This window comes from Amborella trichopoda, chromosome 3, assembly GCF_054954075.1.
Source record: "Amborella trichopoda isolate Santa Cruz 75 chromosome 3, AtrichopodaSantaCruz75HAP2 v2.0, whole genome shotgun sequence".
Classification (NCBI taxonomy): Eukaryota; Viridiplantae; Streptophyta; class Magnoliopsida; order Amborellales; family Amborellaceae; genus Amborella; species Amborella trichopoda.
The window spans coordinates 40,194,337-40,266,218 of record NC_142338.1 but is presented as its reverse complement, the minus strand read 5'-3'; the positions used below and the strand labels follow the sequence as shown (position 1 = coordinate 40,266,218).

General features: G+C 35.5%; 5 protein-coding genes across 11 annotated transcripts; 3 read left to right on the top strand and 2 right to left on the bottom strand.

Moving 5' to 3' along the window:
- Positions 1-3,115: 3,115 nt before the first annotated feature.
- On the top strand, positions 3,116-9,051 carry LOC18422636 (laccase-11). Its single transcript, XM_006878494.4, has 6 exons — positions 3,116-3,452; positions 3,592-3,743; positions 5,823-6,067; positions 6,653-6,781; positions 7,190-8,113; positions 8,710-9,051. The coding sequence occupies exons 1-6, from the start codon at positions 3,363-3,365 to the stop codon at positions 8,838-8,840; spliced, it is 1,671 nt and encodes a 556-aa protein (XP_006878556.1). The 5' UTR covers positions 3,116-3,362; the 3' UTR covers positions 8,841-9,051.
- A 3,658-nt stretch (positions 9,052-12,709) lies between these two features.
- On the top strand, positions 12,710-19,454 carry LOC18422635 (Galactose mutarotase-like superfamily protein). 5 transcript variants are annotated; one of them, XM_088860561.1, is made up of 11 exons: positions 12,710-12,867; positions 13,369-13,428; positions 13,526-13,635; positions 14,827-14,940; positions 16,521-16,572; positions 17,628-17,765; positions 17,975-18,073; positions 18,258-18,355; positions 18,734-18,841; positions 19,001-19,082; positions 19,163-19,454. In XM_088860561.1, exons 5-11 carry the CDS (start codon positions 16,564-16,566, stop codon positions 19,229-19,231), a joined length of 603 nt encoding a protein of 200 aa, XP_088716687.1. In that variant the 5' UTR covers positions 12,710-12,867; positions 13,369-13,428; positions 13,526-13,635; positions 14,827-14,940; positions 16,521-16,563; the 3' UTR covers positions 19,232-19,454. The 5 variants fall into 5 exon arrangements, with proteins under 5 accessions (XP_088716687.1, XP_011623716.1, XP_088716686.1 ...); XM_011625414.3 differs by having other exon boundaries at positions 13,526-13,639; XM_088860560.1 differs by lacking the exon at positions 13,369-13,428.
- A 1,614-nt stretch (positions 19,455-21,068) lies between these two features.
- On the bottom strand, positions 21,069-23,451 carry LOC105420830 (Tetratricopeptide repeat (TPR)-like superfamily protein). Of its 2 annotated transcripts, XM_088860558.1 has the most exons (2): positions 22,520-23,078; positions 21,069-22,371 (listed from the first exon to the last, which is right to left on the bottom strand). In XM_088860558.1, exon 2 carries the CDS (start codon positions 22,319-22,321, stop codon positions 21,173-21,175), a length of 1,149 nt encoding a protein of 382 aa, XP_088716684.1. In that variant the 5' UTR covers positions 22,322-22,371; positions 22,520-23,078; the 3' UTR covers positions 21,069-21,172. The 2 variants fall into 2 exon arrangements, with proteins under 2 accessions (XP_088716684.1, XP_011624291.1); XM_011625989.3 differs by having other exon boundaries at positions 21,069-23,451.
- A 7,457-nt stretch (positions 23,452-30,908) lies between these two features.
- LOC18422549 (syntaxin-111) lies at positions 30,909-34,349 on the bottom strand. Its single transcript, XM_020667127.2, has 3 exons — positions 34,077-34,349; positions 33,182-33,840; positions 30,909-31,384 (listed from the first exon to the last, which is right to left on the bottom strand). The coding sequence occupies exons 2-3, from the start codon at positions 33,794-33,796 to the stop codon at positions 31,091-31,093; spliced, it is 909 nt and encodes a 302-aa protein (XP_020522786.1). The 5' UTR covers positions 33,797-33,840; positions 34,077-34,349; the 3' UTR covers positions 30,909-31,090.
- A 24,582-nt stretch (positions 34,350-58,931) lies between these two features.
- LOC18422548 (uncharacterized) lies at positions 58,932-65,281 on the top strand. 2 transcript variants are annotated; one of them, XM_006878491.4, is made up of 5 exons: positions 58,932-59,888; positions 61,260-61,362; positions 61,530-61,702; positions 64,685-64,826; positions 64,941-65,281. In XM_006878491.4, exons 1-5 carry the CDS (start codon positions 59,200-59,202, stop codon positions 64,944-64,946), a joined length of 1,113 nt encoding a protein of 370 aa, XP_006878553.2. In that variant the 5' UTR covers positions 58,932-59,199; the 3' UTR covers positions 64,947-65,281. The 2 variants fall into 2 exon arrangements, with proteins under 2 accessions (XP_006878553.2, XP_011623708.1); XM_011625406.3 differs by having other exon boundaries at positions 64,685-65,281.
- The last annotated feature ends 6,601 nt before the right edge of the window (positions 65,282-71,882 follow it).

Sequence of the window (71,882 nt, the reverse complement as noted above, 5' to 3'; positions counted from 1 at the left end):
ATATGTAGACAAACTCACCCCAAAACACACATGTATATACCCAATTTTTAGAAATATCACCTTTTTTTTGTGGCATTAAAAATAGGGTGCTTGTATAGAGCCTAGGCTCTAAACAATCAAATTAGAGCCTACCTTCAAATAATGTTGAGAAATGTGGTTTCAATAGTGAAAATCTTGTGATTGCCTTAAAATATATTTTCATTTTTACTTATAACGTTTAAAGCTTCAAAACTAGTATAGATCGACAAATCTATGAAAACTTGAACATATTGAAAATTGGGGGTCCAAAAATGCATTACAAAGTACATTATTTCCAAAACTTGAAATCCATTTTTTCCTCATGTTCATGCGTCTTGATGACGAGATCATCAATTTGAAGATATTTGGGCATCAAAACAACCTCTTCTAGTGAAATTTTTGAGGTAGGATCTAATTTGATCATTTAGAGCCTCGGATCTATATACACTTTTCCTTTAAAAAGTCCTTTATATTTTACATTTTACACTCATATCCCTTTATTTGCATTTTTTTATTTTCTCAAAATGCCTCTAGACCAGAATTCCAATTTATGATCTAGGTATTTCGGGTCGTACTCCAAGTTCCAACATGATTTTTTTTTTTTTTTTAAGAAAAACTAGTCGGAAGTTGGAGGTCCAACTTGGTCATTCAATTGAAAAAATTTACAAGTTTGTAAGATATAATGGGAACTTCATGTTCCAAACCAATTTCTTTTACAAAAAAAATTGTATATGAACTTGGAGTTCCAAGTGAAAAACTAGGCCAAATATAAGAAGGGATTGTAAACAATGAAACCATTCACATATTATACAAGGATACCATAATTTACATATAAGAAGGGATTGTAAACAATGAAACCATTCACATATTATACAAGGATATCATAATTTACATAATGTAAAATTTATTAGCTTGGGTGTGTTAGAGAGTTCCATAAAATTTTTCATGGATTTTGAGCTTGGTCAATAGAATAAATGCAATCATCCAATTTCATATCCAATAGTCAACATCAATTTTGACCGCCTTATACAAAAAGTAAGTGGCGTTATGATCTAGAGACATTTTGAGAACGTTTTAAAAATAAAATAGAATACATCAAATATTGTAAATGCTTTTTAGATGAAAAAATAAATATTGAAGAAAACTTACCTTATTTTAAAGTCCCTTTTTTTAAGACGAATAAGAATGCCTCTTGCCACAGTCTTTTCGGCGCTTCATAATCTTTGACCCATTTATTTCACTTCTTTTCTCCGGAAAAGATGCACACGATAGACCCTTGAATGAGATCCACTTCAAATTACTATTTGCGCCTCAACCAAAACGAGCCACCAAATATAAGGGTGGCAAGGGGCCGGGCTTGGCCTTGGCCTTGGCCTTGGCCTTGCCTTGTCCACAGGGTCGGTTCAGACTATAGTCAGCAAGTCTCCGATAAAAACACTATTTCTTTAAAAAAAATTGATTTTTTTAAATACATTTAGAACTCCGATTTTGTCAAAAGATCTTCAAAAAATCACGATTTTTTAATTGAACCGATTTAAATCCATATTTTATCCTTTTTCAAAAAAGCTTTTCAAAAAAAACTTCTTCTCTATTAATTTATTTCTTCACTAACTTAATATTATTCAAATTTGATTTAAAGATAAATACATTAACACTAGGAGTAAATTAATATTTTTTATTTAACAAAAAATTCTATCAAAAATTTTACCAATGAGTTATCCCAAAAAAATGTACGAAAAAATACAAGCAATATATTTCTCAAAAAAAAAAAAAAAAAAAAACCATCATATATCTTGAAATAATAGGCAGAATTAGAAGAAGAGCAACCTAATGAAAAATCTATTTTTTTCCTTGCAACTCCATAGCGTCCTTGTAAAGAGTATGAAAGAGATTCAATGATATTAAAGATTTAGGTAGCTACTCAGTGTGAGATTCAAATTTTTTTGAGCATTTTGTTGTTTTTTTATGCATAAAGAAGTTTGATTAATTTTATATTTTTATTTATATTATTATTTTTGTATTTAATTGGTTTATACAACATAGCATTTGGATGGATCACTATTTTACATATTTGGGTCTTTGCGTTTTTTTTAATTAGTTGCAATCCTATATTGAGGGTTTTATATATATATATATATATATATATATATATATATATATTGAGAAATAATCACATACTTTGGTTCACAGTTCTTGTTATTTACTAATGAGCTCTTTTGTCTAATATTGTTGTTGTTGTTTCATTTTATACTCGTAATAGTCTATGATATATTTTGTGATGTGACAACAAAGTAAGCGTTATTGTTGGATTTATTTAAAATTTTAACAAAAAAAGTGTTTAGTATTATTCCAATGACACTAGTAAGGCTATAAAATTATTGCTTAGTGGCTTTAGTATATCTATACAATAGATGCAAATCATAATCCTATATTGTATCATCTTTACATATCTGATTTTTCACTACGTTTATTTTACCAAATCCGAAATATTCACGATTCTATAGCTTACCTTATTCTTTGGAGATCCGTAATTTTTAACCGATTTTTTACTACGACTTTTTAAAATAAAATCTATTTGTTGCCGATGTTTTGGTGTGCCAATATTTTATTATCCCCCGGCTTGCTAACTATGGTTCAAACCCAGGCCCCGCCCTCACCTTGTTAGACTAGTGCCAGGCTGGTAGTGTCCTTGTCCCTGCCCGCTGACCACAGTTTTTGGGCCGGGCCCTACTTTTTCAGGGTTGTGCTGATTGGGATGGGCCTGGCCACCCAGCCCATTACTAGCCCAAATGTCTAAAACTACTTCTCGTGGGGATATTCCATAAAGAAAAGCACCAAAAATTTCCACAAGAGGCAATGCCCATCCTTTAAACTAACTCATAGTTTTCACCAATTTATACTCGTGGAATCTACTACACATTTCCAATCTCCAGAATAAGTTTAGAAAAAAAAAATCCCTCCCTTTTTCTTAAAGCTAAAGTTCCAAAGAGTTAGGCTTCACATACCCCTCGAACCCCAATTTCATACAACTTTAGACGGGCCTCACTGTTATCCATGTGTAAAAATACAATATTATCTGTTAGAGAGAGAGAGAGACTGGATCTCCTTCCGTCTACGTAAACAAGTCGAAGTCCCTGTCGACACTTGCTTTCAAGCTTTGATATTGGGAAGGCCTTCACATCCATTACCTAATGCCTCTTACCATTTTCTCTCTCTGTAACAAACTGATAGCAAATTCACTTGTATAAATACTAACTTTTTCTGCAACACCTCTCATCCATACAGGATTTCGGAATCATCTAAATATCGTGCTGAAAAGAGAGGTGGTGCTCGGGCTTTTAAACATGGGTTCCCTCTCTACAGTGCTTTTGTTGATTCTTGCTGGATTTTCAGTTTTTGGGGCAGAGGCTGCTACAAAGCAGTACAAGTTCGACGTGAGGAATAATCAACCTATCAAGAAAGTTTTTTCATTTAATTTGTAGATATTCTTTATTTTCATTGAATGGTAGTTCTCGTTTCGGGTGTCGCTAGTTTTATTTCCTTTTTTTATTCAGAATTTGGTGGTTTTTTTAGGTGCAAGTGAAGAATGTAAGCAGGTTGTGTCATGCAAAATCCATAGTGACAGTGAATGGGAGGTTTCCGGGGCCAACTATCTATGCCAGAGAAGGTGACAGGGTGGTGGTTAATGTCACCAATTATGCTCAATACAATTTGACCATTCATTGGTACGTACGTCTTATTCTCTTTGCCCATCTATCGTCTCCCATTATAATTAACATAGCATCTACTTTCATTAGCCCTGTGTCGCAATGATTCGTAGTTCTTTTTCAAACATTCCCTTTCATTTTCAAAGTTTTTTACTTGTATGTCCAGTATGTCCCCTGAGTTTCCTCCTGGTGCAATGTGAGAGAGAGTTAATATCACCAAGTATAATCTAATGAAGTGTACCGATTGACCTGCAGTATTTCTCAGTTTCAGCTTTTAAGGATTTGTGGTTTTTATTTGCTTTTCACCATATGTTTCCTCTTTTTCTCTCTCTGAATACAAGCACACAGAGAATCACACAAGGTATTCTAGGTCCCTCACATATATAACACCAAATATCAAGATAAACCTCCTCTTGTCCAAGGTTTTAATCCCAGGTTAAGAGCAAAAATGGAACATCTAGATCCATTACTAGACAGTATCCAACAATTCTAGTAATATTTTTACTTGTTTTCTCTCCAATACCATTTTCAAATAATATTTTTTTCTCTTTTCCCCAAAGCAAAAGCAGTGTACATGTATTATAATATATAAAGAATAATAATCTCCAAATTAAATTTTTTGTTTATGACTTCAAAGAGAGAATAGTATCACCACTAGTTTGCGAGAAGCATGTATTACATACTTTGTGCCTGGAATATAAGAGAGCCAAAGATGTGAATGAAGACGACAGCATGAATTCAGAGTTTCTCGTGCATTATCAAATCACCTTTCTTTGTTAGTGGTTTTGCCTTAGTAGGGTTGTTTACTTTGAAATCTCCAATTACCATGCTCTTATGAAATTAGCTGTTTACTATGATACTATTTACTTTTACCATTTACTTTTGGCACAAGGAGATCACAGTTACTTATAATTATTTAATGTGAAATTTTATAGTTTGGATATCTCACAAAATCCAAAAAAAATTATTTTGAACTTTAAGCCTAGTCAATGAAATGAAATAAAATAAATCTAAAAAATTCACATTCAATGGTCAACATTAATTTTTGACCTCCAGGTACTAAATATAAATAATCTGTTTATATATTTTTCCAATTGGCCAAGGGAAAAGATTCCATGCTCCCACGGGACTAAAATTTACATAGTCTTGGGGGCAAAGACCCACTCAAGGAATGTGTTAGAACCCAAAAAGTCCCGTATCATCTCCCCTCAACCCAGCAATAAAAATGAGAAAGATGCAAAAAGTCCCCTATCATCTCCCCTCAAACCAGCAAGAAATATGAAAAAGATGAAATGCCACTCAAAATAGCCCAATACACTGTAAGATCTAGGATTTTAAGAACTCATATTCTTTCTCTTTCTTCCCTTTCTCTTTATTTTCTTTCTAACTGTTCATCTAGCAAATTCAAATTTCTTAACAAAACCGGCAATAATGAAGTATCCTCATAGTTTGGTATATATAAGCTCTCAATCTTATACCTTAGAATTGAGGAGAAACTCAAAAATCTATTGAAAAGGTTGTTTCAATGCTAAAAAATCCTCCAATTGATCATCTAAACCCCGACATGTATGATACAAAAAATCAAAGGTTTTCAGGTGTTTATAGATCCACTTAATCTGCACCATTTTTGAAATTTTATTTTTCATAATTAAAGGTGAAAATAGATTTTCAGGCCATCTCAAAAATTCCAGATTCCAAAATTACATCTTCCAACAAAATTTTGAGGGCTGCTTGAGTTTGTCTTTCATGGTTCAGACCTTTTGCAAACCTTCAGCTACATTTTGCCCCAGCCGGGGTACATTACAGCACCGCAACCTTGGCTCAAAAACAAGTCACTTCATGCTTATAATCACATCCAGCTTCAATCTTTAAGTTGGGAAAAGTTTGAAGTACGCAGTGTGAGAGAGATGACTTTTAAGTTTCATGAAAGTCTCTTGAGAGAGAGATGACTTTTAAGTTTCATGAACGTCTCTTGAGAGAGAGATGACTTCTAAGTTTTATGAGAGAGAGAGATCTCACCTTTAAGTTTATGAAAGTCCATTCTGAATGCATGTTGAGAGAGAGAGGATTGATGGGGTCTAAACCGTGGATTTGCAGGCATGGAGTGAAGCAGTTGAGAAATGGGTGGGCTGATGGACCAGCTTACATAACTCAATGCCCGATACAGAGCGGCCAAACTTACAATTACGACTTCAATATTACGGGCCAAAGAGGGACCCTATGGTGGCACGCACACATTTTCTGGCTCAGAGCAACCATTTATGGTGCTATTGTCATCATGCCGAAGCCCGGCACACCATATCCATTCACACAACCTGATTTGGAGATGAATCTTGTTTTAGGTAACAAAGTCGAAAACCTTGTTTCTTTTAACTCTCTCTCTTCCCCCTCCTCTCTCTCTATATAGAGATAAAGAGTTTGATTTGGTATAGGCTTGTAGAAAATAGTAACCATGCACTGTAGAAAAATTTGAGCGAGCCAACTCGGATTCACCACCCTGGTGAGTTTGAGTATCCCTAAGTTAGGTAGTCCGACGAGGGGATATTAAAAAAAAAAAAAAAAACTAAAATCTTAAAAAATAAATGTATTTGTAATATGTTTTTTATATTTTCTACCAGATTGAAAAGTGTTTTGGCCATCAAAGACTTATTTTTAATTTTCCCTTCTTTTTGGATTTTTTAAAAATTGCCCTCAATTATAAACTTATTTATTCAAAATCTAATTTTCACTATTTTTAGTATTTTTAGTATTTTTTGTATTTTTAATTTTCTTAACACTTTTTTACTTGGCCCCCAACTCAGCCCGAGTTACCCAGCTCGGGCATGGGCCAAGTTCAGTCTCTCAGTGTGGTTTTACAAACTGTACCCATTAATATAGCGAAGGAAGTATGTAACAGTGAATGGTTTTCTATGTATGTTATGTTGCAGGAGAATGGTGGAACTCGGACGTGGAAAATGTAGTGAATCAGGCCAACCAACTGGGAGTGCCGCCTCCAAGCTCTGACGCTCACACCATTAACGGGAAACCGGGGCCACTCTTCCCATGTTCCGAGAAGCGTAGGGACATATGAAACTTCTTATAGTACTACTACTGAATGCTATTGTTTATAGCTATTGATTATAAATTTTATTTTAAATCTGTAGATGATCAAGGTTTGAGCATTTCAGGACACCTCCAAAAACTATGTTTCACCTTTTAACTGCCAACACACACAATCAACACAAGAAGAAAAATTAAATGAGAGTCACAACAAACATTTTAAAGGAAAGCCTTGGTTTTTACCAAATCACTGATATGACACCCGAAGTTTAGGATTCTATCCTCAAATAATAAGAATCCAAGTAGTAAAACCAGCATAAAAAAGAAAAACAATGGTAATAGACTAATAGTAAACAACATTAGAAGACAGTAACAGGGGGCCGAGAAAGAGTCTTCTAAAATTGGCCACTCTTTAACTTTTGCAGACACCTTTGTAATGGAGGTCGAATTCGGCAAGACATACCTGCTGAGGATCATCAACGCCGCCCTCAATGATGAGCTCTTCTTTGGGATAGCTAACCACAACATGACGGTGGTTGAGATTGATGCAGTGTATTGCAAACCCTATTCCACCAATGCCCTCCTCATTGCACCTGGCCAAACCACCAATGTCTTAGTAAAGGCAAATCAGGCACCCGGTCGCTACTTCATGGCCGTTCGCCCCTTCATCGATGTCCCCATACCAATTGACAACAAAATGGCCACGGCCATCTTCCAATATAAAGGAATTCCAAACACTGTTCTACCTTTATTGCCTCAACTGCCATTGTCTAATGACACAAACTTCGTGAAAATCTTCAATGACAATTTGAGAAGCCTAAATTCACCTCAGTTCCCTGCAAATGTGCCCCCAAAGGTAGACCGCCATCTCCTCTACACGATCGGGCTTGGCCAGAACCCATGCTCTACTTGCCTTAATGGAACCCAGTTTACGGCTTCCATTAACAATATTACCTTTGTTATGCCCCAAACCGCGCTGCTTCAAGCTCATTACTCTAAGATTAATGGTGTTTTCACCACTGATTTTCCGGATAGGCCGGTGAAATCATTCAATTACACAGGTGCTCCTCTTACTGCAAACCTCGGGACCTCTCTTGGTACTAGGCTTAGCAAGCTTAAGTTCAACACGAGTGTTGAGCTGGTACTTCAAGATACAAACTTGCTAACTGTGGAGTCTCATCCCTTCCATCTCCATGGATTCAACTTCTTTGTGGTTGGAAGAGGGGTTGGGAACTTTGATCCTGCCAAGGACCCTGCCAAATTTAACCTTGTGGATCCTCCTGAGAGGAACACAGTTGGTGTTCCAACTGGAGGCTGGGCGGCCATCAGATTTAGGGCTGACAATCCAGGTAAATGCTTCAATTTTTTTTTTTCTTCTTTTCATTTATTTATTCCTACTAATATATCTTGTTATCTTTTCTTATTTTCAATTGTTTTGTTTCCATATGTGAATACATACATAAGGTCAAATATATGTATATATCGGTATAAGATTTTGTTTCTTTGTGTACATATGCATAAGGGCGGCAACAGGCCAGCCTTGGCCCTTGTCCCCATAGTACAGGCAAGTACCGGACTTGGCCCTGTTAGAGCTGGGCCAAAATCAAATCAAGAAAAAATAAACAAAAAAAAAAAGCATAAAAGAGGGCCGGGTCCGTTCAGCAAAGGGCCTAGCCCAGCCCTAGGGCCACAGTTTGTGGCCCAAGCCCCACTTTTTTGGGGCCAGGCCGAGCCGCTCATTGCCACCCTTACATATGCATGATGATATCCATGATGCATGCAAGTTAGACATGTGTGAGAGTATTTCTAGTGCAAAATAAAGGTTTACTTAAGGAACTTCTATAAAGAAAACTAAGTACTTATGGAAAAACTGATGCAAATTATGGATTCAAAACTAAAAGAGAAAGGAGGTTTGGGGAGATGTAACAAATGCTATGATTTTCAGGTGTGTGGTTCATGCATTGTCACCTAGAGGTTCACACTACTTGGGGATTGAAGATGGCGTTCGTGGTGGAGGATGGAAAGGGGCCCCAACAATCGGTTGTTTCACCTCCAAAGGACCTTCTTCCTTGCTAAAGAAAAAGGAAAAGGAAAAGTTTGTTTGTTTTATTATTTTGGTTAAAAGATGGCCAAAGAAGGCCTTTCCCTTTCCTGCAGAATGGCAGGGAGGTGTTCCAGGAAATTGATTTCCATCAAAAGGTTTGAGATTGTTTTTGTGGGTCTGAGAGAAGCCCTAATTTGTAAAATGTAAATAATTCCTATCAAGGAAATTCAAGCGTTCATTTAATTTGTGAGGCTTATGTTATGTTATTTTCTTCATTAAATGTTAGTTTTCACCATAAGATTGGATTCGGCCAAGAATGTTCATTTTTCTTTTTCTTCCATCACATTTCTTGCCTTTTTCTGTGTTCCTTTTCCTCTACCGAATGATTAATGGATAGAGCTTCAATCAGTGTTCGTAAAATGAAACTGGAACGGTTAACCGGACATGGGCCTGGACACGGTTTAACCGGCCGATTCAATCGCTCTAATCGGGCAAGTCCCCGGCGGTCAAAAAAGTGTTGAAAAAAATAAAAAATAAAATACAAAAAAAAATCTACTAAAATATGAAAAGCATATAAATAATTATTAAAACAAAACACATTCAAACGAAGTTTAAAATTAATGAAAAAAATGGATTTTAACCCATTTTATATTTTTCAATGGCTATTTTTAAAATTTTCTAAAAAAAGATGGAAAAATATAAAAGTGAGTATTAATGACCAAAACAATTTTTAATCTTTACCATAATGTAAAGAATATTTAAAATTTCATTATAAATCAAATTTCTTATTTTTGAGAATTTATATATATATATTTTAAGTTTTTTTTAAATACAGGTTGATCACCCTAACTGCCCAAAATAAAAACCGGCCATTGGCCGGTTCCGATCTAACCCGATAGTTAGCGGTTAGATCGGGCGGTTTTACGAACAATGAAACCAACCTTGGTCATATGTGACCTCCCTAAAAATTTATCTTAGAGATAAATTTTAGATTTAAAATTTTACAAAATGGTCTTGAATTTTATTTTTGGATTGTTCAATTCAATTTTTTGTAATTTGTCAGATTTATATTATTTTTTGAGCTCCAAAATCATAGATCTCAAGCAAAACTTTCAAATTCTATTTTCATCTCTAATTAAATTTTCAGAAGATGACCTCATTTGCATAACCAGATTTGTAGTTTTCACATTAGCAGGTAGCATCCACTTTCATGTGTGTATACCCAAAATGGTGTGATCAAAATTATAAAAGAAGAAAGGATGTCCATGATTGTTTAAGTTGTGATTTTTTTTTAATGAATTGGATTGACATAAAATGGTGTTTGAGTGCCAAGATTGGACTAGCCACCAAACCAATGAGGGGTTTGATCCAATAAATAATTAATCCGACTACTAGTCAAATTGGTTGGACCGGATTTTAGAAAAAAAAAAAAAAAAAATAGGTATACTAGTTAAAAGAAATAAAATATATTAAATTTTTTTACCCAGTTTCATTTAGTTAGTAGAACAGATCAAAACCAGCTAGTCCAAATTTTCAAAACTAATTAAATATTAATTTTATTTGATTTACGACCAAACCTAATTTTTACCTTTAGTCAAAACAACCAAAGCACCAGTAAGCAATCTGACCAGTCGGACTACTAGATCAGTCCAATCTTGACGATTATGCTGTGCACCACACTTAGATGCACTTGAAAAGATATAGAAGAATATTTTTTTAAAATAAGTTAACCACAATGCTTCTAGATGTTTCAAGGGTATTTTGGTTAAATTATTTTTTTAATATTATTTGTTCTATATATTTTTCAAGTTGCGCTTTATTGAGAAATACTCACATTCATTATGGATCAATCACTTCAAATTAAAACATCAAACATAACTAAAGCCTTGTTTTTATTTTTTTATTTTTTTTTATTGGTATAATCGTGATCGCTTTTTTCAAATATAACCAAAACCCTTTAGATTAATCGAAAGGGTTGACAGAGGGGTTGGGCACCCTTCAACCGTCACCATGACGTAGTGGATATACTTTTTCTAATTCTAATATTCGAGGTATAGTGCCCACAACGACCCATGTAAATTTAGAAAAAGGTTATTGTAGGTCATAAGCTACAAAATCCAAAATAAATTTATCATGTGAGATAATTTGATCATCATCATTATTATCATCATCGTCGAAGCTTTTTTGTATTAATTGGGGTCAAATCTTTTTTTTTCTTGATAATTAATTGGTGTGGGATATTTTTATATGATAAATTTCACATCCAATAACTAAGAGACATTGTGACCTCTTTATACTAAAGATAAATATTTTTAAGAAAAGTATACAATAAGACTGTTTATCTTTACCAGAAATTGGTTACAATTAATCTTGACCATTGGATGTGAAATTAGATGGCTGCATTTATTTATTTATTGATCAAGTTCAAACTTCAAAAAAAAAAAATCTCAAATTTTGTGACACATCGAAGCTATCAGATTTTACATCGGGTGGTTGTAAGTAATTGTGTCTTCATTGTATTGAAGGTAAATGGTCTCATTATATACAATCCCATAATTTTATAGTGTACCATCATATGTATTACGTGTAAAACAAGTCCACTTTTTCTAGGCAATTTATCTTCCAAATACACACAAGGGTGCTGCAAGACAAAACCGAAATCAGCCCAAAATTTTGAGCAAAAATAAGATAACGATGACCAGAAATAGCTCTTATGTTGGTTTTGCTTCCTTCCCATTACGGCAATTCCATTTTCAAAATAAAGAAGCACATTATACACCCAGTCGGTTCGGGCCGGCCCAAAAAATTGGGGTCTAGACTATAAAAGCTGACTGTTGAGCCTAGGCTAAGGCAAAAGAGCCAGACCGATTCGGCCCTGCCCGGCCTTTATTTCTGTTATCTTTTTTCTTTTAATTTTTTTAATTTTAGCAATCTAGACCTCGCCCTATGCACGGATGCTGCTTTTAACACACCGTAGCCATACACAATGGTGTACGGTATAATCTCCGGTTGGCGCTAATGAAAGAACAATTCTGATATTATTAAAGGGTGCGATTTGTATGGAGCTTAGGCTGTAAACCATCAAATTAGAGCATACATTCAAATAATGTCAAGAAATACAACTTTAATATTGAAAATCTTTGTGATAGCTTTAAAATATACTTTTATTTTTATTTATAAATTTTAATACTTCAAAAATAGTATAGATATCAGATCTATGAAATCTTGAAAATTGACCGTCCAAAAATCCATTACAAGATACACTATTTCCAAAACTTGAAATCTATTTTTTTCTCATGTCTATGCATCTTGATGTCGAGATGATCAATTTGAAGATATTTTGGCATCAAAACAACATCTTCTAGTGAAATTTTTGAAGTAGGCTCTAATTTAATTGTTTAGAGCCTCGGCTCTATATAAACCTTTCCCGCTATTAAAAGGAGCGTGGTTTGTATATTGAGGCCCTAAACTTTCAAAGTAAGGTGTACCTCTAAATCGTTTCGAAATATTATTTTAATATCCAAAATCTTGGTCTGAAATTTTATTTCCACTTATAATTGTAAATTTAAAAACTTCAAAAATAGTGTGAATCAAACATATCTATGAACACTTGAAAATTAACACTTTCAATAATGCATTACAAGATGCACTATTTCCAATACTTGAAGTTTATTTTTCTAATATTCATTTATCTGAAGGTCAAGATGATCAGAATTGACAGTTCTGCCATATCAAAATTCGAAACTAACTTTTTTTTAATGAATTTCATCGAAATAACTTCTTTTAATGAATTTTTGAGGTGCGCCATAGTTGGATTGTATATGGCCTCAACCTTGTACTAAAATCCCCTAGCCGTATAATGAGGCATTTCGTCTCCACTCCCCTGGCCCTCTTTTGGCTTACATGGTCACTGACACTGAGAAAAACGATGGCATCCTCAGCTTCCGTTTTAGGGCATGGAAACATGGCTTTCTCTGCTTCTTCCTTCTTTCTAAGACAAAATTCTACAATTGAGGTGGCAAAGTATCAGAAAACATGCTACGGATATCGTAAAAATCGGTATGGAAAATCATTTTTCAGCTTCGAAACTTTCTTGTAAAGCTTTGGTAATGGCTGGAAAAATCAGAAGTGTTCATTTTTTCATTCATTTACCTATGTATTTTTGTTCTATTTCACGTCTTGACTTCTATGTTTTTCCTGATGGTGTTAGTAATCCATTTGCTCTTTAATCTATCTGCATTTGACAAATTTGGAGAGTTAAAGAGTGCATTGTCCCATTCGATGATTCCTCTGCATTTATCCATTTTGAATTTTTTCTCTGATTTTACAGATCTTCTCTGCAATTCAATGTGTGTTTCCTTAATCTATAAGTTTTAAGGAATCAACCAAAGGTTTTCTTTCATTTTCTTCATGAATCTGAGGCTTATTTCCTTCTACATTTTGACTCGTTATCAGTTCTTGGAATGACTCTTTGTGCCCTTCTTTTCATTATTGTAAATATGATGCCCTTGAGGAATTTTTACATTTTTCAAATTTCATTAACCAGACGTTTGGATGCAGATTCTTTATTAATTTCATAATCAGAAAACAAGCATTTCGAACTTCTGAGCTATGCTTAGGGTATTGAACTCCACATAGGCTCCAGCTGCGTGTTATTTGAATGGATGCGCGTTTGATCTGGACTTAGCAAAATGCAAACTTTTCCTGTCTTATCCAGGTTTGTTGGAACCACTGTAGCTATTGTTAATCAGGAAAGAAATTGCTTGGGCATTCAATTTACAGAAGGAGAAGGCAAACTCCCAAAGGTCTTGCTAAAATCAAATTCTGGTAGGTGAGTTCTTATAAGTTCACCTCTTGTTCTTTGACTCACATTTTTTCAAAAAGTATGTTCACTGTTTTTTTTTTTCTTTTTCCTAATGTAACTCTTTGAATTGATGATGAATTGACATTTTGTGAAGCTCAGGAGATTGTCATTTTAAAATTCCGATATCTTTAAATCTGTCTTCCTTGGAAATTGTTATTTCAAGATACAAACATGATTGTTACACTATTCCAGTTGATGCCATAGTTACTTTGACATGGATACGTGTATTGCAATGGACTGAATCTTTGGTCTATCAATACTTTGGAAATTTTGTCAAGGGACTCAGTAAGAGATTACTCAGACAAGAACTGCATTGGAAAATGAAACTATATAATGGTAAGAATTAAGAACTAGAATAATACATCCAAGAAGAAAAAAAAATACTACATAAAGAAAGCACAAACATGAAGTCAAGTATAAACTCTATACATAATCTTCTTCGTTTCTTTTCTTTTCTTTTTTCTTGTTCTTTTGTATTTGGTTCAATTGAGAACTAATGAAGATAATATTATCTAGCCAACCTTCCTTATGGTTGAACCCGTACTTTATGAGGGCATTCCAGATTCCAACTATTCTTGACAGCTTCAATGTGCTTTTGCTATTTCTATTTTCGAACTACAGTAGACCTCCTCTTGCATTTCTACACCTCCACAAGAATGTTCCTCCAACAGTGCCATAGAAGATAACAAAATTTTTAAGATATAGCATGTTATTGCAGTCAAATTATCGGGGCAAAGTATGAGACAATAGAGGCATAGTTCCAATTTATGGCTTATAACATTAGGCTTTAAGAGTTCAAGAAACAACGAGGACCAGAATTACACATGGGCATATCCTTCGTTGACTATTTCTGAAAACGCCTCCTACACTTGATGACCAAGCATTTTCTTTGATCGTAACAGGGACTGTGAATCTATGATGCATAATTGTTCCTCATGTTGGTTCCTAGATAGATTATTTCAGTTAATGGCCAGCCCCATTCTTTCAGGTTTCAATCCTATCAGTGGCAAATCAATATATATATTTGTTTACTTCTTCATTCTCAGCAGCCTCAGCACCATTGTCTATATTTCTCAGCTTTATTATATAAGAGGCTAAAACATCTGACTTCTGTTCTAGAAGCTAAATATCACTGAAATATTTTTATCTTGCAGTGAAGCTGAGGTTTATTTATTTGGAGGGTGCGTGACATCTTGGAAAGTTGCAAATGACAAGGACCTTCTTTTTGTCAGGCCAGATGCTGTCTTCAATGGGAAAAAACCTATCAGGTTAGTGCAATTGCTATTATCTTCATGTATAACTAACTGATTATGTCCGCTATATTAACTACTTTAATTGAATTTCATTTAGAAATGGCTTTTACTAGATTCCTATGTTACCTCTGTATTGATCAAATTAGCAATAGTTATTCAGCTACTATGAGGGCAAAATTAGTTTAAAGGAAAATTATAACAACCCCCCCCCCAAAAAAAAAATTAATAATAATAACCTATCACTTTTTTTTCTTTTTTTCTTTTTTTTTTGTGGTGATCAAAATTTTGAGGTGATTGGGGGGTCCAGCAGACTGGCCTCGGGCTCTAAAAGATTTAGAAACGAGGCTAGTCTGTCATTCCAAGTGCCAGCTGGACCGGCCAGGGCGTCTAACTTTTTTGTGTGTGGTGATCAAAATTTTGAGGTGATTGGGGGAGGGGGTGGGGGTGTCCATCAGACCAGCCTCAGGCTCTAAAAAAATTAGGAATGAGGCTAGTCTGCCATTTCAAGTGCCAGCTGGACCGGCCTGGTCGTCTAACAAAATTTAGAAATGTGGCTATAAGGGTATTTTTTGCTGTGAGGACATTTTGTCCGAAACTACCACATTTCTCTCTCTAGGGGTTGGATGCCAAATAAAACAGAAAACACGTTGATGGTGTTAATAGAAAACTTATAGAGGGGCCTATGTGTATAAAGTTTGTTGTGTGGGGGTTTACATAATTTTCCCTTGTTTTATGTTCTTAAACATACAAAGTTGAGTGTGGATAAACAAAGATTTTTCTGGTGTAATCTTAAGTATTTTTGACGTCCCAATGTAGATCTTTGTTTTCTTTTCTTGTTGAAGCCATGCGATCCTCTCCTTTGGTACTGAAGTTTCCCTTCTGTCATTCATTCTTTTCTTGTTTCTATTTTGGCTCCTGTAGTACATAAATTTATTTCTGAGTGGTTAATGATCAGTTTTATCATGCCAAATGCATCAAAATTATGTTGAAACCATATATTGTGATTTATTTTCAGAAAGTCAGCCTTAGCTTTAGCTATTTAAAGGGGTATTATATGTTAAAGAAGTTTATGCAGACTGGTCAAACTCTCAGTAAATGACCCATAACATCTGCAACATCGCAACATCAGGTGTATTCTTATATGCAAACCTAATTTCACTTTGACGATTCCTACATGGAGCTTGAGTGTGGCAATTTTTTTTCTGTTAATTCTTGTACTTGGTATGAAAAATATGAATCATGACATATTTTGGGGCTTAATTTTAGTTGTCAACATGAAATGAACAAGCAGGCACATGTAAAATATATCATACTTCATCTCTACCAGCAGCTCTATGCCTCTAGGAGCACTGAAAACATGCGGGTTATATGTGGAATTTAGTTAATTGAGATAATTTTTTGCTAAAATACATATCACCGTTCAGCAAAAGAGAACTTCTATAGAATATCCTTACATGAGTTGAGTGAGAGAGCATGGAACAAGTTTGTTTGCATATATTGGTAAATTGGAGTTGCTATTTTATTTCTATGGTGGTTTGAATATTGCTTGGTTTCTGATATCTTTTTCTTTTTCTTTTTTTTTTCACTTGAAATAGTGGAGGCATCCCACATTGTTTTCCTCAATTTGGACCCGGTTCCATGCAACAGGTTTGGTGTTACCTACCCAAGAGTTTTATGCTTTTATGATTAGCACGTGAAGCTTCCCAGTTCCACAACTATAAATTTTCTGTTTTCTTGCCAAGCTTGTGTTTGTTTGCTTTTATGACTGATACTCCTTTGTTTTGGGAGTTAAAGATGACAGTTACTGAGGAGAAAGTAATATAGAGTCAGACGTTAAATTGCATGTATGCCCATAATGTTTGCTAACTAACATTTTACATGGGAAGTTAGTTTGTGGATGGGCAAGCTTATGCTCAATGAAGAGTCTGAACTTCTCAAGTACTTAAATGAAAGTGGTTTAGAGCAGTTAAAAATTCGAGATTTGGTAGGAGGTTTGATTTCATCATGTGTTTTATATTGAGTCTCTATTATAAGAATTTGTAGTCAATTGAACAAGAAACGTGAGAATTTAGTTGCATTAATATGACTTTGGTATCCTGCAGTTGGGGAATGTTATCAAATTTAACACTTCGTAAACTACTTGGTGTGAGTTGTGTGACCAAATGCAACATGTTAAAAGGGTTCATACTCGATCTGGCCTTGTATCAGCCTATTTTGACTAGTTCAGAGTCTGTCATTTGTTCATCAGCAAGCGTTGTTTTCTGTACTTGCTTTTCATGCTGATAAAACATTTCTTTCCCAGTTGTGAGACATTTCTCATTCTCTTAAGTGCAATGGAGGAATTTAGTTTTATGCAAATGTTTGGAAAGTCCCATTCCGTGTTTCTTTTATTTGAAAGGGGATTTCTTCAACCTAGGAGAATAGTTTAAAAAATATATAAAATAATGGTTAAAGAAAAAATAATAATTTCTTGAACTGATTTACCTCCTGAATGTTAGAAAATGATTTTTCTTTTGGTGATTGGAAACAATACTGGTCTTTCTGATATGTAAAATCTCCTGTTTATCTTTCCATGGAAGTATAATCAGTTTTGTCCTTGGCAGTTGATCATTCTTCCCCAAAACAGTGAGTTTAATTAGATGCCACTCAAAGCATGTTTCTGCTGTAGAAATTTAAGGTTGATTGTGCTTGTTTCTTTACAGCATGGATTTGCAAGAAACATGACATGGTCTGTCGCCAAGTCCGAAAATGTTGAAGGCAATCCAGTTTTAACATTAGAACTCAAGGATGATCCATACAGTCGATCAATGTGGAATTTTGCATTTCTAGCTTCATACAAGGTAATTTCATTCCTACTAGTTTTTAACTGTAAATTCTGATGGTGTTCAATTGGATTTTTCTGATTTTGATTACTTAATGGCTTGCTTTATAGTCATCCTGACCTTAAATGAGGATGCACTTATTCTTCCAATATTTCCTCTTGTTCATAAGTTTCGTTTAGAATTCCATTGAAGTCTCAATAGAATCATTCATCGACGACTTTTTGCAGGTTGCACTGAATTCTAAGAGTCTTTCAACAGAACTAGTCATCACAAACACAGACAGCAAACCATTCTCCTTCAACAGTGCACTGCATACATACTTTCGTGTAGGATTTTCTTTTTCCTTAAAGATTTTAGCCATCTAGTTCTGAATTTAATGATTTATTCAATCTTAGATTTGAGATTTTTCTTACTAGTAGACTGCCTAGGATCTGCTAGCCCTGTTAAAGAAAGGGAATTATCAACTATAATAGCCGAAGCCCATATTTTGGGCATTATATTGCTGTGTAGGGCTTCATATCAGCGGTATCAGTCAAAGGTCTCAAAGGTTGCAAGACACTAAACAAGGATCCTGATCCTTCAAATCCCATTGAGAAAACGGAAGAGAGGTACCTTTTTTTTTTTGAATGGGAAAAGAGGTACTTTTTGAGACCTGTCCATCTGAATCTATGCATTGTTCATGTTTTGTAGCTTTAATTAGAATCGTAAATGCTTGGTTAAAATAGAGTGAAATGCGAATTGCTGCATCAACAAACATCGTGGTCTAGGTTAACTTTATCAAAAAAAAAAAATCGTGGTTTAGGTAAACACCGCACAAATAAAACAATCAATTAAAATTTTTCCAGATAATTTAGCTAGTTTTTAGGTCTTATGTGCTACCATGTGTCATTTTTTATTAAAATGAATTTTATTTTACATAAAAGAAGTGATGGACAGAACAGGCAAATATAGTTTCTGCCCTTCTGAACCTATGTCTCCTGAAACAGGGAAGTTATCACTTTTCCAGGCTTTGTTGATTGCATTTACCTTGATGCACCGGAAGAGCTACACCTCAACAATGGATTAGGAGATATTATATCCATAAGAAACCAAAAGTATGTACTATCATTGCCCCTGTAATTCCTTTCACTAAATTTTCTACTTGATACTCTGTTCTGCATACTGTTTTCCCCTTTATTTCTGCCGTTTAATTTACATATGATGAGATATTTCTTTTTTCAAAGTTCAACTCATAACCCCCTTTAGCCGTGCAGCTGGACAGATGCAGTTTTGTGGAACCCTTACACACAGATGGAATCTTGCTACCGTGATTTTGTTTGTGTTGAGAATGCTAAGGTATGGAGTTCCTAATTGAATATTTTTGTAAGTGGAGGAATTGTTTGTCCTCTCACTGGCGTTCACTCTTCTTGATTCAGATTGGACAGGTAACACTGGAATCAGGACAATCATGGACCGCCAAGCAGGATATAAACCTCAATGAGTGAAACTCTATGATTGTCTCTCTAGTTTTCCCCTATCTATAATAATAAGTAGCCAATGTTCCAAGAAGAGATCGGGCATTCATGAGAGATGCTGACCTTATTGTATCCTTAAAACAAAAATTCATTCACTTGTAAATTCACATTTTGTGATGTACATTAAACGTGTTCATGAACTCTTTTGACCCAGCATGAGGCAATTTAGACATACGTCTTTCCTTGAACACAACTTTATTTTGGGAATCATTTGGCCATCCATTTTTGTCTTTGAACTTTTTATGTTTGGGAGTGGTTTGGTAAGTTTTCAGCTAACTCACACTCTTTAGCCTTTTTACTTATTTTTTGTAGAATGGAATACTACTACAATAGAAAATAATAGACTACTCTATGACTTTATATATATATATATATATATATATATGGGAAAAGATGGGATTAGCCCACTAGCTCATATGAACATATGAGCCCAACGTCTCAGATTGAATTTGGGCCGATTTAACGATCACTGATGTCCGATAGTGTTTAAATTTTAGTTTTTTTTTTTCAATAAATCTAAATTACTAAAAATTTTAGGCATGTGCTCATCAAAAATAGGTAAATCTTTGAAAAATATCAAAAAAATATTTTATATGAGAAAATTGACCAAAATACCCCCAAAATGTTTGAGGAATATTTTGGCTATTTTTTTTAAGGATAATTTTTTTTAATATTTTTATTAGGTGCGCCTTGATGAGAAGAACACACACCTAAAATTTCAAGTGATTTGGATGAGTAAAAAAAAACTAAAATTCAAGCACTACCGGACATCCGTGATAATCAGATCGACCCAGATTCAATATAGCCCGTTGGGCTCATATGTTCATATGAGTTAGTAGGTTAATCACATCTTTTCCTTATATATATATATATATATATATATATATATATAGTCGAAGACTATATAGATTAGATCAGTGAGCTATTATGCTCTCTTTCAAGGGTGATTGCTTCTAGGCAAACCTCCTAGTTGTCTCTGCACCCCTACCTCCTTTATCACCGAACAATCATTTAGGGGCCAGGCCTTAGTTGGTGATTCGGATTGTTTCCCTCTCGACGATGGTGCTTATTCCCTATTACCCCTTGATTGCTTATACTACTCCAAACATTGGACTGCATTTTCCAATTGAAATGGAATATTACTACCAAAATCGTATTGTATATCTAGAAAAGACCTAAGACATTATCCCAGGCGGACACTTGACATGTTCCCCCTCTTTCAGGTCTGTCACAAGGGAAACAAAAACTCAAATTTGCTTTATCAAGTATCAAACGGGAGCTATGAGCAAATAGAACGTCTTTCAGTAGTATCAATACGGTAGCATGGATCGTAAACGCATGAATGTGGTGGGGGACGAGGGGACATGCAACGGCTAGCGCGAAAGTTGTTGTGCATTAGCGCAATCGTTTTGTTGCTTGTCTTTCGCTCAAAAGCCAACAAGCAACGGCTAGTGTGAAAGCCGTTGCGCTAACGTTGGACACTTCAAAAATTGTTTAGTGTCGCGTGTCGACATGTAGACACATCGTTGATACTTGATCATATGTGTCTGATGACATCATTGAATTTTGAATCTGTGTTTTCCGTACTTGTTATCAAAACAACAAACTTTCTTGCATGTTAAAAAGTTTCAGTTTGAGTTGGTCCACAGTTGTATGCATGGATCAGTTCTAAGGAGCTTTTACTCTCGAAGATGACATTGAAAATGGCAATCTATGTAATTTTCTACAGATGTACCTTTATATATATATATATATATATATATATATATATATATATATATATATATATTCCATTCAACTTTCAAGCTTTTTATGAAATACTATTCCCATTTCATGAGCATATTCATGCATGTGTTTAAGGACGAATGATGTAAGACCAATTTTGTTAAGAAATTTGCAGGACTCCCTTGTTCACCAATAATCTCTACAAGAGCAAGAGCCATCTTTGAAAAGGTGGAAACGTATCCTGTCTCGAACAACTATCTCCCGAGCATAAACCTTTGATATAAGCTTTGTTACAGAGTGGCAATCCCTGCAAATCCGAAGGTTCTTAAACACCCTGATGGTGGTTCCAGGACCTGTATTGATGAGTCCAAAGGCAATCGCGAGCTTCTCGCTGTGATAATGGAGTACAGTTTCTCTGTCCTCTTCTTCTAAATTACTAATCGTAGTGTCAATCAAAGGTATGTATCCTTCGTGCCTTAATCTTTCAGCAATTTGTTCCCACTTGGAATAGATTTCATCTGCTTTAGGGTGAGATTTGTCTCCTGCAACAAACTCATGCACAAAACCATTCTTTTCAATTAAACTGCAACCTGGTAGCTTCCAAACTCCTCTTTCTCTCATCAGTTTCCTCACCTTTACCGATTCATCCCACTTCCCTGCTGCTTCAAAAATATCCGCTAGATGTATGTATCTTCCACCATGAGTTGGGTCCAATTCAATCAAATATTGTCCAATTCTCTCCCCTAAATCGAGTTTTCCATGGATTCTACACGCTTCAAGCAAAGCACCCCAAATTACTGAATTGGGTTCGATGGGCATGCTTCTTACAAGTTCTACTGCCTCATCTACAAGCCCAGCCTGTCCTAGAAGACCCACCATGCACCCATAGTGCTCTATTGCAGGCCTTATGCCATATTCTGTCTGTAGACTGCCAAAGTACTCCTTCCCTCTGTTCACCAACCCCGCATAGCTACACGCAGTCAAAACCCCAGTAAAAGTCACCCCATTTGGCCGTATATTCTCTCTTTTCATTTCTTCAAAGAGATTGACAGCCTCTTCCGGCCTCCCATGTATCGCGAGACCACAGATCATAGCTGTCCAAACCAAAACACTTCTCATCTTAACCGTGGAAAATACTCTGAGTGCCTCATTGATATCACCCGATTTAGCATACATATCCACTAAGCTGCTAGCCAAAACCTGGTCCAATTTCACTTTCTTCTTATCAATATATGCATGAAGCCATTTCCCCTGATCCAAGGCCCCAAGATTAGCACAGGCTGAAAGCATGCTTGCCAAAGCTGCAGCATCAGGCTCAATCCCATCAGATTGCATTATGCGAAACAAGCTCAAAGCTTCTTTATAATCTCCTCTCTCTACATAACCTGAAATCATGGTAGTCCATGAGATCACATTTCTTTTAGGCATTTCATTGAAGAGTTTCCTTGCTATTTCTAGACTACCAGTTTTGACATAGCCATCCATCATAGAATTCCAAGAAACCAAATCTCTATGTAGAAGTCCATCAAATACCTTTTGTGCATCTTGAACACCTCCATGTTTTGTGTACGCATGGATGAGAGAATTGAGTGCATAAACCTCAGAGTGAAAACCTCTCTTAGTGAGTTGTGAGTGAATTTGCTGCAATCCTTTGGAGGTGGAGAAATGGGAACAAGCCTTGAGTAAGAAAGGGAAAGTATGGGTGTTATGAGGAGCTGAATGATGGAGCATTTGGGAGTAGAGAGTGAAAGCTTCTTCTGGTGTGGTGCTATTTGAATAGGCCCTAATCATGGTGTTGTACATGAAGGCATTGGGGTGAGGGTAGTGAGAGAAGAGTCGGCGGGCATGGTCTAATTGGCCAGGGTTAGAGAGAGAACAGCAGAGGAGTAAGAGCCTGCTCGCTGAAATGGTGTCATGGATTATATTGGTTTTGATGAATTGGGCCTGGATTTGCTTCAATTCCCTCATAGTTGTGCATGTTTCTAGTGAAGAGAGATTTGAGAGCTCTGGTTTATACAGAGAAGATGGATTTTCAGGGGGAAGCAACAGAGAGGACATTGCTCAGTTAGCCCAACTGCCAAAGTTGGGCAATGTAAGGGACCAAGTCTGAATTCTCAATTATATGTCCTTTGGGGGGAGAGAAAGAGAGAGGTCTAATGTTTTGACAAAAAATTCTAGTGAGAGAGAGAGAGAAGTAAATAAAGAAAATCTATTCTGACTTCAGGGAAAAATAGTAAACACTTCCCCACGTTTTGACAAAAGAAACATCAATTGTTAGAGGGAAAAAAAATCATGGGCGCAATTTAATCTGCTAGGACAACAGCAGCAGCACTTTTAATGACCTCCTCTTAGAGGAAAATCTTATAAAAAAAACGCTTCAACTTTTATCCATGCGGTACGTTTCCTTTTTCATTGTGCTCTGCTCCACACCTTTGTATTTGGCTTTATGCGTGTTGTGCCTTAGATTTTTGCTGTATCAACGATGTCCTGTTGTTTTCTGCTAAAGTAGTATATGCCAAGCCAAATGGGAACACCGCATTAGAGAGAGACAGGAGCACCATGTTTGTGCTTATGAGAGATGTAGGGTTCTCAGGAACCCCTCGCTTGCAGATTTGGGGATCTTAAATGCCGGGATCCTACCCAAGATCGTGTACACAATTGATTAAATGACGAAGTAGATTAATACAATTATAAATCGAGTGTAAGACATAAAGCAAACACAAAAAATACACCACCATAACACATGTTTTACATGATTCACCCTGTAGAGCTATATCCACAGTCTCGACAAATAAAAATCTACTATCTCAATAAAGATTACAGTTTTGGGCTACAAGATATATAGATATATCTATCTCTAAACATCGATAAAAGATCATCACTGATCTTCCCTTTTAAATCCCCACTCTGACGACCGAGCAACACCTTCAATCAATACTTTCTTTTCCCCCACAATACTGCTACTGGAACGTGCACCTTGAAAGCAACTGAGAGACTTTCTTTCTCTAAAATCCAAAACTCATGGGAGTACCACCTCTCTCTCGGAGACCATGTATCTCTCTTAGGGACCAATCTCCTCTTTGGAGATCCATTATCATAATTCCCAAAAAAGGTGACCTTCAAAAGGATGGGTGTTATGTCTTTTTTGGCTCTCTTATAAAAATATCATTTTTTTCTTTTCTAATAAAATTTATTTTTTATTTTCGATAATACCGTTAATCTTTTAATCAAAACATATGGTATCACCAAACCCAACAAAAGAGAGAGGAACACCAAATGCTTGTGAGAGAGAGAGGGAGCTGGATCATCCCGATCTATGGCTTCCACATGATTTTGCAGTAATTACATGGTGATCTCTCTTGTGGGCTACTCTCTCACTCTCAGAACACTTACTTAGAAATGAAACTCTGCTGATCGGTAAAATACCGCCAATACTAAGATTTTCCGATAATTTTTTTAATTGCTACAATGCCTATTTTCAATAAGTTTTGGTGAGTCAGCCGACACACTTATTACTGTGCGGTCTTTTATCTATCGAATATTCTTTTGTAAGATGAATATAAAAAAATATTACATTTATTAAAAGTTAAAATGGACAGCAAAGAAAGGAATTAAAAAAAAAACATTTATATTTTTTGAAAAAAAACATTTATATTTTTTGAAAAAAAAAAATTCTTAAGTTAAATCATTGTCATGGTTGAGATTATCAAACCCTAAAATTTTGAATGGGAAATACATCTTTAAGATATATTTTATATGGAGACTGCACAAAAATAGTATGAGTTGGCCGAGTCACCAAACACTTTTCTTTTCAATATGAGTGCCTTTTTTTCTTGGATGACCACAACGCCATGTAAATATAAGGCAGGGCTACCAATATGTCCAAAGGGCCTAATGCTAGGTAGAGGAATGTATCCAGGAAAATTTATGAAATTATCGGGAACAATTTAACACAAAAAATCATGGTCCTGTGTTGGAATAGTTTTAAATGAGCAAAATGTTAATCAATTTATCTCTTATGGGTACGTCAATAAATTTTCTCATATTTAATTTCCCTGTAGATCATCACACACCTTCAGAGCTTTATTCCGACTAGTGTAGAAAAAGTCAAATTGGAACAGTTAACCGGATATGGTGCCGGAAGCGGTTACTCGGTACTAACCGGTACCGGCCTAACCAGGCCAATCTCGAGGAGTCAAAAAAGTGTAAAAAAATAAAAAAATATACAAAAAAATAAAATCTACTAAAATATAAAAAATAAATTTAAAGCATGATTAAACAAAGCATATCCAATGAAGTTCAAAATTAATTAAAAAGATAACTTTTAAATAGTTGATTTGTGCCTAAGGGTTTTTTTGAAATTTTTTTAAAAATATGGGAAACTGTAAAAATAAGTACTAATGACCAAAAAAAATTCCAATCTTTGCTAAAATTATGAAAAACATCAAAAAAAAAAAAAAAAATTATATTACAAACAAAATCCCTTATTTTTTTGGATTTTATATAATGTTTTTGAATTTTTTTTAAATCCCAAGCGGTTCACCAAAACTGGTCGAAACCGGAACTAGCCAGTGGCTGGTTATGATCTAACCAAGCAGTTCTGGTTTGAACCATCCGATTTTTTCTACACTAACTCCAACTATTTGGGGTCGCTACACATATCGTGTTCCACCATTTGCCTATACCCTTTGTCAAACCATAAGTTATCTTATCTTTTCCTAATACTTTCATCCACATCCTTTAGAATGCGTTTACCACATGGAGTTTTTGAGAGTGGAAAGGACTCTTCCATAAATTATGGAAGGCTGCTCTTTAATTATTTTTTATGGACGAGTGGTCTTCCAAAAATGAACCCATTTTAATACTAAAAACGACATGCACTTTAAAGCTTTCACACTGTAGTGTCAAACATGGAAGTGAGACATTTCACTTCCACTGCCAGAAACTCTCACTTATCAAATACGCCCTTAAGGGTTTTCATTTGCCCTTTTAGAGCTTTTTATTTGAAACAAATCATCCTTCCTAAGTGGTGTGCTTATATGTCGACGATGTACATGATCAGACCACCTACACTTTGCCTTATTTTATCACCTATTGGAGTAACCCTTGAGTCCCTTTAATGTATTTATCCAAATTCAATCCTTTCTTGTCTTGTCACTTATCAATTTCAACATCTTCATTTCAAATACACTCATTCTATGGACATATTATTTTTTGACTGCCCAGCATTCCATCCTAAGAAATTGTTGGTCTTACAGTCGTTCTACAAAAAGAACCCTTCAATTTCATTGGTATGCGACGATTGCATAAGACTCTCAAAGCACATCTCCACTTCGTCCTCCCAACTCTAATTCTGTGAGCAATATCTTCCTCAATATCTCTTTTTTCATATAATATCAACCCAAGATCTTGAAATAATTTCTTTTAGGTAGTTCTTAGTCATCAATATTAACTAATTCCTCGTTTCAATTCATTTTACTACTAAACTTGCATTTTATATATTTTATCTTACTCTTGCTATGTTTAAAACTTTTTTATTTTAAAGTATCTCTCCAAAGTTCTTTACATTTACACTATCTTTAGTCTCATCAATCAAAACTATGTCATCCACAAATAAAATGGATATCATTTGATAAATTTAAAAACCAACAAATAAAATGGATGTCATTTGATACATTTAAAAACCAACAATGATGTGCCATTTGATGGGCTACTTAAAAATTGATTAAAAGAGTAACAGACTATTTGAAATTAGATCAAAAATGTGTATGAGGTGTTAAACACCAAGTGTGAGATGATAAAATTTTCAAAAAGAGCATTGTGACTTGATAAAATTTTCAAAAATCCTAATTTGCAGCAAAGTGATTACTTTTAAAAACGTATTTCACTTGGCTGCCTTCCCAATCGTCTTAAAAAATACCTAAATTGTTGTTATTCTGGGTTTTGAATCATAACCAAGTGAGGCATTTAGAATTGGTCACTTAAGTTGTTTGAGCCACTTGACCTAAATGCCCACGCTTGTTCCAAAGTCCAAACGTAGAACATGTTTTCCTTATTAAAAATCTTATTCTAGAATTTAAATCTAGAACAAGCAATAGTTTACATCTTTTGGCTTGGGTGACATAAGGGGGGCAAAATTATTGATATGCCACGTTGTTTCTCAATTCCAGTCAATGAGATTATTGGTAAAAGATTTGAGTAATGATCCTATGACTCTCTTTCACATCCACGTGTGTAGGACTTCAAAGGATCACCATTAAATTTGACACAGATCTCTAGAAAAATCAAGACCAATAACCATGTAATAACTTTTTTAAAGATATGTGCCAAAGTCTATACTGATCCTTTGGATCCTACGCACATGGGTATGGGAGGGTCTCATAGGATCATTATTCAAAATATTTTGTTATAATTTTAAGGGAAGTGACCTTGTGAGACCCTCCCATACCCATGTGTGTAAGCCCCAAAGGATCATCATTAAATTTGGCACAGATCTCTAGAAAAGTCAAGTTCCACACCCATGTGATAATTTTTTTGGAAATCTGTGCCAAATTTAATAGTGATCCTTTATGGTCCTATACACATGGATGTGGGAGGGTCTCATAGGATCATTACTCTAATTTTAAAACCAAAACCAGTGGTTTAGAGAACGGATCGGAGTCCTGGATCGGGCACCTCAAAAACCCATTCGGATCGGTGAATCGATCTGATTAAACCTTAAAAAAAATCCAAAAAAACTATTAAAATTCATTATAAATGTTGTTTTTTAAGAATCCAACAAAAAATATGGGTACTACATTATTATTTCATTTTTTTTTATCAATTTACGAATATTGAGATGTTCTTTCCCTGTTTGAACTTATGTTAACCATTAAATTTGCATTACATAAAAGAAAAATCATAGAATCATCATTGATAAAATATATAGTCATATATGGACTACAATAAATAATGGATTAAATTGATAAAAAAATGGCCACTAAAATCTCGAATTATTGTATTATCTTTTATTTTATTTTTTTATTTTATTTTTTTGATGATATTATTTTCTTATTTTTATTTTTTTTAGAAGATAAATTATTTTTCGACAAGAAATGTTTGTTGTATTATCTTTTATTTCAATTTTTTCCTTTTATTTTTTGAATGATATTATTATTTTCCTTTTATTTTTTTGGAAGATAAAAATAAAAATAAAATATTTCTTTTTTTTATGACATTATTTTCTTTCTCTTTATTTTTTTTCATGACATTATTTCTTCATTTATATTATTTTTTTTCCTTTCATTTTTTTGATGATATTATTTTTTGCCTTATATTTTTTTGAGAAGATAAAAATATGACGCTTTTTTTTTTCTTTTTTTTATGACATTATTTTTTTCCACTTTATTTTTTTTTTATGACAATATTTTCTTCCTTGATATTATTTTTTATGATATTATTTAAGAAAAAAAAAACACATTTTTTTTTTGACATTATTTGACAAAAGAAAAACTATCTTTTATAACATTTGACAAAATGAAAAAATTAAACTATTTTTTATCAGACAAAAAGATAAAATTTAACTACTTTTTATGACATGTGACAAAAGGAAAAAATTTAACAGAGGTTCAAACCTGAGACCTCCAATATCGAAATCTAACATGATAACCAACTCTCCGCTGCACTACATTTAGTATATTATGCTATAATAAATCAATATATTGATTTAACATCTCAATGTTGGGCATTGAGAATTTTCCCACATCGAAAAGAGGTAGGACAAACTTTGCGTATATAAATAATTGAACTATCAACTTGATATGTTGGGATGGGAACTATGCACAGTGCACATTCGATTTTTGTACACGCACGACACACGCGAGATGCATTCACACACGTGGAGCAAGATGTATTCACATACACGGAACAAGATGTATTCACACTAGTGGAGCATGGTGACGTCAGCCACAACATATCTTGTGACGTCATACCGGCCGTTCGTGCGACACACAAGATGTAATCACATGCGCGGAGCATGATGATGTCATGAGGGCGGCTCGTGCAACACACGCGAAATGTATTCACACGCTCTCAAAACCGACGATTCTACTCTAAAACCGGGCGATTTTTTGATTTACACAAATATCGGCTCGAGGTCACCGATTCCCATGCCAACTTGGGCAAATCGCAACATTTTCGATTTTACGCAAAAATCGGCTCAGAGTCAACAATTCCAATGCCAACTCAAGCTAGTCCGTTGCGACTCGCCGATTTTTAAACCACTACCCAAAACAAATATTGGTATTTACATTGTTTGACTTAAGTGACTTACGGTAATACCAAAATGTGCTCCCTTCTTCAAGGTAACAAACTAAAAACAAGGGCAAATAAAGCCACAATGATGCCAAGGACTCTCTATCACCCCCTATCTCAGCAATTCAAGCCAATAAAAAACAAAATTTTTGTCGAATTTCTGATCTGCAGCGAGATGCACTGTTACTCGATTTAAGGCTTTGCTACTTTGTTATATTCAACAAGGCAAATCCACCCACGCATGTGTCTGCCCCATCATTTCATTGAGAGAACCGGTGTTGCCGCCCCAATCCAGTCATCCGAAAAATCATTTTATTGGGGTTTTCTCAACTGATTCAACAGATTATTTATCTTTTCAGAAACGCCGAAATGTAGCTGTCAAATGTAGCACAGTGAAAATAAAATAGAATTTCTCTTGTCTAGTTAGTTTGGTGTGTTGAAACAGGTCACAGCCGTTATAGAACAATAAGAACCACATAAACACACAAAGGAACCAACCAAACACCATTTGTTACATCGAGAGAGAGAGAGAGCAACCAAAGAATTATGAATTGCCAGCGACCAAAACAGAATACATGGCAGATATAAGAACCAGGATGTGTGTGTGTGTGAGAGAGAGAGAGAGGGAGAGAAATGAGCCAACCATGTTGCAACCAAAAACCAAACTCCAAAACAGAGTTCAGCTCTCATCAACAAAGTTCGCACTCATCCTAGTCCTAAGATGTGCTCAAACTTACCACTGTGGAAATAAGCAACACAAAAGCGAAAAACAACAAGAGAGCCCCACCTATGACCCGGTATCTGTTTCTTCCACCCTGATACTCCTTTGCAACCTCAAGATTCTTTGTTGCATCACGAATATATGCACCTGCCTTCACAATGTGCTTGATGTTATCGATCACTTCCCCCTAAGCCCCTCAACCGAAACTGCCATGTCCAAAAGTATCTGTTGCAGCCCCATCAAATTCTTTTCTATCTCTTTAATTGCACTATCTCTCTCTATCACCTCCCATCTCAGCAATTCAAGCCAAAGATCAACTAGGTGCCCCACTATTGGGTTCATTTCAGTAAACCACAAATATCTAGCACGTTGAATAAGTGTGGTGCTAACACAACCCAACCCTACCCTTCTTCTAAAATGCAACTGCAGAAAACTCAGTAAGAGTTCAAAAGGCATTGTCCACTTCAGAAAAAGCTGTGTGCATATAGGTATTATTCGCTTTAAAAACAAAATTTTGCCAGAATTTCTGATCTGCAGTGAGATGCATTGCAACTCAATTTAAGGCGATATATTCACCGAGGCAAATCCACCCACGCATGTGTCTGCCCAATCATTTCATTGAAAGAGAAGCCTACAACCGGTGTGCCGCCCCAATCCAGTCATCCAGAAAATCATTTTACTGGGGTTTTCTCAACTGATTCAACAGGTTATTTATATTTTCAAAAGTGCTGAAATGTAGTTGTCAAATGCAGAATAGTGAATAAAAATAAAAATAAAATAGGATATGTCGCATTATTTCTCATGTCTAGTTGGTGTGGTGTGTTGAGACAGGTCACAGCAGTTATAGAACCACATAAACACACAAAGGAACCAACCAAACACCATTTGTTACATCGAGAGAGAGAGAGAGAGAGAGCAACCAAAGAATTATGAATTGCCAGCAACCAAAACAGAATACATGGCAGATATAAGAACCAGGATGTGTGTGTGTGTGTGAGAGAGAGAGAGAGTAGACAACCATGGTGCAACCAAAAACCAACCTCCAAAACAGAGCTTAGCTCTCATCAACAGAGTTAGCACTCATCCTAATCCTAAGATGTGCTCAAACTTACAATGGTGGAAATAAGCAACACAAAAACAAAAACCAGCAAGAGAGCCCCACCTATGACCCTGCATTTGTTTCTTCCACTCTGGTACTCCTTTGCAACCTGAAGATTCTTTGTAGCATCACGAACATATGCACCTGCCTTCACCATATTATGCTCGATGTTATCGATCTCTTCCCCCTGAACCTCAACCAAAACTGCCATGTCCAAAAATATCTGATGCAGCTCCATCAAATTCTTTTCGATCTCTTTCATTGCATTATCTCTCTCTATCACCTCCTATCTCAGCAATTCAAGCCAAAGATCAATCAGTTGCCCCACTATTGGGTTCATCTCAGTAAACTACAAACATGCAAAGGAGAATTCTAACTAGTGTAATAATATAATAATACCCAAATTTGAAAACCAAATTAATTCAAAAATATTTTCCCACTATCTGATTGATCTCCTATCTCAATGAGTCAAGCAAAACTCAAATGTACCCATTATTAGTTCATCACTAAACCACAACCATCTAAGAGTAGTTATAACTAGTGTTATAAAAATCAGACATTTGGAAAACCAAATTAACACAATAGTTTCTTACCACTTTATTCAGTTCTATCTCAGCAATTCAAGCAACACTCAAAAATCACCTACTATTCAGTTCATCTCACTAAACCACAAATAATGAAAAATGACTAGAACACATCATTCAAGACAGACACTAGGAAAATCAAATTAATATGCAAAGAGTAGTGTTTCCCCTCTCAGTAACTTATGCAAACCCACAATTTCCAACTATTTGGTACATCTCACTAAACCAGAACTATGTAAATCTCTATGTTGTTACATATCCCATCACAGTAATTGATGCAAACTACAAAATTCCCCCGCGAGTAAACACATTTCACTAAACTAAAGCAATGTTAATAACTCCACTATTCTCAAAAAACCAAGAAAATCACCTAACTGTTCATTTCCATCCCAGTCAACCCAAACTCTGCACATATTATTCCTCCATTCAATTGATCATGCAAATTCAAACTATGTAAGAATGGTTCTAATCAGCATCATTAAAACCAGACTAAAAGATCAACTTATGTATTGAGATCATTAATGTAATAAACACACCTACACAGATAAACTTTCATGGAGTGTAAGCATGGATAATTAAAAAAGAAAACATATTATTCAAGGACATAGACATGTAAAGTCAGCATCCATGTCAACTACGAATGTTTAGGCTTCTGCCCTCCTAGAGACATAGGAGTGGTTAACCAGATAAGAAGAAACATGAAATCACTGCTGACTCTTCTATTTCTTTGTTTCGGGAGACACCAGTAGCAGCAACAAATGTGAAATGCTTAGGCATCTGCCCTGCTAGAAACATAGGAGTGGTTAACCAATTACAGAGAAAAGAAACATAGAATTACAACTGATTTCTTCTATTTCTTTGTTTCAGAAAACACTCGTAGCAGAAATGAATGTGAAAGCCAAACACTTGTGAAAGAGTAAATTTAATCATTCATTGTTTTCTTCAAGGAATTTTTTGGTTTTTAGTCTATAGCCCAAGCTATTCAATAGTTTTCATCTTGTAGTAATTTTCTTTTGTTCTCTTATGCTTCCTAATCTTCTCAGACGACCATAGTAATCTATGGTGTTAGCAACCTACATTCCTTAAAATTGCCGATAGATACTTCGTCTCTCTTACGGTCATTACTTAATAGCACAAACACATGCATATGTGCACGCACACACAGAAAAATCCATGAACTATGAGCATATTTTTTGGGCATCTCTCTCTCTCTCTCTCTCTCTCTCTCTCTCTCTCTCTCTCTCTCTCTCTCTCTCTCTCTCTCTCTACAAAATGTAATGACATTAGAACTATAATATGTGTTCCTAACAAATATGCAAAAATCTGTACTGATACACATATGGCATTTTGCATCAATCACTCAATAGTCAATATATATACAGAAACATATATTCATAAGGGCATTGATCATGAAATTCCTCAATGCACATATAATACACAAATACATGCACAGGAATCACGGTAGCAGTAGCTTAATCATAATGGCATAGAAATCTTACATGTTGTTGAGTCTCGGCCTTCTCTGCAAGAGTCTGCAACATCCTTCCATTATAGACCATCTCTTCAGCCAAACTCTCTCTCACTAGAACCCCTGTTTCAGCATAAACCTTCCTTCTTAACCCCTCTCTGTTCTCTGCAACGATTTTCTCTCTCAAAGACTGAAACTCCTTCATGATATCTCTCAATTTCTTCCTCAAACCATTAGTAACTGAAACCCGTGTTCGATCAACAGAGCCCCCTTCCTTGTAACCGTAGAGCCTCCTATTATCAGCATTAGACCTATCGAGAAGTTCAAGCCTTGCTTTGATAGCCCTAGCCCTCTTTAAGACTGAAACCATGTCCAAATCCATTCGCTCTCTCAGAAATTTCAGAGGGTTTGAATCATGAACGGATTTCATTTCTCCATCTACATCCTTGAGATTCCGGAGAAGATCATACAGGATTTCAATGTCACCTTTAATGGCGCCAACTTCTTCAAAGAATTGACCTAGGTTTTCCTCATCTTCTAGGCTTAGGTCAGATAGTTCAATATCTGGTCCAGCCTCAAGGTCTTTCAGGGCTTGTTTCTTGAGTTCCACATAGTTCATGAAGGACTTGGTCATTAGATCGTTCATCTTTGCTCTGATCAGTGGACCTTTGCTTATTTTGTTCTGTGGTACTATTGCCAAAACAAAAAGAAAACATAAGAGGTTAAATGAGGGGGGGAAAACGCGAAGAAAATGGCCAGAAAGAAGTCCAGAATGCATTTTTGCAGATATTAGAATAAATTTCACACTTAAAAAGAATAAGTCAAGAAAAGCATATCCTTTCAAACTCATAAATGAAAAACTCCCACTGAACTGCTAAAACAATATTAATGAGAGAGGTAATGAAGAAAAAATCACAGAGTTATACATTTTAAGAGACGGTGCAGTTGCTTTCCAGAGAGAGAGGGAGGGAGAGGAGAGAGAGAGCTACAGTGAAAAAATAAAAATGAGAGAGAGAGAGAGAGAGAGCTGGAGTGAGAATGAAAATGAGAGAGACAGAGAGGGGGGGAGGGAGATGAAATGGAGGCGTTTCCGTCTTTCGAATTTGAAATATGAAAAGGGGGGAAATATCTGGAAACCCTTTCCGGTTATGCCCTGAATGAAACGGTTGCAGTGAATGTTGCGGCCAAAATCCACGTTTGCAAAACCGAAACATTCCCCTCTCGTAATTTTAAATAATAATAAAAAATCTCAGCCGAACTTTTGTATTTCTCGCCGTGAACTTGCATTGAAAAAGTTTATAGAGCCAAGGCTCTAAACAATCAAAGTAAAATGCACCTTCAAATAGTGTCGAGAAATGTGGTTTCAATCCTGAAAATCTTTGTGATAACCTTAAAATATATTTTCATCTTTAATTATAAAATTTAAAGCTTCAAATATAGTATAGATCAAGCAGATCTATGAAAACTTAAAAATCTTAAAAATTTACAGTCCAACAGTGTGTTACAAGATGTACTATTTCCAAAACTTGAATCCATTTTTTTCTCATGTCCATGCATCTTGATGTCGAGATGATCAATTTGAGGATATTTGGGCATAAAACAACATGTACTACTGAAATTTTTGAGGTGGGCTCTAGTTTGATTGATTAGAGCCTCAGCTCTATATAAACTTTTTCCATATTTAATATATAGATATTATATATTAGTATAAAACAATATTATAATATAATAATTGCGGATTACATTAGGAAATTTACATCATCAGATACTACAAACGAATCCAAAGCCACTCCCCTCTTAGCCAATAAATCAACTAAATCATTGGTCTCCATGTACACATGTGTAAAAGATAAGTTCAATGAGGACATCAAGTCAAAAATCTGTAAACCAATCAATTTAAGTTGCCATGGGAAATATTGTTCTTTCTTGCACCACTTAATAACATTTATCGAATCCCCCTCAACAAAAAAGCCCACTCCAAATATCATCTCCACCAATAATTTCAAACCATGGAAAAGAGCTAGTAATTCTGCATGATTGGTTGTAGTTGCCCCACATAGGCCAGCATATGCAATAATTACATTTCCCTGCCAATTTCGAACCACCCCACCAAAACTAGCTAGGCCTAGAATCTTCTTTAGATGGAACATGTTTTGTTCCATCCATGTGACCTAACATGGATCTCCCTCCCAAAAAGATAGATGCAGTCTTGCTCAAGTTTGATTGTTATTTCCATTTATAAGAGTGCTAGTGAGTTTGTCATTAATACTATACTCCTTTTCATGGCGTACATCTTTTGAATTTTCCCCCATATTAAAAAAAAAAAAACAAATAACTCAACAATCACTAAATCTTGGCCACACAGAAGAAGGACCAAGAAAAAAACAAACCCCAGCAGCCACAAGTAAAGGAACACCAAGAAACATATAAACAGAACCTAGCAGCATGGATCCGAAGGGGGGCAACAAAGGCACACATATTTGAATAGGGTGGCCGTTGGTTTCTGCTGCCTCTGGTGTAGACATTTGATCAAGAGATCTAAAGGCACAATCGTTGCCGAAAAATTTGGGCAGTCAACAAACAAAAGAAGAAGAAAAAATCCTCTGTATCTCCACTCTCCCTTCAACCAGTTTATTATGGTCGCCTCCACTTCTCACATTTCTCATTATTTAAATAAGCCTGGATAATGACATATATATATATGGTTTATATATGGGTGAATAGAGTTGAATAAGACAACATAATAGGGATGATGATAAAAGAAAAAAAAAAAAAGGGATAATAAGCTATGATAAAAGGTGTTAAAACAAAAGAGGAAAAACGTTAGTAGTATAGAGAGAAAGGGATGCGAGCCCTACAAGGGAGGAACATAGGACCCCTCACAATGGCTGCTGGCAACGCACAAGAGATTTAAAACATTGCAGGCTTCAAAAAATGATCTTTCGCTTTGAAATCATATTGAAAAAGTAAGAGAGATCAAAGATACACAGAGACCATGGCACAATATGTATGTGGTTCGGCATGTGCCTACATCCATGAACGGTGAAAGCTCTTTTTTTTTTTAATACAGGTAACACCCATATATAACAAAATGATGCAACCGATTTTAGTAAAAAGAAAAAATGTAATCCCACACAATCTGGCACATAGGTGTAATCTCACACAAAATAGAAAACTTCCTCTTGAATAATAGAAAGAAAATGTCAACCTTCCAACAGTAGAGGTTTTTCTGAGGTTGATGTTATGATGAATCTCTCTAATCTTTTTCAATTGGATGTGCCTAGACATAGACCTTATGCCAGATGGATGCCACCAGACCAAAGTTGCTTCAAATTAAATTTTGAGGCATGAGGATTGGATTTCTGAAGATAAGAAAGTCATGTCTTGGGTACTCAATTCCATAGAGCCTAATATGACAAAGATTTTCACTGATGCTGAAAATGCTCAGGATCTCTAGACATCTATAAAAGAAATATATGGAAAACAAGATAATTTATCTCGAAGTTTTTAATTAAAGCAAGAAATATCCTGTGGTAAGCAAGATGACGGATCTGTTACAGAATACATGGCTTCCTTTAAAAGATTATGGGATGAACTTGCAACATATTCCCCTGCTACAATCGATTTGAAGGAAAATCAAAAACGAATTGAGCAAGATAAAAATTGTATCTTTCTTGCTGGCTTTAACTCGAAATATGAAAATGCTAGTAGCCAAATCCTGATGTCTAAAGAACTCCCATCCTTTATGAATGTTTGTGCTACTGTTTGTCAAGAGGAAACAAGAAGAAAAGCTATAATTCCTTAAATTAAAGGTGCTTCTGAAAAATTTGCCCTAACAGCCATCAAACCAGATGCTTTTAAACAACCTTTCAATACCTCAGGAAGAGGGTCTAGTTATCATGGAAAAGGCAGACGACGAGGAATTGGAAGAAGATCCTCTCTACGATGTGCTCATTGTGGAAACCAAGGTCATACCAAGGATAGGTGTTGGGGTCTGTATCCCCATCTCAAACCAACAAGAGAAAAAAATCCTACAGTTCAAACTGCATCTATTTATTCTCATATTAGCCTTGAAAAACTTACGCAACTTCTCTAACAGCTGGGTAAGAGCGGCTCCTCTTCCACACAGGAATCCTTCACTGGTCATATTCTCTCCCAAGAAGCATGTATTATCTTCACAAACTCATGTGTTGAACTGTCCTCTCCATCATCTACATGGGTCATTGATTCAGGCGCTAGTGACCACATGACTGGAAATATGGACTATCTGTCCAGCTTCAAGAAAGTCACAGATAGACGATCTGTATCAATAGCCAATGGGGCAATGATTCATGTTACTAGAATTAGAAAAACATCTCTTATTTTTTATGAGTATCATCCTAATGTTTTCTACTTGCCTTCCTTTCCATCAAATTTGCTTTTTGTTAGCGAAATCACTCATGATGTAAACTGTAATGTCATTTTTTCTCCTCATTTTGTGATGTTTCAGGACAGGACCATGGGGAAGATGATTGGTGAGGGTCATGCTTCACATGATCTATACTTGATTAATTAACCGAATAAAGCCTTGGCAGCTAAGGGGAGTTTGAATAATGGGAATTTATGGTACTCAAGGATTGGCCATCCATCAGAAAATGTTTTGTGAACTTGTTCCCAAGAATTTCATTAGATTCAAGTAACTGTGATGTATGCAAATTTTCCAAGTAAGCTAGGTTACCTTTTCATAACTCTACTAGTTTATCTGATGAGTCATTTCAATTAGTTCACTCTAATGTGTGGGGTCCAGCCCCAATAACCTCCTATAATAGTTTTAAATATTTTGTCACTTTTATTGAAGACAAATCTAGGGCTACCTGGCTATATTTGTTGAAATCAAAGAGCGAAGTACTTTTTGCATTCAAATATTTCTACAATCTGGTGACAAATCAATTTAATGCCAAGATTAAGGTTTTTCGAATTGATAATGGAACCGAATTAGTTAATAAAGATTTTTCAAACTTTCTTACCCCTCTGGGCATTATTCATCAAACTTCAATGTGTTGGGACTTCCCAACAAAATGGAATTGCTGAAAGGAAAAATAGACATTTGCTCGAAGTGACTAGGTCTCTGATGTTTCAAATGAACATACCAAAGTTATTTTGGTCTGATGCAGTTCTCACAGCTTGTTATATAATTAATCGAACCCCAAGTAGGATTCTAAAGAATAAATCTCCACTAGAAAGTTTAAAAGGGAGAGCAATTGATATTTCACACTTAAAAGTCTTTGGTTGTGTTTGTTATGTTCATGAACTTTAAATAGAGAAAAGCTTGGAAAGCGTGCTACTAAATGTGTATTCTTTGGATATTCTTCATGTAAAAAAGGGTACAAGTGCTATGATCCAAAGAAAAGAAACTTGTATGTATCAAGGGATGTTTCTTTTATTGAAATTGAGTCATATTTTAAAAAAGACTACTGAAAATCAAGCAAAAGTTTGTGATAAAGATTCGATTGTTTCTCATGACCATGAAGGCCCGTGGTCCAGTCACATGAGCTCACAACGCATTTTCCACGTAGACGAAAGCTATGGAAGAGGAGGCCCAATCTCAGCCTTTGTGGAGGAAAGCTATGGAAGAGGAGCTTAGAGGTCTTGAGAAAAATCATACTTGAAAAATTGCTAAGCTACCTGCAAGAAAACAGCCTGTTGGTTGTAAATGGGTATTCAAAACCAAATTTAAAAGTGATGGTCAATTGAATCACATAAAGCCAGACTTGTGGCCAAAGATTTTACCCAAACCTATAGTATAAACTACAAAAAGACATTTGCACCAGCTGCAAAAATGAATACCATTCGTACCTTAATATATGTGGCCATTAACCTTAGGTGGAAGTTATCCCAAATGGATGTTAAGAACGCATTTCTTCATGGAGACCTCGAGGAAGAAGTCTACATGAATTTGCCTCCTGGTCACCCAAGGGAACATGAAAAAGGAATTGCCTGCAAATTAAAAAAATCTTTGTATGGGTTGAAGTAATCACCTCGAGCTTAGTATGCCAAATTAAGCATGACTCTTATTCATGTAGGTTAAAAAAAGTAATGTTGATTCATCTATGTTCGTGAGAAAAACGAATGCAGGAACCATTATTGTTCTTATCTATATTGATGACATAGTCATCATATGAAATGATCAAGAAGAGATAAAAAACCTCAAGGTTTATTGTAAGGACCCAGACTTTTCTGATGCCATGTAGGCATGAGGCAAGGGTGCTATTGTACATGCATAAGGATGCTGCCGTGCACGTCACCACCGTGCACGTCACAACTGTGCGCGACACGACCGTGTGCGTCACAGCCATGCTCGACACCACCGTGCGCAACACCGACATACGTGTCACAACCGTGCGCATCACCACCATGTGCAGTAGAGTGCAGAGAACGCGGTCGTGCACAGTAGAGAGCAGAGGACACTGACGGGCGCATCACAGCCGTACACGTCACCGCCGTGCGCTGCAGAGAGCAGAGGATGCCGTCGTGCACAACAGATAGCAGAGGAATCTTTTTCTTATGATTGTTTGCATGCTTCTTGTGTGCCACTTGACACCTAAGTGTCTTTTCTATGCTAGTTTATACATGCGTATCTCTTCTATGCCACTTGGCTTTTGTTTGCTGCCACCTCCTCTCTTTGGCCTATTTAAATACCTCTTCTCACTTTTCTTTAAGCCTTTGCTCACTCTCCCTCTCACTCACGCCCACCCTCCTTAGCCTCAAGGACTTGAGACCCTTAACCCATCCTTGGAGCTTGGCGTTTTGGAATGCAATTGGACTTCTTTTAGTACTGTAACATGATCTAAGATCCCATGTTTCATGCCTTTTTTAATGTATGTTCAACTTGTTTGTTAAAGTATGAAAATTGAGTAGGGATATGGATGTGATTGTGGAAAGATGCTTATGAAATTTTGTTAGTATGCACTTTGTTTTTTCAAGATTATGACTCTCCTTTGAGTAATTGTTTGAGTACTGAAATTATCTATGTTGATTATGAAATTTTATGGGGAAGTACCCCTTTGAGTTTATTTTAAGTGGGAAAAGACCCCATATCAATATCTCTTTTGATTGGAAAGTTATGAGCCAATTACTAGAACATGCCATAATTGTGAAAAGAAATTTCATAATAATTATATGTTTTTGTGTAAGATTATTTACTAACCAAATCATGTCATAATGAGTTCAAAGTACTTTTACATGAAAGATGAGTGAGTCTAATTTAAATATGGATGTGGAATCAAAAATAAATTCCTCACGGTTTGAAAATTGTGCTTCTTTTTCTATGAAGATATCATTGTTGAGAATTTAGGAACTTTTTTAAAATTGTTACATGTTTTTGTGTAAGATTGTTTACTAATCAAATCATGCCAGAATGAGTTAATACTACCTTTACATGAAAGATGAGTGAGTCAACTTTAAAAATGGCTTTGGATCATACTAAAATTGTCTATTATTTAGAAATTATGCTCTTAAAGGTGGATTGTGCTCACTTCTCAAACCAACAAAATAATTCGAAAATGTTTTTAATGAGCCTTATGATTTGTGTTTTGCTTTAGACATACATGTGTGCATTAAAGTATGCTCTGTGGTGGTAAGAATGCCTGACAATGAAATGGGCTCTGTTATGATATAAAAACATGTTGTAAGATATGCTCTGTTATGATATGTGTACATGATTATGATACACGTTCTGTAGTGATATATGTACATAATTATGAGATAAATGTTATGTACGTGATATGTGTGCATGATTCTGAGACAAGTTAAGTGATATATGATTTTGTCGACATGCTTTGAACGTATCATATGGCCAAAATGTACTTTGATAAGAACGTGTTCTGATAAGAATGTACTCTGATAAAAATATGCTCTGATAAGAATGTGCTCTGATAAGAATGTGCTTTAATAAGAATGTGCTCTGATAGGTGGCACTACACAACAGGTCATTTGTTGCTAGTGTAATGTGATCTGATAAGAAAGTAGCACCGCTAGTTGAGATATTTCCCTAACTCCCTATTATAGGATTGGAACTAGGATGATTATATATGTTGCGATGGGTCACGCCCCCCCAAAATTTCTGTATGAGACACTATCTAGTGGGACCCCCCTTTGGTAGTGTAACGCTCTCTCACCAGAAAGGCACATGAGAGGGTCATGTCTTGCATGACCAGTGCCTATCAAAAGCCCCAAAGCGCAATGAAATTATATGTGTGTAAAGGCATTACGAAGTGGGTCACCCATTTGTCATTGTCTTCCCTCCTGAGTGATGGTAGAAGTCCTAAATAATGGTATTGGCTTGGCCTGATGAATAAGGCCTCTACTTCGAGAGTAGGCCTTCTACAAGATAGAGGACTTGAAACTCGGCTTCCAATGAAATGTATTATGATAATCAAGCCACTATTCACATTGCATCCAATCCAGTTTTCCTTGAGCGAACGAAACATATTGAGGTTGATTGTCACTTTGTCCGGAAAAAGATTCAAGCAAACATCAATAGCACTTCATTCGTCAGAAGTTAGAACTTGCAGACATTTTTACCAAAACTCTGGCAAAGAATCAATTTCATCAAATCCTATGCAACTTGGGCTCAGTAGATATTTTCGCTCCAACTTGAGGGGGAGTGTTGGAAGGTTGACATTTTCTTCCTATTGTTTAGGAGGAAGTTTTCTATTTTGTGTGAGATTACACTTAGGTGCTAGATTGTATGGGATTACATCTTATCTTTTTACTAAAATAGATTGTATCATTTTTGTTATATATGGGTGTTACCTGTGTAATCAAAAAAAGAAGAAGAAGAGCTTTTACCCTTCATGGATGTAGGCACATGCCAAACCATGTACATATTGTGTCATGGTCTCTGTGTGTCTTTGATCTCTCTTACTTTTTGAACATCTACCCTCATTAGTAATGAACAATCACACAGAGATAGTTAAATGTTATTTAACACCCTATCAAGACTCAAAACCACCCTTTCAAATCTCTTCTGATTCCTCTCCAACCAGACTTTCCACAAGGTAATTCTCATTAAAGATCTTCCAAATAGATACACCAATTTTCAGTAGAGGCACATCCATTTGAGTTCTCAATTCCAAAACATATTAGGTAATGTTGAATTTATTCTCACCAATTGAAAACACCACCACCAAATTTTGGATATGAATGAGCAATGAATAAACAAATGTGCCCCTGACTCACCATCTTCCTTGCATATTAAGCACACATTCGTGATAATCTTCCCTCTCTTAATCAAGTTATCAATAGTAAGAATTTTATCTTGTGCAACTAATCAAAGGAAGATGTGCACTTTGTGACGAATTGGCGACCTCCAAACTTGGGAGATCTTAGGAAGGTTCCACCGCACCCTATCATTAAAGAGTAATTTATATACTGATTTAGCAGAAAATTGCCTATTGTTTTCTATCTCCCACGCTAACTCATCCTCGTTTTTCTACCTATAAAAGTGTTTTCTAAGTCCTGCAGAATGTTGATTAGCTGAAGATAAAGATTACTTTGTCATCCATTGTAAGAAAAAGTGATGTTCCAACTAACCTTATCACATCTGATTTCAACTACATCTGCTATCGTTCCACTAGGCGTTGTCAATTTTTCAAATAATTGAGGATAAATTTGTTTTAAAGAAATATCTCCTAGCCACTTATGGTACAAAGAAGACATCGAAGTCCCGATCCAGCTAGCCACCTAATATTGCGATCCACCACTTGTTTATAAGCATAAATATCTCTTAAAAAAAAAGAGATATTATCCATGCCATATCATTTATTTATCCACATCCCAAACATATCCACTGCAGATTTGGCCATGAGCGCTTTACACCAAAGCTGCTCTCTATGGTGGATACTTTTTCACTACCATTTACACTAAAGTGCAACATTCATTAGCATCAATCTTCTCAGGTCCAAACCACCTTTACCCTTAAGTGTACAAACCTTGCCCCACCTAATAAGGTGATACTTCCTTTCCTCACCAAAAGATCCCCATAAGAAGTTCCCCATCATAAATTCAATACGCTTCGCCATTGCCCTTGGCATATGCAATAAAGACATCTGATATATAGGAAGGTTTGCTAAGCATGAACGTAATAAGGTTACGCGGCCTCCCAGAGAGAGATACTTATGCTTCCAAAGATCTAACTTGAACTGAGTCCTTTGTAAAACATTGTCTCAAGCAGCAATAGGTAAGTTTCCATCTAAGATTGGTAAACCCAAATAATTGAACAGAAATACATCCACCCTACACCCAAAACTCAATGCCAAATCTCGAACCACCCCCTCATCACAATTCACCCCAATTATTGTTTTTTTTCCATAATTAGCCTTCAACCCCATAATCACCTCACAGTAAGTCATGAATATCTTAATATTACGTAATAATATTATTATATATAATATATTATATTATATAATATATTTTGAGGACATATTATCATGTAATAGAGATATTATGGATATTTTTAATAAAAAATAGTTAATAAGGTACTTGACTGGAGCAATCTATCTAAGTCTTCGCTTGGATGTCGTAGTGGCAATACCCCTACATTTTTGCTTACGTTAAGGGCAATCCGAAAAATTAGAACCCAATAATGGTGGTGACCATTACTATCCTTACCTTGTTTTTTTGTTGTCAACATTAAGGTAGGCAAGTTTTTTTTTCTTGCTATAATCTTTGACATTACGAGTGGCAATGGGTTGGGTATGGGTTGAGTCCGGCTGTGCCTGGAACCAGACTTGAATAGATTCGAGTCTAGGTCCAAGACCTGGACCCGACGGGAATTTGGACCCATACCGGTACCCGTCGGGTCTTAGGTCTACCCTGTCGGGTCTCTGATCCATTGTCACCCTCACTATGAGTTTTTTTTTTTTTTTTCTTTGCTTTTTTGTTACCATCATATACCCGTATTATTGGGAACAAAGTCACAATCACCAGCTATTAGATTTCAAGACGTGTGATTTGTCTACCTAAAGGTGACTACTAGTTTTAATTATATACGATCTTTGAATACACCCAAATAAATATGGTTTAAAGTAAAGTATTTTGTCTCTAACGGTTTACGGGTCGAGTATGGGTCGGATCCAGCTGGAACTTGGACCCGAACACTATACTGTGAAGCATCTCAAGTTTCTCTAAAGAGACTCCTTGTGTCCATTAGTTGATATGAATATACAAAATTGCCTTTTATAGACAAATTACAGATGACACTAATATAAACTAAATCATAGACACCTAAACTATATACATCCTTACAATAAAATACGGGCCACAATATCTTACCCTTCCCATATTTACTTATTACAATGTACACCTTTTATATTAACTGGATATCCAATATATACTTTCCTTTTACACTACCCCTCAAACTCAAGATGTTATGAAATAGAGCAGCTGCAGTTTGAACTCCAAGTCGTGGAAATAAGCAGTTGCATCTCCAGGTGCATATTCAGATTGCTTCATCAACAAACACATAAAGTAGCGGTGAATCAACAAGCCTCAAGAATATATGGATTTAGGAACTAATGGAAAAGATCAGAGAGTTGAAACACGACTCGACATAGAGACAGATCAGAGAGTCGAAACATGACTCTACAGAGATGACAGATCAGAGAGTCGAAACACAACTCAACAGAAGTTGCATCGACTAGGTGAGCAACATACTCATCTTGAAAATTAGTGATAATACTTTAGAGACGAGGAATGGACACAGTTAAGATGAATTTAGCTCTGATACCCGTTCGAACTATAATGTTATTTTTTTTTCCATCTTCTTGCTACCTAAGGGATCGACAGTCAGGGTAATTGATTGGGACTAGGCGTAAAATTGGAAATTTATACTACCTGGACTATCTGCATATGTCAAACTCTTATGTCTATGTTATTTCTACTGTTGATGACACATCCATGTGGCATCAACGTCTTGGTCACATTTCTGCGTCTCGGTTACAGTCTTTATTTTCTTGCAATGTGCTTAGTACTGTCAGAAATAAAATTTTATTGATGTCCAACATTGTGCAATTTGCTAATTCATTAAGTTTCATGCTTTACCTTTTTCTCGAAGTACTTTTGTTTCATCTTTTATGTTCGATCTTGTTCATACTGATGTGTGGGGTCCTGCACCTATTCCCTCTAAAGGAGGATCACGCTATTTTTTCACCTTTATTGATGATCATACTCATTATATGTGGGTTTTCTTTATGAATACTCGCACTAAACTTTTTAAAATCTTCACGTAGTTTTATTCATATATACAAACCCAATTTTCTACTAAAATCAAAGCCCTATGGTCAGATTCTAGAGGGGAATATCTCAGTGGGTTGCTTCAACAATTTTTGGCTAATCACAACATTCAACACCACAAAACCTGTCTTTACACATTAGAACAAAATGGTGTTGCTGACTATAAAAATAGTCATATCTTGGAAACCACACGATCACTTCTTTTTCTACATCCCTTCCAAAATAATTTTGGGCAAAAGCTGTTCGTATCTCAGTCTTCCTCATCAACATCATGTCATCCTCCATTTATCTGATAAAACGCCTTTCTAACAATTTTTTATACGACCACCTGATTATTCTATCTTACGTGTATTTGGCTGCACATGCTTTGTTTTGTTACCGCCAACTGAGAGAGATAAGTTGTCTCCAAAGTCGATCAAATGTTTCTTTCTTAGTTACCCTGATTATCAAAAAAGATATAGGTGTTATGACCCTGGGACTAAAAAATTTTAGGTATCCTGACATGTGGTGTTTTTTGAGCACATTTTATTCTTTGCTAATAACAATAATACTTCACCTTCTCACCTTTCTTTCTTGGTCCTCTTCTCTGATTTTGTTCATCATTCCTCTGGTCGTTCCACTCGTGTTGCTTCTTCTGAAGTATAGGAAGAAACTCCACCATCTCATGCTAACAGTCTTGATCAGAACCCTGCACCTGCTGATCCTCTGTTATTCCCTGGACTTGGAAGGAGCACACATGTATCTACTTCACCTTCTCAACTTGCTGACTATGAAACCTTCTTACCTCAACACTAAGCTTTCCTTGCCTTTATTCATTCTTTTTCCGAACCTCAAACTTACAAAGAAGCTGCAAGTGAACCTAAGTGACAACAAGCAATGACTGATGAGTTGAATGCTCTCGAGAGTATGTATGCTTGGGACTTGGCATCTCTGCCGAAAGGAAAATCTATTGTAGGTTGTCGATGAGTATATAAAAGTAAAACTAATGTAGATGGCAGTTTAGAATGATACAAATGGTTACAATCAATGTGGAGTAGATGGAGTAGGGGCAGTTTCATGTCCCGATATTGTTTATGCAGTGCATATGGTTAGTCAGTTTTTTAGTGCCCCACGTTTTTTACATCTCGCAATTGTTTTACGCATCATTCATTATATCAGGGATACCCGTCACCATGCCTTTCTTCTCCTTTTCTACCTCACTTGAGCTCTAGGCATATACCGACTTTGATTTTGCAAGAAATCCTAGTGATTGTAAATCTACCACAGGATTCTGCATTATTCTGGGTGATTCTCTCATCTCTTGGAAAAACAAGAAACATAAACGAATTGCTCAATCAACTACAGAAGTTGAATATCAAGCTATGGCGTATACCACCTTCGAGATTGTTTGGCTACATTGGCTGCTTGCAAACATGGGTGTCACTTTCTCCACTCCTACTCCACTTTATTGTGACAATAAGAGTGCCATTTATTTTTCTGAAAATCCAAAATTTCATGAGCGCACGAAATATATTGAAGTTGATTGTCCCTATGTTCGACAAGAATATCTCGCAGGCACAATTTCCTTACCATATGTGCCTACCGCAGCACGACTTGTCGATTTCTTCACTAAGTCACATCCCCCGCATTTTTTCTTCTAGTTTTTTTTCCAAACTCTCCACGATTCCTCTCAAATCATCTCGAGTTTGAGGGGAAGTGTGAACAGATATGGCAAATGTCATATGACAACTGCAAAATGTCTAATTGTATGCTATGTTTACATAGAAACTATATCCTACAGTTTTAGTAAGTAGTGGTTCTATACTCTCTATAAAAATATCAATGTATTGTAATATCATTATGAAATTGTATACATATTAAAGATTTTCTCCTCACATATACAAGTTTTGGACCCGGACCCAACCCGCTGGGTCCAAATGCTAGACCCATACTTGACCCGTGTCGGGTATACCCAGCGGGTCCCAGGTTGGGTCCGGGTCCATTGCCACCCATAGGTGGCATTTTGCCATCAATCGGGGTTCTCTTCTATAGTGGCGCACAGTGTAACTGACTGATAATTTAACAAAAAAAAAGAAGCCTTCCAATGATTTATTTTCTTAAATGATAAAGTCAAAATAAAGAACGAAAACAAATTAAAAGATAGATAGCATGTGTACATACAAAATGATCCCATGATTTAATAGTTTCACAAAAAACTTGCAAGTCGAAAGAGATCGGCTGCTCAACATTAGGAATACTCCTCTTCAAGTGGTGGTGGAGATGTGATCCAACAATTACAGAAAGTGGTTGTCCTCCACCAATATTGACTGGTATTCTTTCTAAATGTATGTCGGAAGTTGGAGAGGATTTGATAAAATATCGTGATATTTTCTCAGTGAAGATAAAGCTTTGGTTCGTCAATCCACAAGATATTTAGGCTGGGCCGAAACCTTTACAAACCTATTCTATCTTGCATTAGCGGTGATCCAATATATGGTGACTAGTTGGTTATCAATACTTCCCAAATGATGACAGATAGGAGCTTTTGATGTTATGGCTTTCATCAAGCATAACAGTTGCTTCTTGAATTCCTTTTCTGTCATATTGAGCTGACTACTTGGTCTAGGAACTTGAGGCTCATACTATATGTTTTATGTATATTACTTGTCGTTAGGATTTAAGAACTCTCTTTCATATACTTGGCTACAAAAAAATCAGCAAGAATACAAACCATAATATGAGAAATAAATTATAAAACATACACACACCACAACAAACACATTAATTTATATTGTTTAACTTCACCCCAAAAGGCTTACATACACAGGTATACGAAATTGAAATCCACTATACCAATAAGAGTTACATCACACATTTTAGGGGTGCTTCTCTAACCCTCATAAATCCTAGTCGAGGAACTCTTTTGAACCTGCTCTTTCGGCCAACATCATTACTTGATCTCACATCTCTACTCCACAGCTAAACTATTGTCTTCGAAGAGAACCTTGAAAGCAATTGATATTTTCTCTCACTAAAAAGGAAAGTACCCAAAATCTCTATAGGATCTGCTTATCTACAAAAAATCAACATCTCTAGGAGGCATCATTATAGTGTTATCTCCATATATCTCCCTTTAGAGGAAGCCACATTTCCCATATGGTGACCCCAAATAGGGTGTGCACATTCTTTCATCTCTCATTCAGACCCCAAATAGGGCACGTACATTCTTTCCTCTCTTATTCAATACATCTAAGGTTATGTGCTCTTTTCTCACATTTCAACTCCACAGCTAATGTTTATGTGCTCTTTTCTCATATTTCTACTCCACAACTAAGGTTTATGTGCTCTTTTCTCACATCTTTACTCCACAACTAAACCCTTATCCTCAAAGAGAACCTTGAGAGCAACTGTGACTTTTCTCATTGAAAGAGAAACTAGCTAAATTATCTATGGGAACCGCCTCTTAACAAAAAAATGAACATTTCAATATGCTATCACTAAAAGAAAAACTACCTAAAAAATCTATAGGAACCATCTCTTAACAAAAAACCAATCAATATGTAGGAGGCACCATCGTAGTGTGTCTCTCTCTCAATAGAAAGCTTACTTCTGTCGAATACCTTGAGAGAAACTGTGATTGTCTCTCACTAAAAGAGAAAGTACCTAAAATATCTTTGGGAACCGCCTCATAACAAAAATTTTGCATGAAGCACCATCGTAGAGTGTTTCTCTCTATAGGAAGCTGACTTCTCTCGAAGAGGAGGCCTTGCCTCTCATGCACATAAGACCTATGCTTCTCTCTGTATATGAAGTTACCTTTCACGTATGGTGACTCCAAATATGGCGCACATATTCATTTTTATCTCTCATTCAATACATATAAGATTATGAATCTCATAAGAGATAGGCATCCCATAGATTAACATATATCTCAAATTTAAAATATAATAAAGAATCCTAATCTAATTGGACTTCAATGAGTATCACAATTAAATTAAGAAACTCATCAATATCAATGTCAATCCTATATAATATGAGATTTTCTTATGGTGGTGATTTTGGATATCATTATATCTAACATTTATGGGATTAATCAGACGTAATTTAATGGCTCAAAATTTTTAGTTAGTTTTTATATTAGGTAGCACTCAATAAGATATGCATGGTGGACATTTAAGAAATAGACTATTCCAAATGCATGTCTAAGCTTAATAAACTATGAGTTATCTCCTCTTATGTTGAATCTAGTTGGGTGAAGTAGGGACAATATGAAAGTAAGTTGACAGGCATTTTGGAAATACCTTAACTCCCGTTTGGATCTCTGGATTTTTTAATCTAAGAAAAGTCAATCCTGGAATTGACATTTCATGGTTTATGGTATATGCTGTTTGGATTGCATTTGGTAGAAATCAAGAAAACACAAATTACATGTTTGGATTGTCAGGAATATCTTTTTCTTGGAAATGTAAATCCTCGTTCCCACTATAAAAAATTTGAGATAGTTTATCTCTCTAAAATTTTATATGGTTTTTTTTAAAAAAATTTAGTACATTCTCTTTCAAAAACCTAAAATTTAAAATAGTTTCTCCTTCTAAATTTTTTAGGATAGTTTCTCTCTAAAAGTTTTGAGATAGTTTCTCTATCTAAAAATTTTAGATACTCTCTCTCTAAATTTTAAGATAGTTTATCTCTCTAAAATTTTGAGATATTTTCTCTCTCTAAAACTTAAAATTTTAGAATCTTTCTCTCTAAAATTTGATAGGGTTTCTCTTTTTAAAAAATTAAAGTTACTTCTCAATCTAAAACTTAAAATTTGAGATAGTTTTTTTCTAAAATTTTTGAGATAGTTTCTCTCTATAAGAAATTTTAGGTACTTTTTCACTCTAAAATTTGCTATACTTACTTTTTCTAAAATTTTGAGATGCTTTCTCTCTTTAAAACTTTAATTTTGAGTTAATTTCTCCCTTTAAAATTTTTAGGTAGTTTTCTTCTCTAATATTTTAATATACTTTCTCTCTAGAACTTAAAATTTGAGATAGTTTTTCTATCAAATATTTTTCAAATACTTTCTCTACCTAAAAATTTCAGGTACTTTCTCCATCGAAAATTTGATATAGTTTCTCTCTCTAAAGTTTTAAGGTATTTTCTCTCTCTATAACTTAAATTTTGAGATAATTTCTCTCTCTAAAATTTTTTAGGTAGTTTCTCTCTCTAAGAATTTGATATAGTTTCTAATCTTTAAAATTTTAATATACTCTCTCTCTCAAACTTAAAATTTGAAATAGTTTCTCTCTTTAAAAGTTTTGAGATATTTCGCTATAAAAAATTTGAAGTAGTTCCTCTCTTTTAAATTTAATGCAGTTTCTCTCTCTAAAACTTTAACATATTTTCTCTCTCTAAAATTTAAGATTTGAGATAGTTTCTCCATCTAAAGTTTTAATATGCTTTCTCTTAAACTATAAAATTGAGATAGCTTCTCTCTCTAAAAATTTGATATAGTTTATTTCTCTAAAAATTCATGTATTTTCTCTCTCTAAAAAATTCATGTATTTTCTCTCTAAAAAGTTTTATATACTTTTATCCTCTAAAATTTGATATAGTTTCTATCTCTAAAATTTTAATATATTTTATCTTTCTAAAATTTGATATGGTTTGTCTAGCTAAAATTTTAATACGTCGTTGTTCTTCAGCAGCAAAATGGATCGTTTCCACAAAATATCAATTCCACCTATTTTGGTGGAATTGAGATTTCCAAAATTTAGGCTTAAAATGAGTATATAGGAATACCATGAAGATCTCAATTTCAGCAGAAATGTCAATTCTAAGCGAACCAACACAATTGCCCCGCCGTTTCTAGGAAAAGTGACTCCCAAAAATCTGAATCCTAGGATCCAAACAGGCACTTAGAAAATACGGGATTTTTGTATTTTAAGCATAAATATACACTTTTTTAAAATAATATTTACTCTTATTGATATAAATCATTGCACATTCAAATTCCCTAGGCAAATTTATCCATGAGACATATAGGAACAAAAGATTAAACACTTGCATGTACAAATACATACAAGATCTAAAACACCACACCAATATTCCTTTAGAGAGATATCCGATCTAAAACACCACACCAATATTCCTTTAGAGAAATATCCTTTTTGAAAGTAAAAGCCCTGATTAATTTATAAAGAGAGAAAGTGTCTTTTTAATTTTGAAAAGTGACGACCTGATGCTAAGGAGTTGTGGCTCTTTGTTCTGGACTTACACTTCGTATAATAAATTATCAATTGTACATTATAATGTAACTAGATTCCCATTACCATAACCTTGCAAATTAAGGGCCTATTTGGGTACTTGAATTGGACTATCAAGGATAATGCTGTCTAGGTATTGGGCTCTTATCCTTTGTTTGAGTAATACATTCACGCGTGGATAGCTGAATCTTAGAGAGGTCAATCCATGTTTTTTAGACAAAAATGTGGAGAATCCTATTCTACCAAAATAGGTGGAATACCCATTGGACCTGAAATTTTACAATTCATTCAAGTTAATTTGGAACACAAAGATATATTATTTAAATATTATATATATATTACAAATAATATAATAAATATTTATATTATTTATAATAAAACATATATTAATAACATGAATATATATGTAATATAATGCATTTTATATTGATTTTATTAATGTATATTTTCCACCCCCAAAAGAGAAAGTAGTTTCATTATGTAATATGATATAAAAATATCATATACGATACAAATAATATATAGATCATATATATTGCATATAATATGTACATAATATGTATATTATATAATATATATTATATAATATATAATATATATTATATAGATAATATATATATATATATATATATAAAATACATATATAGTTATATACATATATATATATATATTAATTATATAACATATAGTTGTATATACATATCATATATTATATAATACATTTATATTAGATGTATCATAATATAATATGTATATAATAAATATTTATATTTTATATAATATGTATCATATATTTATGTATTATACTATAGTATTATATTGGAAATTTGTTTTATGTGGGTTGGACCGCGTGACTACATATGCAGTCCATAAAGTGTATAGCATCCATCTTAAAGATGGATGCAAGTAGGGGTTCCATCTAAAAACAGAGGAAACTAACAGTCCAAATGTTTTATTACTAGAATCCTTATTTCTAGTTTTTAAAAATTAATTATTTTTTTATATTTATAATCTCCATGATAGATATTACATGTCCTTAAAAATTAAGTCAAAAAATCCATCTAAAAAATAGATTTATTAATAGGCCCGCATTTCTACATATGCGGGCTTGCCCAAATAGAAACCGGGTCCTTATATATTTCCTCTATGTATATCACATATAATAATATATATAAATTATATAATATATAGTATATAAATATCATGTATTGTACATAATAAATATATATTAAAAATAATACAATTATATTAATAAAATAAATATAAATATATATACTATATTATAAATGTATATATTTATATAATATGTATAGTATATTTATGTATTATGCTATAATGATACAATAGAAAGGAATAAGAAAAAAATTAAGGATTTCATCTTAGTTAAGAAATAATATTGAAGTTTGAAATCAATGAGAGAAGTTAATCAATATAAAGTTAAATGTAGAGTAATAATATAAAATTGCAAATGAATATCTATCGATTCACATCTTCCAGGCAATCCAAATAGTGGACATGCATATTCTATTTAGGTGCTATCCAAACAGAGGACACCACTATCCTAGGGACGGACCAATTCCAAGATAACCCAATTCCAAGAGAAGCCTATTCCCAGGACAATTTTCTCCGGGTACTTAAACAGGCCCTTAAAGAATAGTTTTTCATGCGATGCAGCAATTCTAGGAAATCCAATAACAATGCCGATCAACTTCATTGTGAGCGATACAATTTTAATGATATTAACTCCCATTTATTTATTATCTATGTCACGTCAGATGTTTTATGGATACAAACTATTCAATATTTCAAATTTTTACTTTGTAGATTCTGAACCACGAGAAATATTTATTTTAATCTCTATCTTTCTACCTGTAACAGGCTTGATGTAAAACAGATAGAGGATTTGTTTCTGTCTTTTGTTGAATCTTTTTCAAAGCTCGATTGATAATTTGCTAAGCCAATGATATTTTCTCGTGTTTCAGAATAGGGTTAACCAACATGGTAGATCAAGTTCATTGTGAGCGATACAATTCCTATAAATAAATTTGTTGAAAGTGGTGCGAATGGTGCGATGTGACTTACTTGTTGACACGATCTGACTGGGTTAGCAACATAGGACACAGTCGGCAACACTGATTAGAACAAAACGAACGCGAGGCATGAACCCAACCTTTGCACGGTTGCCTCTTTCATCGACGACAGCAAGCAAATTGAAAAGTGCACTTCAAGCACCGTCTGTCCTGCGACTTAAGGTCTCATCACATTGCAAGCACCTTCGTGCGTGTGCATTACATCTGTCTTGTGCTTGTATGGGCCTTCTCTCTTCTTTTGTTTTTAGAAAACAATAAATATTTTATATTCATTTACACTCCTCCATTCTTTAATATAGGACTAAAACCCACTACTTCTCTTTCTACAATAATACTGTTTTTGTGTAAATCTTATTATAACTATATATAATTGCATTTTATAAAAATTATGATTTGAAAAGATATTATTTTAAAGTAACTTCTAGTTCAAAGCAAGAATACAACTAGCACCTTGGTCCTTCGTTCTCTCACTCTTTGGAATAGAATGGGTGCTTCCCAACTCAGTTGAACACCTCCTTTTGCATTGATCATTCTTTGCCTAATCCAGGTTATATGTTGTAGAGACCCTCCCCACCATTGTTCGTAAACTTGCCCGATTTAATCACTAATTGCCCAGTTCGATCGGAAACGGCTAGTGGCCAGTTTCGGTTTTGGACGGTTAGGGTGATCAACCAGTATTTAAAAAAAAAAAAATTCAAAAATATATATATAAATTCTTAAAAATAAAGAACTTGATTTGTAATGCAGTTTTAAATATTATTTACATTATAGTAAAGATTAAAAATTGTTTTGGTCATTAATATTTTCTTATCTTTTTTAGAAAATTTTAAAAATAGTCATTGGAAAATATAAAATGGGTTAAAGTCCATTTTTTTTATTAATTTTTAACTTCATTTGAATGTGTTTTGTTTTAATCAGTCTTTATATGTTTTTTATATTTTAGTAATTGTTTTTTGTATTTTTTATATTTTTTTCAACAATTTTTTGACCGCCTGGGACTTGCCCTGTTAGAGCGGTTGAATCGGCCGGTTTACCGATTAGGCTGGTTAAACCGTTTCCAGGCCCATGTCCGGTTAACCATTTCAGTTTGTTTTTGCGAACACTGCTCCCCACTTATGGCCATTTGGTTGTTCTAGCTTGAGCAAAATATGTAATATTTAGTGGTAAATGTTGTGGTTTGGAGCAACTTAAGAACAAAATCAAAAGCCTAACCATAGCATGGGCCTTATCAACGAAAGAATTATGTGACTACTCGCCAATGATTTCCTTTAAAACTTGTCAAAGATATCATTCTCAGGATGACCAATGAGCCGGGGCCGAACTTGAGGGGTTCCTCTTCCTAGTGATATGTTAATGCTTAATTTTGATGACAATTCTACTGGTAAAGTTGGTTCATGAAGATCGAAGGCTCTTCAGGAACTATATTTGGAGTGGTATCCTGAAATACTTAGGCGGTTGCAGAAATGTAATAGTAGTGAGGTAGAGACACAATCACCACCACAAGGTCTAAGGATTTTGCATGAGAACTGTCCCCCGTTGAAAACGATTTTAGTAGTATCATCTCATGGCTATGGTAGTTAGGCATTACCTTTGAGTTGTCAATGATGTATATCAAGTGATTATTGAAGAGTTGAAATGAGAGTCTTAAGAAGAAAGTAGGAAAATTCAAATATAAGGTGTCAACTTTCTACAATAGAAGTGAGACATCAGAAAAAGGTTGTTATAATGCTAGAAAACACTCCAATTGATCATCGCAACCTCAAGATATACGGATATGAGGAAAAAATAATTTTTAATCTAAAAAATAGTGCATTTTGTTATGCATTATTTGAATAATCCATTTTAAAGATTTTCAAGTATTTGAAAAATTACTGGATCCGTACAATCTTTGGAGCTTTAAATGTCATAATTAGGAGTAGAAACATATATTTAGCCATTGTAAGATTCTTGGACACTGGATTTGCTTCTTGCCGCATGATTTGGCAGTGCCCCTTTGATGGTTTAAGGTGGGCACTTTAAATAAAATACATTTTAAAAAAATAACAAAATGGACCATTTTTAATGCACAAAATATAATTTTTTTAAAGCTCCATAACTGAGGAGGTAGAGATGAAAAAGATGTAGAACTCTGCATTGTCAATCCATATCTAAGATGGATTTTAGAAGATTAAAGTTTTAGATCTTTAAAAACGAACCTTAACCTTTTTTTTCTGTTTTTTTTTTTTTCTAACAAATCACATACATATATTATTGAAAGAATTAATTACTTGTCTCATTTGCTCAAAATTACAAGCACCGACCTTTATGAAAACACCAGCACGGCCTTATTCCTAAGTTAGCTACTTTTTGTTGTTCGTTGTTAAAGTACTTTGACAGTTAATTGAAGGAATTGGTCTTGAGTAGAGGGGATTTCACCGGGAGGCTGAGCAGAGCTCCCTGGTACTATGGGCCCTATTCGACTGCTTGGAGGCCGGCATGGGGAGAGCTTGCAAAGAGAGAGAAAGAGTCGTGCGGGTGGGGATAACCAGTAGAATTGCAGAAGCTGTACAATATAGAGAGAGAAAAGAAGAGAGATCTATCAGGAGAGAAGCGATATAGAGAGTAGGGTTGTCGGCTTGGGCCTGACCCGTTATGCAGTGAGCCAGGCCGGCATTTTGCTTTGGAATTATAATTAAAATAGCATTTAGTCGCTCATGTAGGCCGGGCCGGGTTCTTGACATTGGCTTGGAAGGATCAGAATCTCCTCATGGTTTTGGCGTGGCGTTGAATTTTTTAGAGAGAGAGCAAATATATGGCATACTTTGCTGATTTTTCAGAGATAGAAAGCTATGGCTTAAAGTTTATTGTTTTTGGAGAGAAGCTTAGTTTTGGAAAGATGATATTGGGTAGATGGACACACCTTTTAGAGAGAGAAAGAAGGGCATAAGTCGTGTCTTGGGTAAGTTATGAATTGTACAATAGTTTTTTTTTTTTGTAAGGGTTTTTTTGGTATAAATATTTGATGGTTAAGAGAGGAATGTGATGGGAGGAGTTTTGGAGTTTTATTTTTTTTTGGGGGATAGATGGATATTTTAGGAAATCTGAGTATAGAATTAGGAGTTTCCATGGCTTCCAAGATAGCTTGATTTGCAGTGAAATAAGTAATGTCAGAGAAACGCTAAGCATTGTAACAAAGGGTGGCTGCAGCGTGGCTAGGATCAACTGCCTGAATTTGGTGAACATCGCCAAAGCTCCTCTAGAGGCCAAGATCAGAGTTGACAATCCGTGCTACATCCAAAAGCAATAGGAGCAGCAGTGGCGGTGGCGGATCCCTGTTCCCAAGTGGCAGCGGTGGCGGCATATAGTGGATTCTGGCACTCAGCTGATGGTACGCTTGCATTAGCGAGAGAGACTATGGTGATCGATTGGAGATGAGAGAGCCCATAACCACGAAACGTACGTTTATATGGCTTTTAGAATTTCAAATAGTTGTAAGGTATTTGGAACACTTGGACAACAAAGATAACCTAGAAAAAAAAAAAAGAAAAAAAAATCATGTCCAGTGATTTCATTGACGTAATATTTTCATGGTTGAACAGAGAGACAACTTAAGAGAGAAAAAAAAAAAAAGACATCATAGAGGTAGGGGAATGGTGCTTGTAAGTTCAAACAAATGAGATACTAAATGGTAATTGACCAACCCCAATAGTGTCCGTATATAATTTCTTGTTTTTTTGGGTGATATGTTAATGGTAGATAAAACGTTATGTTGGGACATCAGCCCCCCTAACCATCAATCCCTCAATCCCATTTCAACCAATACTAACCTGACCCTTGACAAAATGCGAAGTTCTGCCTGTGTCTGATTGCTCATGCACCTACAGTAGTTTTCAAGGATTTAAGACCCAAAATATGTTTTAAAACACTGTTAGCTTCAGATCCACGCATTTGGGGCTCACTGTCGATCTAATAATCCTTGTAGAGTTAAAATAAACAGACAAAAAAAGAAAAGAAAAAGATGAACTATTTATAGAGCACAAATTTTATTATTGTCTTTTAGATTTCAAATTGGGTGGTGGTAAGAGTGTTTATAAAATGACTCTTCAAATTGGGTGGTTGTAAGAGTGTTAATGAAAAAACTCAAAGTTAAAGAAAGATAAAAACCTCGTAACTATCCAAAGCTATACAATTTGATATTTAATGAGCAGCAGTGATTGTGACCTTTTTGTAATAAAGATAAATGGTCTCATTATTATAAAGAGGTTACAATCACTCTTACTCATTATATGTCAAATTGGATGACTTAAGCTATAACAAAGTTTGAAAAATTCAATTTTTGAGCTTTGAGTTTATTTAATGACGCTCTTATGACCACCCAATTTGAAATCCAAGGGACAAGAGTGATTGTAACCTAAAGTAAATAGTCTTTTGAGTATACCTTTTTTTAAAGATATGCAATCTTTTTTTACTTTTACTTTTGGAAAAAGTTTATATAAATATGAGGCCGTAAACAATCAAATTAGAGCCCACCTCAAAAATTTCATTAAAAGAGGTTGTTTTGATGTTCAAATATCCTCAAATTGATCGTCTCGACATCAAGATACATAAACATGAGAGAAAAAATGGATTCCAAGTTTTGCAAATTATCTATCTTGTAACGCATTTTTGGATTGTCAATTTTTCAAGATTTTCATCGATCTACACTATTTTTGAAGCTTTAAATTTTATAATTCAAAATAAAAATACATTTAAGGCTATCACAAAGATTTAAAGTATTGAAACTATATTTCTCGATACTATTTGAAGGCGAGTCTATACAAACCATACATTTTTACTTTAATTTCTTTAAATAGATAGTGGTAGTCTAGAATAGATGTGTCCCAAGACGCATTTGTGTCCAGAAGTGGAGCTTGTTCAATGAGAAATAATCGTATAAGATCTTTTTTCATTCATATGTGTAGGATCTCAAAGGATCACTATTAAATTTGACACCACTCTCTAAAAAAAAAAAGTTATAATAAGTATGTGAAACTTAGATTTTTTTTTTTTTCTTAACCCGTGCCAAATTTAATGGTTAAAAGTATACGAGGGGAGGGTCCTACGGGTTTCAATATGCTAATGGGGAGGGTCCTACGGGTTTCAATATGCTAATGAGAAAATAGAGTATACACGTCATGTATATTTGCAGTATCCGTTCTCCACCTTCCACAGGTGAGGACTTAATTCTATTCTCTGCTCATAAGGTGTATCCAATGGACGAGCTAGTTGCTAGCACCCTAGCATGCTGTTTTTTCCCACTGATTTATAGGGAGCAGTTCAGTCCTGCAGTGGCGATTCTTCCCGTGAAATGCTTTTGATTCTTCTTCTCTCTAGTTGCCCACTATTTGAATTTCTCACTCTAAAATCTCATAGATTATTTTTTGATCCATAAAAATCTCATAGATTTTAACTATTTTCTCTCTCTTCTGGTTCTCGGCATGGACCCGCCTGCAAGAACCGTGCTCAATAGACTCACTTCTCGCCCTCTAATCCTTCACAAACCAAACCCCCATTTTCGCGCTAGATTGTGTCCCCCCGATAGTCCCAACCCTTCGTTAAAACCCAGAAGCCTAGCCCTAATCTCCTCCCATTTCCATAGAATAACCTCGAGTTCATGTACTGGAGCTTCTGCAACTGATTCATTATTTCACAGTAATGGTTCGATGTCTCTACTCAATCTAATCCCTAGGGATTATTTTCTCTCTTCCATGGTTTCTTCCTTCTTATCTCATTCGTATTCAGGGAGCAGCAGCCTCGGTCTCTCTTCTTTGAGTATGGATGAAAGGAGGTATCATAAATGGCATTGGAGAGATAGTGATGGCTTTGAAACAGGGGTTTCTAGTGATAAGAGGCCTGTAATGGGGGTGGTTTTACTGGGTTGGCTTGGTGCCCAACAGAAGCATTTAAAGAAATATGCAGACTGGTACTTGTCGAGGGGAATTCGAGCTATTACCTTTGTTGTTCCTGTGAAAGATGTATTCAGGCTTAAGCTAGGGCTAGGGTTTGGGGTCGAAGACTTGATTAGAGACCTAACTCAGGAGCTTGTGAGCTGGTTATCTGTGAAGGAGGTTGATGGAAGGGAGAGGTGCTTGCTTTTCCACACTTTCAGCAATGCTGGGTGGCTTACGTATGTACCCTTTTACATTCCAATTCATTCATTACCTTCTTCTATTTTATACGTGTTTTACGATATTGCTTGCAGTTCTGTTTGCCAATTCCTAAGTATGATCATGGGGCGGTGCTTCTCAAAATCTCCATTTTTTAGGCAATTTTATATGCTCAATTTGTTGCATTAATGATCAGTATTCATGGAGAGGTTATAGGCATTATTGGATTTAACCATTGGGCTATGATGTGTTTCCCCATTTGCTTCAATTTTCTTTTCTTCAGTGAAATTCATTTGATTAAGTTGATGACTTAAACACTTTATACCACACAAAAGACACAGGAAATAGTATTAATAAATGAATGATGTAATATGTGGTATGCTCGTACAAACATTCAATAATTAACAATATTATGATGTGCTTTTCCGACATCTGGAACCGTTCTTATTGTCCATTCTGGTATGGAAATTCTTTGAGTGTATGAATATGGTGAAAACTGAGGAATTCATGAAAGAAGTGAGTGATTGGATACTTCTGTTCTTAATTGAATATCATAATTGTAATCCAACGAGTATTGGGTAAGCGATTTTTTATTCACCTCTCCTTTTGGCTCTTTTTTGTTTCATTTCTCATGTTTGAGATATCATACTTCTGAGCTATTTCCTGCTACTTATGGGTACCATGACTGCTTAAACTGTTACCTACCAAAAATCTGAGTTCTGCTAGAAATTCGTTTCTGCCCCATTTTTGTGAGGAACATCTTTTTTGTCCCATGCATTCTTTTCTATTGTATGCACCAATATTTCCCTTTCACCATTTCTGAAATGTTATTTTTCTTCAAACAAATTTGTGGTGTGCGATGGCTTTGATCTCCCAAAACCTATTTCCTCCCCCCCCTCCCCAAAAAAAAAATAAAAAATTGTTTCTCCTTTATTGTGTGAACTTGAATGGCATGCAGCCTCAACATTCAAACAAATCTGCGTCTTCTGCACTCCTCTGACAATTTTATCTTGTTCCCTCTTCCATTGTGAGAAACCCATGTAGCATTCAATCATAACTCTTGGGCTCCGCTCGATTTCCTGATTGGGTACAAGAAACACAGATGGCATTAGTTTCATGGCTACGGAAAATTACACGTGAGAAAGACCTATGTTATTTTCTTTTTCTTTTTTAACAGTATAAAAAAAGGTGTTAAATAGAGTAAAAAATGCCTCGCCTATCAGGTATTGCATCGGCATTATTATACTACATGCCTGGCCTATCAGGTATTGCAATGGCATTATTATACTACTTCTATAGTTAACACGGTTTTTGGAAGTTCCATACTTCTTGCTTATCCATTTAAGTTGCATTATAGTGTTCTGATTCTATCTCTCTCATGGTTTATGTAGTTACGGTGTCATACTTGAGAACTTGCTAATGAGAGAAGGCCTGATTGAGAAGATCAAAGGATGTGTAGTTGACTCTGGACCAGAGCCAAAACTAAATCCGCAGGTTGTAAATAAAAAAATACAGTAGTTTCAAACCCTTGTGTTGTAATTCCATTAATTTTTCGCCATACACATGCTGAAGGTGTAGTTTTTATCTTGACTTTCCAATTTCAATTGCATATATGATGCAAACTTGAGTTCTTGCTGACATATCTTGAGGATGGTCAACAGGTTTGGGCTGCAGGGTTTGGGACGGCATTGCTTAAGAAACAGAGTAACCTGACACGCTCTGCAGCTGAGTCCAATGAGTCTGATGAAAACAAGCCTCCATTGAAGGAAACCATGGTCATGGGGATTCTTGAGAAGATTTTCTCAGTTGTCTTGAAGCTACCGCCTGTAAATCAGTGAGTTTTTGTGCTCCCTATTTATTCAATCATTGCTATTTTATGAGTCACACTCTGGTGTTTCCGTGTTTGAATCCTATTTTTTTTCCTTCTAATTAACTATCAAGTCCTCCGTACCTTGCTGTTATCCCCATGCACTCCAACTAGGTGGTTCCCTTTTTCTGATACTCATTATTTTAAAAAATGATCGATAGTAACCTCGTCCGTATTTTTTCATTATTAACAATATAAAAAACCTATTTTATATTGTCCTTGGGTCGAAAGTGGTTAAAGTAGTGAATCGTAACCTTTTCAAAAATTTATATTTGAAAATTTTATGGGTTTTGATAGGTATTAAATAATATAACTTTGAATTTGATTAATAATGAGTGGTGTAAGTATATAATATTTTTTAAAAGAAGGTTCATGTACCACAATATTTCTTTCTGTAAATTCATGGTGTTTGAGTTGCTTTTAAATCATGGGTGCTGTGAAATCGCAATAAATATTTCTTTCTGTAAATTCATGGAGTTTGAGTAGCTTTTAAATTGTGGGTTCTGCAAAATTGCAATAAATAAATATCTTTTGACAAATGTTTCTGGAGCTGCATGTTTTTGGTGTTCTAAGTGGTCCATGGTGTTAAATGTTGAACAATGTTATTCCTATGTGGGTTGCTTTGCTTCCATCCTTTGAAAAGCAGGTTACTTTTTCTGAGTCTTAGTTTCAAACACAGTTTAAAAGAATGGATCGGTGACCCGGATCGGCCACCTTATAAACCATGTCGGATTCGTGGATCGGTAATCCGGCTCGGAAAAACGGCCGGATCGGCGAGTTTCGGCCTCAAACAAATTTCAAAAAGGGATTGTTTACAAAGAGACCTTTTAACCTGGAGGTCACAATCACTCTAGTCCCTTAAATTTCAAAATGGGTGGTTGTAAGAGTGTCATTGAATAAACACAAAGTTCAAAAATAAAATTCTTGGACTTTGTTACTCACCCCAAACCATCCAATTTGACATCTAATGAGTCGGAATGATGGTGACCTCCATGTACAAAAGATAAATGGTCTCTTTGTTGACAATCCCTTTCAAAAAACACTATAATTTCTTAAAAGTCTAGTTTTTTTTATTTTAAAAAAATTAGTGGTAATTACACTATGATTTTCCCCTATTGTGTCAAAAATATGGAAATACTGAGAATCTGTTTCATGTCTGATTTGTTGTCTATTAAATTCATTTTATAATCAAAATGAAATTTAAAATACAACTCATGGCAATAAAATGGATCTCTCTAACTCATTTTATTTTTTTAGTTTTGTATTAACTTAGGAGTTTTAATTTTTGAAAGAAACATACTATTCATCCTTTTTATTTTTAATTGTTTTATTTACTCTCTGTTTTGTACTACTTGTTTGTTTGCTCTAATAATCTTAGTTTTCATGTATTTGGTGTTGTTTGTGATGTGATGAGAAAGATATTGATGTTTTATGGTGGCTATATGCCATTTGAATTTTGAAGTAATGATATGGTAGCAAAAGATCTACTTTAAGATTGTTTGGTTTTAAAGGAAAAACAGGAAAATCTAGGTGATTGTCCCTTTACTTTTTATATAATTACAAATTGTTGGTTTCGTTGTCCAAACTCCTAAGCCTTGGCAAAACTTACTTGATTCTCTCTCTCTCTTTAGTGGTGGTAGAGAGAGAGAGAGAGAGAGAGAGAGAGAGAGAGAGAGAGAGACGATGGTTTTCAAGGTCTTCAAGCATTTATAAATCTGTTTAAGCTGTACCATTTTGGAATTTTGGGATTTTAAATTTCATGACTAGGATTGAAAATAAATTTTCAAGCTGATATGGAGTTTTGAATACCGGAACTACATCTATAGGCAAAATTTAGAGATGCACCTTATTTCTATAGTATAAGAAGAGCACCTCATAAAAACCTTCACCTATATACCATGAGTTACAATAAGTAAAAGTTTATTTTTTTTATCCACAAGTAAAAGCAGTAATTCTAAATAATACTATACTAGTCATCGACTTTGTACCTTAACATATTTCTTTTGCATGTTATGCCTATTTTTTCACACTGCTTCGCGATAGCTTCTGCATTTCTTCGCGATAGCTTCTGCATTTGTATTCTTCTATCAATAGAAACTTGTGGATGACCGATGACTTGAGCTTACCCTTTTTGAAATTTCTATAATGTTTCACGAACATAGTAGAAAGCATTGGAGATAATATTTTATTAGAACTCGATGTCTAAATGTAGGGAAGTCTTGGTTAGTCCCACATTGGGCAAGTTCAAGAGTAATGAGGTGGGGTGGGGCTATTAAAAAGGTATTGAGGACTTGAGGGCATTGAGGTGTCAAGTGTAAAAGGCTTAAAGATGCGAGTTTATGATGTGGCTGCCCAAGGGGGTGGGGCCACAGTAAAAGATGTTGGGTTTGTCTTTGCTAACAAAAGAATGATATATTGTTCAACCGATTCAGGACTGAGTCGCCGGTTCTCCTGACCGGCTGGTTTTGTTAGAGAACCGGTGGGAACTGGCCGGCCCGTAGAGTGACCCGGCCGGTTCCCGATATTTATCGGGATCCAGATTGGCCCGACCGATTCCCTATTCGGATTGACCGATTCCGATCTGATTCGCCGAATTTTAAAGCCTTGGTTTTCAAGAAAAGGCAGAGAAGCTCTTTTGAAAAGTTTAAAAGACTCAAGAATCAAAACTTTCCTGTTTAAGTTGCCAAAAACTCAGATATATATTTGGTTTCTTAAACTATTTCAACCAGTGGAAAAAGCAAGGGTCGCATCTTTGTACACCATGGAGTGAGCAAGAGGGTGAGTTACTAATTGATTGAATGGGCTGGGAAAAATGATTCTGAAGGCAGGATAGTGGAGGGGGGCTCAATCAAAGAAGCCATTTTTTTGGGTATATTAGGGAGTAAACTCGCTAACAAAATCATGTATGCAAATAGCCTTAATAGATCTGATTCTCTTTTGTCTCTACAGGAGATTAACCAAGATCATTTCAGTTCTTTCAAACTGTCAACCATCTTGCCCTCAGCTCTACTTGTATAGTACCGCTGATAGCGTCATTCCAGTTGAATCAGTGGGGTCGTTCATGGAGGAGCAAAAGAGACTTGGGAAACAGGTAAGGGGATGTAATTTTGGTTCATCACCCCATGTAGATCACTTTAGGACCTTTCCTTATGTTTATGCTGCTGAGCTTGAAAGCTTTTTGAATGAATGCACTTCGGTGTCCCAGTGTTAGGAACTTCATCTATATGGGATTTTAGCTCTGCATTTTTGGAGATTTGGCAATATCGTTGGGCTGGATTTTGGTTGACTAAACCGAGGCTCACCAAATAATGAAAGCCCAAATCTGGGTTGGACCCTGGCCTGGCCTATAAATCTATTAGGGGCACAGGCTGAGGCCCAAGCATCAATCTTCTGCCTCATTTTTTTAAAATAAGGAAATTTTTTTTATGGCTTTTGTTTGATACATTGCAGCCGAAGTCTGTTCGGATATGGTAAAGTATGATTAAATATAACCAGTACTTGAATTTGAATTTGAATTTAGATTATTTATTGATGCCCCTTTGTAAACTTTGGAGTATTATTATGAATTGGATCAAACAAGACCATAATGAGGCCGCATAGAGAGTCACGGCTACATAGAGTGTGCAAAAGAATGTTAGGTCCTGTATGCATTCATGCTTGAGAGAGAGAGAGAGAGAGAGGCATGTGGACCATGGATAAGAAATTATTGGAAAGACTGGTAAGGAGTCATGGTATGCAATACCATTGTAGACATTAATATTATTATTATTCTTGTATGAGGCTGTTAACGTTTGTATTAAGAGAGTACACAAAATTACTATAGTTTTGGCATCCCAGGAATGGGTGCTCTATTAAAAAAATCCACGATTACAAAAAAGGGTGGTAGCTCAAAAATTGTTTTATGTCTAGTTAATAGACATAGATCAAGATACAACGAAATGGAATAGTCGGGACCAGGGGTTAGAGGCGAGGGTGCGAAGTATCCATGGGGTTTGTGTCGGCCACAAATAGAATTGACGAGGATCTGAGAGTCACTCTCGATGTACAAAGGGATGCATCAAACCTGAATGGCCAATCTAATACCAATTTCCAGAGCTTTAAAGTCCGCAACATTGTTGGAAGCGGTACCGTGGGGCTTAGCAAGTGAGGCTATGAACTGCCCTTGTCATCTTTGAGAATACCACCACTGCCCGCGATCCCGAGGTTATGAAATGAAGCCCCATCAATGTTGAGCTTGAAGGTGCTAGATGGGTGAGCGGACCACGAGATTCAAAGCAGAGGAGTGGGCCTTTGTGCATGCCATGGGATCTTGAGGCTTTGAACATCGGCTTTTTTCGGAAGTATGGAAGTCCATGTCTGCCAACTGCTAGATCTCTCACATGTAGAACAATCAGATTAAGGACTCCTGCCTGGATGATTTTCCTTCATGGATACACCTATTCTGTTTCGACAATAAGAGCCAAATAGTGGTGGTAAAAAGAGAAATCCACACACCTTTCATGCCGGCAGATTTGAAATGATATTTATCCACTTAGCACACATTAGAGGGGCTGAATGGTCTGGCATTATTAGCTTGCCATAGCGTCATGCCAAGGATCTCTATAGGGCCGGTGACAAAGCACACTGAAATAATACATGTTTAGTACTCTCCTTTGCTTGGAGGCAAAGGGGCATACAGAGAACAATGTAAACCCATTGGATTGTAGAAGGGACATGGTGGGGAGACTGTGATGAAAAGAGAGCTAGGAAAACCACTTGGCTCTCAGATGAGAAGGAAAGGACCAAAGACCTTTAAAGATGTGTGGTGGAGTCTCCCCGTGTCTAATATGATCCGAGGCACCTTTGACCCCCATCAGAAGAGTGAGTCCAAACCAATGAATCTTCAGTTGGGTGCATAAGAAGAATATAAGATCTAACCTTTTCCCAGACACGGATAAGGGGGTAAGAAGCTTGAATAAGGAGACCAGAGGTAAGGTCAGGCAGGGTGCAAGATTGAAGAGAACCTTCTAAGAAGTCTGCCGTCCTAGTCTTAGAATGGTCAAGAACCCTGTGGATGTTTGTGGCAAACAATTCCCACATAGACCTTTCAGAGAGCCAGGGGTCAACCCAGAAATTCATTAGTTTCCCATTCAAAAAATCGATCTTACATGATGCTTCAGTCTGTTTGTGCCCCTCATAGTGGCTTTTCATGAATGCGAGCAAGTACTATATCTAACAAGCCATATAGAAGAACTTCCAAAATACCTGTGTTGTCTGAAAAAGCGAGCTATAGGAGATGAAGGATCAGATGACTCTCCATACCAGTTTCATCAAGCCTGCCAGGCTAAAATCAACAACATGATGGACTCCCAAACCACCTTCTTGAGGGTGAGGCATATTGTCTTCCATTTGAGAAGGTCTAGACCTTTTTGCTCCACTAGCCCTGCCCACAAAAAGTTTCCTTGCAACCTCTCAATCATATTACAAGTTTTACTTGGTAGAAAAAAGGAAAACGTTGGGCCATTTCTCGATTTGTGCATCATCCGTTAGCAGGGGATGCTAGTCTTCTCTGTAATTTAGAAGGAATGGACATCAAAGATCTGTTTCATGAAACTTCCAACGTTTATGATGCCTTCCATTCTCAAAACCTATTTTCCGCCCAAGTATCCTCTAACTCATGCCTAACTAATTCCTAGCATATAGTTTCTGCCTTAGTATTCTGTATCAAAGTTGCAACAAAATATGGGTTTTTTTGATACTTGATTTATCATGACATGCATAGTTATTGAACTCTCTAATTCGTAACCACTTTACCAAGCATTCACCTAAGTTTCAATGATCCTAGCAGACCTATATGCTAATCTCCTTACCACAATGAATCTGACCCTATTTCGAATTTCTAACTCATAATAACCCTATTCCGAAGCTTACCTTAATACTCCCAGTTTCTCAAAGGCTCTTTGCCTCTAGAAAAGATGCATAATGCTATGGTAGCCTATTAAATGGAATTTCAATCATATTAACTCGAAACTTTTGCTCTGAGATGAAGACATTCTGAAAATGTCTAACAAATTCATTCTCCCAACCATCAAGACTACTATTGTCTATACCTTGAAAAACAACACCAGGAGGATGATTTTGACGGCGGCGTGCATTAGCAATCGAGTGGAAATACTTTGTGTTTCGATCACCTTCCTTTAGCCATTTCACACGGAATCTTTGTCACCAATCTATTCATTTAATCTTAGGATTCATGCAACTTGGCTTGCGGCTCTCCTCTCATTTTGTTGTTGTTCTTTCACAATCCTACTCTGCTGAATCTCCTGGTCTATCTGTTGAATGTGAAGCATAATGTTATCAAATTTATCCTTAACATAGAAACCACTGTTCTTCTTCCACTCCAAGAGTTTATGTTTAACATTCAACTGCTTTCTATGCATCCTAAAACCAGCCCAACCAATGACCATAGTAGTCTCCCAAGTACGCTTAACAATCTCAACCGTCTCATTATCTTCTAGCCAGAAAAGTTCCACTCTAAAAGGCCTGGGTCCACCCTTACTTCCCCGTTTGACTCCGCTGGCCCATGCATTCTCTGCTTTCTCTCATGTTTTAGGGATCGAGGTTCCATGGCCATTAAAGCAAACTTCCCATTAAATTTTGGAGGATGTATAGTAACAGGAGGCTCTTCATGTTGCCCTGCCCTAAAATGGTTTTGAGTCTTCAGCTTTTCTCCTCAGTTCTTCTTCTTCTTCGTTATAGTTTTTGTTTCGTTTTTTCTTCCAAGTAAATAAATCTTCCAACTAAACTGATGAAGAATAAAAAGCTTGCATTTTCCATGCTATGATCCTAATTTTAGTTTCCATTTTGTTTCTAATTTGGAATTGGAAATTGGAAATGTAAAGAAAAATTTGATCATGAAGCCATTACAGGTTTTATGTTTACTTACATACTTGCTTTTACTTACTGTCTTCCTCCGTTTTGATTCGTGAGGATGATTATGTGAGCAAAGGAAAACCGGGCAATTATCAAGAAAATGGTTAAAAAATCAGGACTTGTGTATGATTTTTGGTGAAAATCGTCTGGTTCACAACGAGCAAGGTGAATGCGCATATCGGGGCGTTCATGCGCATTCACCAGTCCTAGGCTTGTAGGCCACCTGGAACGGGTGACACACAAGTTCCTTTTCGGATTGGGTAATATTAATCTGACTGATGACTTTTCAAGCACCATTTTTTTCTGAGGGCTTTTATTATTTTGTGGTGACTACTAAAACAGTTTGAAAAATCGCCAATGCGAATGTGATTGAGAATCATCGATGATTTTTATAGGATATATAAAATATAAGATACCTTCTATTGTCTGCCGTGGTAGTGGGACAAACATTTAGTACAACATCAGTAGATTGAAGTTCTACCGAAGCCTCATATTTGTAGGAACTCTCCCCAACATTTAGTACAACATCAGTAGTTTGAAGCTCAACTCAAGCCTCTTGTGTTTGTAAGAACTCATTTTTTGAGGTTCATAATTTAACCTTCAAAATATCTTTTCCATGAGGTTCAAAAGATGTTCACCTACATGAATCGAAACTGGACATTGGATATAAGTCACAAATTGCTCCCCCAAGAGGCTCTACACGCTAGGTGATTTGAAATAGGCAAGTTATAGTAACTAATATTACTATTTTAGTTTTATTTTTCTTAAAATATATTTTATTAAATCGATAATCCACATGATCCAATAGATCTGGATCACCGATCTACAATCGATCATATTCGAGATCAGGAATGGACGATCCACCCCATTAATCTGTTTTTGTAAACAATATATAAGCTATGGTGAATCTGGTGTTGTTCTTATTACGTTGGTCTTCTTTGTTGACGAGGATTTCAGCTACTCATGTTTTTAATAACTATATGATTGTTTAACACCGCAATCGGCATTGTGGTAAGTTTACTGGCAGTTTTATGTCCATTTAAAAAAGGGTGCGGTTTGTATAGAGCCTAGGCTCTAAACAATCAAATTAGAGCCTATCTTGAAATAGTATCGAGAAATGACACTGGAAATCTTTGTGATAGCTTCGGAATATATTTTCATCTGTATTTATAAAGTTTAAAGCTTCAAAAATAATGCAGATCGATAGATCTATAAAATCTTGAAAATCATGAAAATTGACGGTAAAAAATGTATTTCAAAATGCATTATTTCCAAAACTTGAAATCTATTTTTTTTCTCATAGTCCATGCATCTTGATGTCGAGAAGATCAATTTGAGGATATTTGAACATCAAAACAATCTCACTGAAATTTTCAAGGTAGGCTCTGATTTGATTGTTTAGAGCTTCGGCTCTATATAAACTTTTTCCTTTTCAACAGAAAAAATCGAAAAAGAAAAACCGTCCTCTCCTCATTTTACTTGGAGAGAGAGAGAAAACTTCCAATTAAGGCTTGCACACCGAATACATTACCAGAGGGAGAAACTTACGGGACCCAATTAATGCTTGCACACCGAATACGTTCCCAGCTCTGAATCAAAATTGAGAAATTCAGGTTCCACATGACTTTACTGAGGTTCAAAATTGAGAAATTCAGGTTCAACTTCGGAAGTTCACACACCAGGGGGGAGTTTATATGGCCTATTCTACTTGTACAATTAACACTCGAACTCAAGCCCATAGTTAGCAAGTCGGGGAATAATTATGTATTAGATGATATTAAAATGACAATGACAATAAAATAAAGTTCTAGAGAAGTATTTCTGAAAGTATTTTTCAAAAAATAAAATAAAAGTATTCCATTATATTGGTTCCATTAAAAAACTAAATTTTTTTTGAAAGATCTTTTAAAAAACTTGATGTTCTCAACGGACTTCAAAACTTCATGGTCTTTTTTAAAACACAAGATTTTAATGAGACGCATGCTCACTATGGTCAAGCGTATATCTCCCAATGTTCAAAAGATTGGTTGATCTTTCAAAAATTGGCCGACTAAATCGGGATTGGTCACTGGCCCGATCTCAATGGTCATGTATTCTAAATTTTTTTCAGTGTACTAATAGACCGATATATTCTACTAATTGATACTAATCGGTACTAATCGACACAAATAGGCCGATTATTGCACTAATCGACAATTTGTTGTAAAAATTGCCCGATTTTTGCATTGTTATGGTTCACACTTTTCAACACCGGTCGAGAAACAACATTAGGAATTTTTCTCTCTCCCTCTCTCACTCTCTCTCTCTCTCTCTCTATCTGTTGGTTGGGGCAGGTAACTGCCCTAAACTCTCACTCTCAGTGAATGCCTGCCTCATCGTCTCTCTCACTCTCTCTCCCTCTTTCTCTCTAATTTTTGGGGTAGAGAGTACCCAATCTCTCTAACTGTTGGGGCAGGCTTGCCCCAACATTTCTCTCTCTTTCTCTAATTCTGTGTCTTGGGAACTATTGGGGGTAGGAGACTGCCCCAACCTCTTTCCCTCTCACTTCTCTCTAATTTTTAGGGTAGGGGATTGCCCCAACCTCTCTCACTCTCTCTATGTTGGGTTCTCTTTTTCTCTCTCATTCTCTATCTGTTGGGTTCTCTTTCTTTTTCTCTCTCTAACTGTTGGGGTAGACCTATCCCAATGTTTCTCTCTCTTTGAAACTGTTGGGATAAGGGATTGCCCCAACCTCTCTCTCTCTCCCCCTCTCTAATTGTTGGGCGTAGGGATTGCCTCAACCTCTTTCATGCTCACTCCTTTTGGGCTTTCTTTCTTTCTCTCTCTAACTATTGGGGCATGCTTGTCCCAATCAATGTTATCAAATTCGCTTCGCTTCGGTCGAAGATGCCGAAGCTTTCAAGTTTTAGGCATAAACTAAGCGTAAGTGAAGCTTGGTGCTAGTGTTTCGGTTAGATTCGAACCGTTTCGGGTTGCTTCGAGCAAATGGTGTTGGCGCTTAGGTCAGATTCGGACTGTTTCGGGCTGCTTCGATGAAATTCAGACCGCTTTGTGTCTGCTTCGGCCAACAAAGAAATAGCTATATAAATATCAATATAACTTTTATATTTTGTTTTTTATTATTTATATATTATATATATAAATATCTAATTTATTTATTCTAAATTTAAAAAAAATCTGAAATCTTCCCCTAATTCAGCTAGAACACCAAATTGATTTATTTTTCTCACTAAAT

Excerpts from the sequence above, each read along its gene's own strand:
- LOC105420830 (XM_011625989.3), bottom strand. The coding sequence starts at position 23,044 with ATGTCCTCTCTGTTGCTTCCCCCTGAAAATCCATCTTCTCTGTATAAA.
- LOC18422636 (XM_006878494.4), top strand. The coding sequence starts at position 3,363 with ATGGGTTCCCTCTCTACAGTGCTTTTGTTGATTCTTGCTGGATTTTCA. Across the intron at positions 6,782-7,189 it reads CTTCCCATGTTCCGAGAAGC|ACACCTTTGTAATGGAGGTC; the intron begins GTAGGGACATAT and ends TAACTTTTGCAG. Across the intron at positions 8,114-8,709 it reads ATTTAGGGCTGACAATCCAG|GTGTGTGGTTCATGCATTGT; the intron begins GTAAATGCTTCA and ends TATGATTTTCAG.
- LOC18422548 (XM_011625406.3), top strand. The coding sequence starts at position 59,200 with ATGGACCCGCCTGCAAGAACCGTGCTCAATAGACTCACTTCTCGCCCT. Across the intron at positions 61,363-61,529 it reads AGCCAAAACTAAATCCGCAG|GTTTGGGCTGCAGGGTTTGG; the intron begins GTTGTAAATAAA and ends GATGGTCAACAG. Across the intron at positions 61,703-64,684 it reads AAGCTACCGCCTGTAAATCA|GAGATTAACCAAGATCATTT; the intron begins GTGAGTTTTTGT and ends TTGTCTCTACAG.
- LOC18422635 (XM_011625414.3), top strand. The coding sequence starts at position 12,737 with ATGGCATCCTCAGCTTCCGTTTTAGGGCATGGAAACATGGCTTTCTCT. Across the intron at positions 14,941-16,520 it reads AATGGGAAAAAACCTATCAG|TGGAGGCATCCCACATTGTT; the intron begins GTTAGTGCAATT and ends CACTTGAAATAG. Across the intron at positions 16,573-17,627 it reads GACCCGGTTCCATGCAACAG|CATGGATTTGCAAGAAACAT; the intron begins GTTTGGTGTTAC and ends GTTTCTTTACAG.
- LOC18422549 (XM_020667127.2), bottom strand. The coding sequence starts at position 33,796 with ATGAACGATCTAATGACCAAGTCCTTCATGAACTATGTGGAACTCAAG. Across the intron at positions 31,385-33,181 it reads AGGCCGAGACTCAACAACAT|GAGGTGATAGAGAGAGATAA; the intron begins GTAAGATTTCTA and ends TTGCTGAGATAG.